Below are 60,948 nucleotides of genomic sequence, written 5' to 3' on the forward strand. Positions count from 1 at the left end.
TTTTAATGCCTCGTAGAATGTGCATTAAATTTGATGCTGATATCATTTATTACTAGAAACTGATTGTGCCTCTAAAAGGGACAGATGTCTGACATCGACAATGTCCTCACCAGAATGTCAAACGAATTTATAAAAGCTGTCAAATTCCTGACTTAGTACAGGAATTTTCTTATGTATAAAAAGGGGTATTAAACCTTTTTATAGCTAGCTAAACTTGTATGACTGTAGCATAAAACTCCATTATATTGACAACGATGTGTGAACAAATTAAATAGGTAAATATGAAAATAACCTCTTCTTTTACCTAGGTCAAGCTTTACACCCCGGTCAGTTATCAAGGGACTGCGTCACCGAGGCAAATATATAAAGTAACTGACTTTTATTTATTGATAATATAATAAGTTGGTTGTCTTCACAAAAGAAAGTAATTTTTAATATGTTGTTGTTTCAGTTAGGAAGAAACCAACTGTGCTTGATAAATGAACTAAAAATGGCTAAATCAAAAAGGCAAACATTGAACAGCCTGCTCAAAAGTGAAAAAAAAATTTAAAAGTGTCATCATTAAATTTGCGTCTAGCGAACTTGGGTTGGAGATAACAAGTTACAAAGTGAGAGAAAAAAAGTAGCCTACCTGTTATCACTGACGCAGTACGTGTGAATTATACAAAGAAGTGTCTTCCGGAAAGCTGTTTCCTAGTTTCCTCATATTTGAGTGACACTTTAGTCTTTTCCTTTCTAGCAACAACATAGATAGGAAGGTCGACTTCCTTTTTTATTAGATGTGCATGCATTCGATAAAAAAAATACATTATAAAAACAGATATGGTATGAGTGAGAATGAGATAACTATCTATCCACAAAGAGGGGAGAAAGATACCAGAGGAACAGTCAAACTCATAAAATGAATGAACTGACAACGCCATGGCTAAAAATGAAAAGAGACAAACAGACAAATAATAGTACACAAGAAACAACGTGGAAAAAAAGACTGAGCAACACGAATCCCACAAAAACTGGGGGTGATCTCAAGTGTTCCGGAAGGGTAAGCAGATCCTGCTCTGTATGTGGCACCCGTCGTGTTGAACATATTATTACAAACCCGGTAAATAGTCTAATCGTGATGAAAAAGGAATTGGATTGTAGTTGCAACATAAGAAACAAATGCGATATCATCTGTGAAACGGTATTCCATAACTGTCAACCGACTCGTGATGGCGTCCGTAAAATTTACGAAGGGATGATTTCAACTTCACAATTTGAAACTATTGGTTAAATAGTCATAATGTTTATGAAAAGTCAACCATGACAGCTAAAAAAAATGGCCTTCAACATATATGACATTCGTAGTTCTATGACAAATCAAGTCCAGCGTTGAAGTAATTCATCTGTCATCAAATAACATCATTTGTTTCTTCAAGTGTATTTTAAGGATTTGCTTATTTTTAACCGGATTTTTGTGACAAAAATATCGGTTATTGATTAGGAGATGCACGGCGGGCGGCCGGTCGGGCGGGTTACATAAATGTTGTCCGTGCATTAACTCATAAACCGTTCTACCAAAGCTTTTAAAATTTTAATATGTTGTTACTGACAACAGAATGTAGGTCAAGTTCAATAATGACGATTTTGACGGTTCTGGAGTTATGGTTCTTGAAAGATTGAACAAATGGCGTTTCCAGACCTGTCCGAGCTTAACTCATGAACCGTTCAACCAAAACTTTTAAAATGTAAATATGTTGTTACTGACAACAAAACGGCTGTCAAGTTCAATAATGAGTTTTCATGAAGTACTATATTTATTCTTGTAGATTGAACTCACTTTTACCTTGTGTTAAGATTGCACTAAAGAAATTGAAAAATTGTTATATTATTGAAAAACTATCTTCCACCTTTCACAGTCCTCCTGCAATAGGTGAAAAAAATTGGGAACCATTTCAACAATTAATTATATGATACAAGAAAGATAACTCATACTTATTGTGAATGTGTAACACAACTGGATGCGCATCACAATTGGACAGGGGTAGTGTGCATCCTATAGATATTATATATATATATATATATATGTATTTAAAAATTAAACGTGTGTTACTATGTTATGATAATTTGAGTTAAAATACTGTTGTTTATATGATTTCCTGATATTATCGGGAAGAAAAAATAACAAAATACAGAAAATGTATTTCACTATATATATAATTTTCTTTATGAGTACATATACGAATAGAATAACCATGTTGTATAAATAATAATTATAATCTTTTAATATCAATTTAATCGTATATGAATATAAGTCAATGATTTTTTATTTTTTTTTATTAATTTTTATTTTAATATCTTTTTTGTTTGTCTTTTGTATTTTTTGTTTGTCTTTTGTATTTTTTGTTTTGTTTTTGTTGTTTTGTTTTTGTTTTATGTTTTTTGCTTTTTTTATTTTGTTTATATTTTTTTTTTTGTATAGGGAGGGGGTGCTAGTATAAGCACTGACACTGACAGGTCAAAATAAATAAACATGTATTATATTCTTCTTTGATAGTAAAAATGCATATAAATATTGTATGAGATGAAGAAATACAAAATAAAGAATTATAAAAAAAGTTCAATAATGACAATTTTGACTTATACGATTCTGGAGTTAGGATTCTTGAAAGATAGAAAAATGGCGTTTCCAGTCCTGCCAGTGCATTAACTCGTGAACCGTTTAACTAACGCTTTTAAAATTTTAATATGTTGTTACTGACAACAAAACGGAGGTCAAGTTAAATAATGACGATTTTGACTTTAACGGTTCTGGAGTTATGGTTCTTGAAATATAGAAAAATGGCGTTTCCAGTCCTGTCCGTGTATTTACTCATTAACTGTTCAGCAAAAGCTTTTAAATTTCAAATATGTTGTTACTGATGACAAAATTGAGATCAAGTTCAATAATGGGGATTTTCACTTTTTCTATTGAGGAGTTAAAGTTCTTGAAAGATTGAAAAAATGTGTTACCAGTCATGTTGTTGCATTTACTCATCTACCTTCAACCAAAGCTTTTCAAATTTTAATACTGATGACAAAATGTAGATCAAGTTTGATATTGATGATTTTCACTTTAACCGTGCATCAGTTATGGTTCTTGTGATATTGAAAAATGCCAGGACACGAATAAATATTAATAAATCCGGTTTGCTGTCGCTCTGACAGCCTCTTGTCTATGAGTTTAAACAGCTTCTGATTAGTTTGATTTCATATTCTTAAAGTACCCTTTAAAAGAGTGACGAAAGATACCAGAGGGACAGTCACACTCATAGATCGAAAATAAACTGAGATCGCTATGGCTAAAAATGAAAAAAGACAAACAGACAAATAATAGTACACAACACACAACATAGAAAACTAAAGACTAAGCAACACGAACCCCACCAAAAACTGGTACAGTATTCGAACATCGATTGATTGATACAAAAACAGTTGATGTAAAAAGCTATCTACTCAACCGACTCAACTTTAGGAAAATGGCATTTCGAATCCTCATCAAACACGACTGCATGTAACTGCCAGATCAATCACCTCAGTAAAAATAAAATGCAAATACTAGATCATAACAACAGAATCGAATTATCTCGATTGAAAATTAAGTGGCATCTCTATCAACTTTTTTAAATTTTAGAGTTGTGAGTTCGAAACAAGCTCGTACTGGTTCACTCGACTCTTATCTTAATTGACTAAGATTGTCATGTAGCCTAGTTAAGATCGGTACTTTGGTCCGGGCACTCCGGCTTCCTCCACCAATAAAAACTGACCGCAACGAAATAATCCAAAAGTGGCGTTTAAATACCAACAAGCAATCAATCATTTAGTCTCTTGTGAGTTGTTATAGCGTAACGGACAACCAACGAATACATGGTTTTCAAAGTTTGTCATAAATAATATTCCCAACTGTGTGTGGTAAACTACTGAAAATATATTAAAGTAGAGTTTTTAACTTTACTAAAAGTATTAAAATCATCGGTAAAAAAAACATTGAGCATATGCAAATGAGGTTCATAGAAATGTATAGTTTCTGAAAGTAGTCGGCGAAGTTATTTTCCGTGTAATATATATCATGACTGTGTTGAATTAAACTTATGAGTACAAAGCATTTTGGACGTACAATGCAAACTTTTTATCCATCATCAATCGAATTAAACATAACATCGTGGAAATAATTTATTTTGAAAAAGTTATATCCCTTACGAATTGCTTATAGCATTGTATATTTCTTGATCTTCTGTCCGATGATGACTTTTTATCAAACATGATTCAACATCTTTGCGGTTTATTTTCATTACTGGTTCAACCATTATTCATTGTGGTATGGTTTTACCTACCGCATCATGTAAATGTAGCGGAATTTGATGAGACTGTTATTAAAGTGAGAGGGTTAGCGCTATGGAACCAGGTTTAATCCACCATTTTCTACATTTGAAAATGCCTGTACCAAGTCAGGAATATGACAGTTCTTGTCCATTCGTTTTTGATGCGTTTTGTTTTTTGATTTTGCCATGTGATTATGGACTTTTCAAATTGATTTTCCTCTGAGTTCAGTATTTTTGTGATTTTACTTTTTATCCAAAGTTGTATCAGTACTCGTATTTGTATCGTCAAATAAACTCATCAAATGTACAGCTGTCCCATGAATGATTTGGTTAACATTGTAGGTTCGTTAAGCTCCCTCTTATTTCAAGTGACCTTTTCATTAGATTTTTTTTAGAAAAACAACTAAATCTGGGTTTTATATTTCAAAGTGAGAATGTTAGCATCTACGTCGGCATGATATTTCATTGTTTTTCTTTTAATTTAAAGATTAACGCCCCCAAACTTTCGGAAATGTCTTATAACTAATGTAAGGCCCGATAACTCTAACTAATGTTTACAGAATAGCAGAACCCCCCCCCCCTATCATATATGTCTCATATATGAGAGTCAGCGGAGTTCAAAAAGTGGGGTGTTATAAGACTCTTCCTTTCTGTTTTCTGTGATATTTGGACTTTTAATCTTCTGATTTGTTGAAATAATAACTTGAAAATTATATTTAATTCACATTGATAACGATAAAAGACAAAATAATAAACTTTTTGGGTGTTCGTTGGTGTTCGGGGGTGTTCGGTGGTGTTCGGCGGTGTGCGGTGGTGTTCGGTGGTGAAAAGACCTACCGGAACATTATGACCCGACTATAATTGTTTGAAAAAAAATATGGTATTTGTAAACAATCTAGAAAAAAGGTGAAAAAAAAACAAAAAATTATCAAGGGCTGTTACAGTACATAATTCTCCAAAGGAAATACAAACATTAGTACAGAAATACTAACGTTTCCTAGACTTATCAAATACACATGAAATACAATGAATCTACTAGTACCCGACCGTGCGAGGGTTATATAGCCAGTCGAGGTCGTTAAAAACTTCCATCAGCACCTACAAGTATAATAGCAGAATATTTACAAAAGTCAGTCATGGGCTTTATTCTGTGGTGACAGTTTAAATACAGATACAAGCATATTACACCGGTACAAAAAATGCAATATTGAATATGATCGAATAAAAGAATGCTGGTCTCTTGTGGAGAGTTGTCTCATTGGCAATCATACTACATCTTCTTTTTTTATATTTGCAGTAACTGCAAGAAGAGCAAAGTACTTAATTGGAAGCTATATAACTGATAATGTACCCTTTGTAGTTTGAAGAAGTTATCATAACTCGTTTTTATAAACAATACATACCAAGTGTAAATTTTCTTAAAATATGAATGCAAAAATGTTTCAAAAACATTTTAGTCTTGTTTCAAACTGTGAAATATCAAAATCAATCCTATCTTACTCTGAATTTAAATCAATTTTGCCTAGAGCATCACCGAAGATACTTTGAATGTTAAAATACGCATTTGAAATGCATGATGCAATGCGATTGGTCCTCTTTATGTTAGAACGCAACAGATTGTGTCTCCTTTTCATGAGTATACATTGTATATTTTGCAAATAAACCTTATTTTACTGTTTATTTGAATGTTGAAATGTCTTCATCGTTTATTTTTTACTTAACTATATTGAATTATGTCGCTTTGTACCTAGACATAAATAGCTATGCTCATAAAATCAAAGCGCTATATGATCCGTGCTTTTCATTCTAATTGAAACAATATTTTTTTTAAAAAGGGGCCTTACCTTATTTCTGTTAATAATACAATGATGGCCTTTGTAGGTAATGACCCAGTCTGCAAATAAACATGATTATATTCCTATAAATAATAAAATTTGGTAACAATAAAGTCTACGAGATTCAAAAAAAAATCTTTCACATTTTTTTATCACCAAGTACTGGGTAATGATAATCATAATTGCGTTAACGACTCCAATCGTCGTTATTTGTAATCTAATCAAAATACAAGGAGGGAGAATAGCATTCGAACAAACGAAGACTAAAATAATAAAATTTTACAGTTCAACAAAATTACTTCGCAGAAATTGAAAGATAGAGTAACAAGAATCCCACAAAACAGGGCATAAACTCAAGTGTTATGTATTGCAAGTTCAATTTGGGTATCAAAAAGTAAAACAACAAAGGTACCGAACTACAGACTCCATGGAATATTCAAAACAGAAAGTCACTAAACAAAATGCAAAACCAAAGATGAAATACAATTAGGTTATCTGTGACAAAATTCAACGTTCAACCAATAGAAATGGAGCCATAAATCTCTGAAATACTACAAGTTGCTCTTACTTGACCGAGTACCAGGATGTCCTATCCATAAAAAAAGGTAATCTGTCAATAAAAGTATAAACTCCGGGGTCAAATATCGGTATTATGAAAAAAATAACTGTTAAAGGCGTCAAAGAGAAACAAACATTTTTATTTGTAAAAAGATTACCATTTAGTATATTAATAATAACCTTTATGGAAAAAAGGAAAAACTTTTATAGATTTGACTTAAATGTCATTGTAATGTAAACATTATTAAAAAAATCTTTAACCAAAGAAGAAGGTCATTGGGAAAAATGTTTAAGAATTAAATATTATTCGTTTTGATTGTTAATGCTTTTGGCAGAGAAATGGTACACAGAGCATAACTAACACTTAACGGGGAAATGACAATTGTTTTTTGCGACAAGTGTTTTTGTTTTCTTCCAGAAAATTCACATCGTTGTCAAGATAATGAAATTTGATGCAACTGTCTTACAAGTGCGAGGTTTAGCTAGCTATAAAATCAGCTTCAATCTACCATTTTCTACATTAGAAAATGCCTGTACCAAGTCAGGAATATGACAGTTGTTATCCATTCGTTTGGTGTGTTTAAGCTTTTGATTTTGCCATTTGATTAAGGACTTTCCGTTTTGAATTTTTCCTAGGAGTTCTGTAGTTTTGTGATTTTACTTTTCACGAGTACGCGCCGCAATGATTTATTTCAGATCACATACGTCAAACAGTTTATATCTTAGATGTCAATTATACAAAAGTAACACATCTATAAATCATCATTGTTACTTAAAAAGACTATTGATAAATTGGTTGCTTGGTTTGTTGGTATTCAACGCCACTTTTAACACTATTGGGCAATTGAAGGCGGTCGGTTTTTAAGGCTGGGGAAGCTGCAGTGTCAGAGAAAACCCATAGAAACTCATCAAGAAAACTGGCAATCCTGGTCAATTAAAATTGGAGTCGAGCTCACATGCAACTTTTGGAATTCGACCTCATGTCCTCGGTGGTGACAGGATAGTGATACAATATTTCGAAAAACTAGACCGCTCGGCCACAGAGACCGTATTAGTTTTATAAAATAACATTTTCGTCATTATGTAAGTTCCAAACAGAAGAAATATTCTGCAATATCATTTTCAGAATTGGTGTTTCATACTGACAAAAAGGAATAGATTAAGTTTTCCCGTGGAACGTCTAGATCTGTTATGCGAAATAAAAAAGCATTGCCATTTGGGAAGTTCTTTAGAATATATCTGTGCATTTAAGATGATTTCAGAAATTTCGAAGAAATTGTGCACATTTATATGCGGTGAACCATCAAATGTGTATTTAAGTACATTTATGAACAGGCACTTATGGTATAATTTTGTGACATTCACTGATCATATTATATTCGTTTTTATGGATTATGTGGTTAATAAAACGGGTCGGTGAAGAATTTGTCTTTCAGATTTATTTAAGGCTTTCAATAAAACATCTTCTAGAGCATTAGGGTTTGGATCATACTTATTTTGATACATACTTGTGTAAAACGGCTATCAAGGTCATTACATGTTATGATGGAAAGATATACCATTTCTTTTAAATGTACAGTAATTATCTTCAAGCTGCAATGCTCCACAGCCTGGTATATTTTGTATGCAATTTTGGAATTTTGAAATTGTATTAGTTTCAAACAAAGATGAGCATTTGAACGGGACCAAGCAATTGCAATATTTATAAATTACTAGGAATTTGTCGGAGGTTAACATGTATCATTACAAGTCGTAATAGTTCTCCTTCTCTTATATATTAGATTGATGTCGTTCTTTTCACTTTAACGTAAATATTTGTTTTCGGTGAGAAACCATCTGGTCAGGGCATTAGTTTCTACATTGAATATTGATGTATAGAAATGATTTACGATTTCAGACATTAAAACCTTATTATTGAACATTTCTCCAGAATTTATCAGATGTATTGGACATTCTGTTCATTTTCTCACAATAAAGAAATGCGTCCAGGATTCAAATATGACAGTTACAATCCATTCATTTCATGTGTTTGCAGTTTTAATTTTGCCATTTGATAAGGGATTTTCCGTTTTAAATTTTCCTTGGAGTTCGGTATTCTTATATTTTACTTTTTTAATGACCAATTATTATAATATCTGTCACTTTACAATAAACCATTATTTTTAGTTGAAATCCAAATTTTCCACCTTTCATTCCGGTAGTCCCCTCTTACAAAACCTTACTAATGTCTGCATAGTTATTTCATTTTTTCGACCTTAACATGCATGGAATATTTAACACTTGTCGTGAAACAAACAACCATAAATCAATTCGTCAACTTAGTCGTAATGGTGGTAAAAAAAACTTGAAGTAATATCATTAACTTTAAGTAAAACTATCCTTTGTAGCTTCCTGGAACTTGTAATTAAGGTGCTCCTGGTAGAAAACGCAAGATTGTAACCATTCAGTGCAAGACAACTCGTACAGAGAAATAATCTATAATACGATGCGTTAAGTTAATGTATTTAGCAAACTTGTTAATTTTTCTGCGAAAATGATAAAATTATTAGCCTTGTACCTGATAACTATTGAACAAAGTTTTTGACGTCCATTTTCACTGAATTAGAACAAATATTTGTTTAAGGTTCAGCTGAAGCCAGCGTCCGGGTGCGGATTTTGCCCGCTGCATAAAAGATCCATAGGTAGGATTGAGCTGTTTTATGCTCTTTGGTGTAAACAATATTTTTTATTATATAAAAGTATATTTTATAAACACATTCACAATAAGGATTAAAAAAAAACATTGGTCGGGTTGTTGTATCTTTGACACATCCTTCAGTGTCATTCTCAATTATATTTATGGACGACTGTCTGAAGGGATGGGTACGGTTGAGTGCCTACTAACATCTACAACCCTATCATATTTTTAATTGCCTTGATTCAAACAGGAAATCTACAACCCAGTAGTTTGTGTTGTTTTCCGTCTGTCATACATTTTTAACTGTATTATTTAGTTTTTTCTTGAAGCATAAACAATGGTTTTCTCTTTTAAAGTATCTTAAAATGTAATAATTCCATGTCCTCCTGTATCAATCCATAAGGTACGGATAGAAGATCTTTTTATGGATTGTTGGTGATTGTGTTGAACACACAAAACTGTTTAGAACAAAATGCATTCGGTATGATGAAAGGAGTAAAACAAGCTTTAGGAAAACATAATAGCTACAACACCTTTTGAGCTTTAAAAATCTGTCGTATTCCTTTTTTGTTTTTGGCAAAATATTATTTTGTTAAAAGTTGCACAATCGTTTACTACAGTGACAATGAAAATTGATTAATTATAATGTTTGGTAAACATCCCATAAAACATAGACTTTATTGCAATGCAGATTCAGATTCAATATTTTATTAGAGTCTCACCACTTGTAATACATATAATACAATCATCATAATATACATTGAATAAAACAGTAATTTTATAAATTAAAATACAAGTGCCATTCTATAAAGTATTATGAGAGACTATAGAAATCAATATAAATTATAACTATATATTTAACATGTCTATAAAACATTTCCATAACGTAAAACTATATAACTACATTTATCATGTCTAAAAAATATTTCAGGTCTGTAAAAACATAATTATCAATTAAGCATATAAAAAACTATTTCTTCTACTTAAAATATTGAAGCAGGTCTTGACAACCATATCAAAACAATTAGTACTTTTAAAAAGGTATATAAACTTCTCATCATTAGATAAAATATTAAAATCACCATTACTTCTTTTAACTTCGTAAAATAAACTTTCACGTAAATCTGCATATAAAGGACAATCTAAAATAACATGTTTCTCATCTTCAACTTTATCATTGCACACAAAGCAAACTCTTTCATTTACATTTTTGTTTTCATAACGACCTGTTTCTATTCGCAAGGGGACAACACCACACCTAAATTTAGCAAATGCACTTCTGTATCGTATTGAAATGTTTTCCCTCAAATACACCTCTATTTCAAAAATATCTTTAAACAATTTATAAGTACGTAATTTTTTTCCTACATTTTGTGACAATATGCATGTTGACTTAATACCATAAACCCAGTGAACCTTCCTTTTGTATGAAATAATTGGTTTACTTTCTCACTTTGAACCAGTGTTAATAAAACACAGACAAAGCTTTGTCAATTAAAATGCTCTCCTAATTAGAAATGCAATCAGGGCCATCACAACCACTGTGGAATGACTTGTTATTTTATTTGTCATGATCATATCGTTTCTAATTGCTAATTCAAATTTCAAATAGAGTGTACATTAGCGATTAAATTTGTATAATTAAATCGTCCCTAGGTACAGATTTCTTTCAACTTTATATGTGATCTTTAATGCTTTGAAATATACAAAACATATTTTGCGATGTCTACATTTGATATGCAAAGTTGTAAAATCAACACGTTAGTGTGTAGGAGTATATTTGTATAATTGATTTTTAGAAATAATTCAGAAAAAGTATGAAAATATTTATCGAGGCCCCCTGCATATAAAACATAAATAACCATTGTTTTGGCTTTTCAAAAAGTAAATTGAATATTAAACGGTGTTTATTTTCCTATGCCATTGTTCTAAAATTTACAATACAATATAAGATAAGAATTATTTATAACTAAGGAACACAGTTATGATTATATTTGGACACAAATTTCCAGTACCTACTTAAAGCTGTTCTTACTGGACTAAATTACCTTATTGACGCTATCTTTTGAGCATTCCATCATTTGGGGGTGTTTTTAATCAGCTGACAGCGTTAGTTGGATTATTCTGTATATTTTCAACATAGGATTTGTCAACTGATAAAGTTTCTTATTAATAGGTAAACAATTTTCATCAAATGCTTTGATTTTTATTGTACCGTCTCTCATAGATGCATCACTTGTATATTATTTTCTATCGGATTGTTAATGCTAGTAGCCTGACAGATAGGACAGTGGAACAGAACTTGTCCACTATTCCACGTTAAATAATACTTTTTTTAAGGGAAAAATGAACCACCTTTATAGATTAAACATATTATATATATTTAAATATGCAAAAGGGATGAGACACAAGTTAATCAAAATTATTATAGTTCTTTATGCATGGGTAGGGCATTTTATGTTGTATTAATAGACTTTTTTTGCCTGTCTCCAAGTCAAGAGCCTGTAACTCAGTACTTGTCGTTGATTCATGTCTGCCATATCTATTTTTCGTAAATTGAAAATTCGTAATTTGTTTTTTTTTGTAGATAAGGCCATTAGTTTTCCCAGTTGAATTGTTTAATAGTTTTCATGTAGATGTCTTTTATAGCCGATACGGCATAGGTTTAGTCTCATAGGTAGCGGCTGTACGGTTGCATTTAAATGCTTCTTTCCACTCCAGTTGAACTCTGGTGGGTGTTGTCTCAATTGCAATCCTACCAAATCGCCTTTTTATATAATGTCCTACGAACGTCTGGATTTTCTGCAGTCTAGTTCATAAGATTTCTTTATAAATAACACATAGCTGAGAAGGTGATAGAGCAGATTGTTACCCCGAGAAAACATTGTCAACCGCGGCGAAACTATGTGTTATTTTATTTATTATACTGAATGTCCTATTATTATTACTTTTACTGATGAATTTTATTTATTTGTCTATGGCGTCACGTAATTACAACGTTACGGGTATTAAAAAACAACAGAATTGAAGCAAGATCTTTTTGATTTTGACATTCAAATAATAAAATCTGAGCCAAAACGTAGAACTTAAGCATTGTCTTAAATTACTTGATGTAAATTCAATTCATTTTCCTATAATCGTCTTTTGTATATAAAAGTACTACGAACTTCTGGATTTTGGGTGCCAATTTTCAATCTGTACCAAGTTGATATCGATTGTGGATAAAATTAAAATTTACCACAGAAATATATGTCGCTTTACTTTCGCTTTAAAAAACAAAATGAAGTTCCCAAAATAAAGGATGCTTGAATTTAATGACTGTCAGAGAACATAATGATAATAGCAACTAAAACTTAAAAGACTACAACAAGCCACCAAGTCTCATACATTTTATGGAACCTGGAAAATGTTGGATTCTATTACGATTCTGGTTTCTATTTTCATAACATATCAAGTGATGTATTACATTCTGCGTGTTATTCACGGATATAAATTACCTTAGCAGTCTTTGGCAAACCTTTCGGAATACTTGAACCTCAATTGTCTTCAGCTTCGTATTTTATTTTGCTTTTCAACTTTTTATTTGAGCGTGACTGGTGCGTCTTTTGTAGACGAAATGTACGTCGTGCGTACAAACATTATTAGCATGGTATCTTTGATGGGCATGTCTATTTTTTTCATTATTTATACCTTTTAACCATACCAGTATAAACATGTTTTTGAATGAATGGTTACCTAGTGTTTGTACATTTAAAATTAATGAAATTCATAATGGAATTATTTACATTTTCACGTCTGGTCTGACTACCCATCTTACACTATACCATTTCGAGGTAGCAATGTGCATTTTAAATGTAGATGTTTAGTTAACACCGTCCAGTATGCAATTGCTGACAATTCTTTACAGGGTTTTAGGTTGCCTATAAACTCATCATAGATAACAGGATTGAAATTTGTTTATGTTTGCATCAGACGCAGTGTATGATCTTTTGTAAAGCGTTTCCTTTTCTTTGGCATTCGATAACGATGCAGATACCGTACAGAAGGTTACTTGTAAACACTTGTCGTTTGCATTAAAAATCGTGTTATTCGTTTATTTTGCAACCACTGGATACGCACTGCTGCTTGTAAGCTATCTGTTGTAAACTGAATTATTCACCGGGGGTAAAGTACTAAAATGGTGATTTGATTTCATGGTGGTACATTCTAATTGCAAAATGTCGGTTGATAAATTATGTATATGTACTTATAATCGTATATACTACAATGTTATCGAAAGTACCGTGTTGATCTTGATCTTCTTTGGCGTTAGATTGTGCGCTAACTTTCAATTTGGAGTATTATTGATGAAAACTAATTAGAAGCACGTTAGAGATAAAGGATACAACAGATAAAGTTAAGTCGGCCTCATATCTTGACTTACATCTACATATTGCCAATGAGGGTCCGTTGAAAACAAAACTTTACGACAAAAGAAATGATTTCAACTTTCCAATTGTGAACTTTCCATTTCTAAGTAGCAACATTCCAGCAACACCTGCATACGAGGTATATATATCCCAATTGATACGTTATTCACGTGCTTGCATTTCTTATCAAGATTTCCTTGGTAGAGGGTTGATGCTCACAAGAAAGCTATTAAACCAAGAGTTCCATTTGGTGAGGTTGAAATCATCCCTTCGTAAATTTTACGGACGCCATCACGAGTTGGATGACCGTTATGGAATAACCGTTTCACAAATGATATCGGATATGTTCCTTACGTCGTAACCACAATCCCCTTCCCTTTCATGAATGTGACCTACCGAATTAGACTATTTACCGGACTTTTTATAACATAAGCAACATGTGGAGCAGTATCTGCTTACCCTTCCGGAGCACCTGAGATCACCCCTAGTTTTTGATGTGGTTCGTGTTGCTTATTCGTCGGGTTTCTGTGTGATGTCGTGTGTTCTGTTGTTTGTCTGTTTGTCTTTTTCGTTTTTGGTCAGGCGTTGTCAGTTTATTTTCGATTTATGAGTTTTACTGTCTCTTTGGTATCTTTCGTTCCTCTTTTATTAAAAATATCAAAAGCGTTAGTATGTACAAGTGTATACTGTTAGTACAACATTTGATCCAGTTCAATATTCTTTAAAGTAAAATTATATACTCATTGGGAACCATGTTCAAGTGTCTATCCAAATGTATGCAATATGAAGGGTTATAGATGTTACTGTTTATTGAAAATTAATCAATTAAATTAGCTGATTTTTCTTTAATCTCTCTGTTATACCTTTCAAAAAAATATCTTGTACAACTGGGGCAAGCGCCAGAAGAGCATTGACTCCTTGGTCATCAAAATATATTATACACATCTAATATCATATAATAGTAGTAAAAAGTGTAACGAGATAGTTACGAACATTTACAATCATAATAACTACTAAAGCACTAAAATAGCATTAACACATTCATTGTGTTGTAATAAAACGTGATAACAACCTTATGCGTTTAACATAGTAATACTGAACTTCATATATATTATATATTATAATATTAAGCAAAACTGAACGTTCAAACGTTATGTCTGAAATAGATTCCGAATAGCCACACAGATACTTCTGTGTTGACATGAATTATCATTCATATGGTCACATTTATGAATTTCCTGTTAAAAAACTATGAATATTTTACAGAATACTAAGGATAATAAAAATAAAATTGAGAATGGAAATGGGGAATGTGTCCAGAGAACGATTACGTTAGCTAAATTTGACAGAACCTTTCGGAATTTTGAATCCTAATCGTCTTGGACTTTGTTTTTCATTTGGGTTTTTTTAAACGTGTTTATTCGAGTTATTATTATGTCTTTTGTAGTCGAAAGCGTCCTGGCGTACAAAATCATTAGCCTGATATCATTAATGGTTTCCCTAACTTTTTCTTTTCTTCGCTATCCACATCAGGTTGTATTTATAGGCAGACAAATAGTTCGGACCAAATATTTTATTTGATAGAAAAATAAGAAAGTGTGGTATGATTACCAATGAGAAAACTCTACACAAGAGACCAAATGACTCAGAAATATACCACAATAGGTCCCATACGGCGTTTAATAATAGACAAAACCCATACTGCAAAGTTTGCTATAAAAAGCTTCAAAATGACAAATGTAAAATGGTTCAAACGACAACACTTCCATTCTTATTCATTTACAAAATAATAAACAAAAAAATGATATGATACACATCAACAATCGACAACCACTTGTCCCAGGAATAGATTACCTTAGCCATATTTGGCACAACTTTTTGGAATTTTGGATCCTCAATGCTCTTCAACTTTGTACTTGTTTGGCTTTATAACTATTTTGATATGAGCGTCACTGATTAGTCTTATGTAGACGAAACGCGCGTCTGCCGTACTAAATTATAATCCTGGTACTTTTCATAACTATTTACACCACTGGGTCGATGCCAATGCTGGTGGACGTTTCGTCCCCGAGGGTATCACCAGACCAGTAGTCAGCACTTCGGTGTTGACATGAATATCAATTATGTGGTCATTTTTATAAATTTCCTGTTTACAAAATTAGAATTTTCGAAAAACTAAGGATTTTCTTGTCCCAGGAATAGATTACCTAAGCCATATTTGGCACAACTTTTTGGAATTTTGGATCCTCAATGCTCTTCAACTTTGTACTTGTTTGGCTTTATAACTATTTTGATATGAGCGTCACTGATGGTCTTATGTAGACGAAACGCGCGTCTGGCGAACTAAATTATTCCTGGTACTTTTGATAACTATTTACTGACTCCTGATTTGGAAAATGCACATACAGAATGTGGCGGGGTTAAATTCGTTTGAAGGCGCCATCCCTTCTTTAACCTGTGATTGTGGTGCAACAGTATAACATAAGAACAAACTATCAAAATTAGTTACACTCATCGGAAATACGCCCAACAAAAACGCAGAATGGAAGTGGCAGGGTATTTATACAACCCAACAACAAAAAGATAATCAGTACATTTCTGAGAGTACTCAGAGTTACTGACAGCTAGTTCAAAGCCAATAATAATTTATCAAAAAAACATCTACTAGTATCTAAGACTTAAATATTAATCGGTACACATCTAAAATCAAATGGATTTAGTAAAAAGACATCAGACACAGTCAGAGAAAATATGACATTGTGCACTGCCATAGTAAGATATCGACAGATTCTAGAGCCATGAAAGTGCATATGTATATTCAAATTGATATATATTTTGATTTTAATTTACTGATAACAAAATCAATATTAATACCACAAAAACAATACTCAAACATCTAATTACAGTGTTGAATTTGTAACCTTTTAGAGAAAAAAAAAGTTTATTTAAAAGATCGATAAGTAAACCGTATTGTATATTAATTTCAAGGGTAAGTAAATAACGCTCCATAAAAAATTAGTATGTACTATCCCGTTTGAAATCAGTTTTCTAAAAGTACATTTAAACTTCAAAACCAAATCTTTATATCTATTGAAGAATTCAGAAAAAGTTTTAGGTAATTTGTGGTAATGAAATCCCTGAGTTAAGGTAGCACAATACAAAGATTTTTTCACTCCCAATCAGACAGCTTTAAACTGATGTAATTCATTTCATCCTTCTTTATATTTTATAAATGAGGTACCAAAAGAAAGAAGAAAGATTAATCTTTCAAATTGTGATAATTTCATTATGACATAATTATTTCATAATTAATTATTATGTAATTAGTTGCTATATTGTGATGTCCATACTTGAATGAATTTAGCATCTTTGTTCTTCATAGCATCCCAAAATATTTTATAGATTCTTGTACAACACAGCTTGACCTCCAAAACTCTGTCTCAGATTTCCAAAAACATCAATAGAACAAATTTTATATCCAATTGAATTTAGTGGTCTCTTATGAATTGATGTTGCAAACTTCATTGAAGATTTATGAGAGAATGAAATACAATAGGAAAAATCTGAGACACAGTTTTGGAGGTCAAACTGTGTTGTGTAAGAATCTATAAACTATTTTGGGATGCTAGGAATAACAAAGAAGCTAAATGCATTCAAGTATGGACATCACAATATGGCAACTAATTACATAACAATTAGTTATGTAATAATTATGTCATAATGAAATTATCACAATTTGAAAGATTAATCCTTCTTCTTTCTTTTGGTACCTCATTTATAAAATTTAAAGAAAGATGAGTGGAACTACAACAGTTTAAAGATGTCTGATTGGGAGTGAAAAATCTTTGTATTGTTCTACCTTAATAGTTTAGCAATATTACAAAGATTACGTTCATTGAAATCCAAAAACGTCACAACAGACGTGAGCATAGCGAACGAGTTGTGACATATACACACCGTGAAATGATGCCAAACGAACATCAACGTCCACATAAGTAAAAATTAACAATAGGAAACGAAATATCGTCCCTTGTATCTTAAATTTCAGTATAGAGTTACCCGTGTAAAACTGAAATCTATAAATCCAGGAATGGACTGTTATCACTGTTTATATTAAATTTATTTGAAATAAGTTCCATTTTGGTAAATTTCGGCTTTATATTAAGGAAGTTCTTTATTTTTTCACGAAAAAAATATTATCAAGTAATGGTAAGTTTAATTGGATAATTTAATTTATCAGTTAAATGCAATTTTGACGGGTCGTTTCTGGTTCTGGTCATAAAGTGTGATCCACTACAGTTCAAGAACAAGTCTGCTATTAAAGGGGCGCAATTGGTGCCCATACGAATGCCCGCAAATCTTTAATAAACTTTATTCCCAAAACGTACATAAATATTATCATGGAGAAATTTAAAAGGCTTTACCACGGTTTTAGCTAAACTTGTTGCCTATTTTGGATTTATAAGCTATTTATCTTTCAAATATGTTTTGGATTGGAAATTCATATATCTAGGCTTCGAGAATCACTGAAGACACATATATTGAAATTTGCATCTGGTAGTTAACTTGGTACCGTTTATGTTATGACTGAATTCTATCAAAACAATCTAGATGGTAATTATTTCTTTATAGGATGTTAATCGTCCTTCGATCTGTAAAAGATTAATCAAACTAGTAAAAATTGATTCATCTAATGTACATTGTAGCAAAATAAATTTTATTTTACTTTGATTTACGGAACGGGGAGAGAATCTGAATATTTATTGGTGTATTTCAACAATCATTAAACAAGCGGAATAGATTCTCTATATAAAAGAAGATGTGGTATAAATGCCAATGAGACAACTCTTCACAAAAGACTGACACAGCAATTAAATGCTGTAGGTCACCGTTCGGCCTTCATTAATGATCAAAGACCATACCGCATAGTCAGATATAAAAGGCCCCGAAATCACAAATGTAGAACAAATCAACCGAGAAAACTAAGAACCTAATTTATGTACAAAAATTTAACGAAAATCAGATCACATCAGCAAATGACAACACTGAATTACAGTCTCCTGACTTGGCACAGGCACATACATACATAATGTGAATGGGTAAAACATGTAAGCGGAATCCCAACCCTAACCTGAGACAGTGGTGTATCACTACAACATAAGAACGAACTACAAATGCTTAACTCATCAAATAGATACAAATAGAAATACATCTAACAAAACATAGAGTGGACGTGACCGGGTACTTCTGCGTCCTAACATGAAAAGACATTAAGATACAGATCTGAGAGTACTTGCAGTTATTATATCTAATTCAAAGCAGATAACAAATAATGTAAAAAATCTTACATTTTCTGGTAAAATATTGTTTTTATAACAAATAAAGAGTACACAAACATTTCCTTAACTCCTTGTAGTAATAAAAAAAAATGACTTCTGCAGATGACGAATTGTTGCACAGATCATGATAATAATTATATATAAATATCTCCCTCTCCACTATAAAAAATTAAGGTGGATTTAACTTTCATTTTGTGACAAATGTTTTGTACAGCACGATGAATCCTAATTCAAACGTAAATTAGATATAGGTAACCTAGGAACCATTATATAGCTGTTTACAATGTGGCTAGAAGAAACTTACTTCCTCGTGCTGATAACTTTAATACCGAGGATTAGATTTGTTTATTTGATTATTTAAATCTCATTTCTAACGTCAAATTGTGATAAATAAATCAGATATTTAAAAATTGTCATAAATATTGAGACAGTGAACTTTTTTTTTCTTCATTAAAGTTATAACAGATCACAATACTGTTCGAACTGTTTAAGTGTGCTGCATGTTTCCTAAAAAAATATTTATTTTTGTATGCTATGCAAATAATTAAACATTGACTTTTCCTTGTTTACCTAGAGATATGCTCTTGAAAAGAAAGACTGGAATAATTAATGTGACAATTGCACAAAACATTGAATTAATATACCATCGATTTTGTATGTTCATAACTGATATCACTTGTCGACATGTATATGTTTCGTTTCTGTGTCTTTTTGTATTATTGGAGCGTAGAGAGACGGTGGTAATCAGTGAATAAAATTAAGGTGTAAATGCTACGTCTCGACATGATTTCAGGATGTTTCAAATACCATTGGTAGATGTTGTATAGTAGCCAAAGCCAGTAGATAACTCTTTTAATACATATAATACAATCTATATTTATTCAAAAAGCATTAGGGAATGAATTGATAAATAAAGTTACGTCAGTGAAATCCAAACAGAAAAAAGTCTTCTTAAACAAACTAAGCCTAAATTAAAACAAATATATAAAAAAAAGTAAGATAATTCATAATGTTTATAAGGATTCGCTTTCACCTTATGTGTTACATCAAATACCATAAGAAAATTCCTACATCTAATACGTTCCTATTTATCTCATCTTCGCCAGCCAAGGGTTACGATCCACTCCCGTTATCTATGCTTGAAGATCGGCAGCTAATATCAGCTAGTTTCGGCTGTTTCTATGATAAATGACTATTGTAGCCTGTTCATTTCTTTGAAAAAATATTTTTTACATCTTTAAGCTGTGAATGTATAAATCCCAGACCGAGCAGTCACAAAATCTACATTAAATGTGTTCGGTTTATTTCTATGCAAAGCTCAAAAAGTAATAAGTTACTCTTTCATCACTTTATTTTCAGAACGTTTCTTGGTAGAGACATACCTTTTTTGAGTATATGAAATGCTACGTTGTTTCACTACTAATGAATTTCTATTATAACTTTTAGAAGCAGTTTTATATTTCAAAACATACAGTGACTGTTTTTTGCTTTTCTCTTTTATCAAAATTAAATACCACGCCTTGATTTTTTTTAGATTAATTGAGATAGAATTTTATACTCCTATATATTTTTGGTGTAAGTATATACCAACTAAAAAAAAAAGATATTTGTAATATTTTCACTGCATGTGCATCTTTAAAAGAATTAAAGATATATAATTTCAGTAGAAAAGATACAGAATTAAATGACTAAAATAGATAAGTATGCTGTTAAAAAAAAATCGGTGTGGTCACAGTAATTTACGTTTAAAGTGTTTTCACTGCGAAATGGCTTTATATTATGGCAACTAAATACATTCATGTTGTTGGGATATACAAGTAACTGGCCACGTCCGCTATGTGTTGTATTTCTGTTTGTATTTATCTGATGAGGCTAGCCCTTTTCAACTGATTTTTATAGTTTGTTGTTATTTCGTACTGTAACACCACTGTCCCGGGTTAGGGGAGGGTTGGGATCCCGCTAACATGTTTAACCCCGCCACATTATGTATGTATGTGCCTGTCCTAAGTCAGGAGCCTGTTATATAGTGGTTGTCGTTTTTTTAATGTGTAACATATCTTTTTTCGTTTATTTCTTGTACATAAATTAGGTCGTTAGATTTCTCGTTTGAATTAGCTGACTGTGCGGTATGGGCATTGCTCTTTTTTTGCAGGCCGTACGGTGACCTATAGTTGTTAATTTCTGTGTCATTTTAGTCTCTGGTGGAGAGTTGTCTCATTGGCAATCATATCACATCTTCTTTTTTATGTGTACCGATATTTATCCACTTTCGAAATTTTAAATATGATCAAATATCATAAACGCTCGACGAGCCTCGCGTTTTAAATTTGAAAATTAAACTTTTCGAGTGGATAAATATCGTATTACACTCGATGGAGTGGTAGAATCTATACTTAATTTTAAACGTGTGGTTCGTTTGATTTTAGCTTTTAATTGGTCGAAATTCGATTACGACGTCAACTTTTCATGCTTCCCTCCGAATATCATATTGTGACGGCATGAAAAAAGGCTACCATGACTGATGACATCACGTATTAAGAACACATCCTTTTGCAAGTTTTTCGGAAAGAAAGGATTAATATTGTCTGCATATCGCTTTAAAAAATTATTAGGGGAACAGATTCCTCAACCAAATCTCGTGCAATGCGATAATTATCCACTCTCTACAATTGAATTTTAAATATTTAAAACATTCGGCAACACTTGCATTATAAATTTGAAAATTTAACTGTCTCGAGCTGATAAGTATCATATCACACTCGATGCAGTGGCAGAATCTATATATATATATTTCCAAACACGAGAAAAATATAGCATCAATAATCACAGTGGAAAGATCAAATTAATTTTCATTATCTTTCTACCAAAAGCTTATAAAAAGTAGACCACTATATAGTATATCTGACTATAAATCAAGTTATGAATTCTGACTACATATATTGACATCCCTTTCTTCAATTGATAAAGTTATCCGTATTTAGGAAGGAACCCCTGAGAGCGTTATCTGTCATGTCAAGTTTTGTATTGTATGAAATATCGACTATGGTTCTCAAATCAAAGGTGTTAATCGTCTGGTTTTATTTAAATATATAAATAAGTAAAATTAAGGTTAAAGTATGTATAATTTCCTCTAAATATCCGTTCTTTTTGTTCGAGCTAAAGCGTTAAACTGACTTGCATTTAGAATGAAAAATGAGACTCTCGTTTTATCACGTATAGTCAACTAAATCTATCTATATTCTTGATTTAGCATATCAGATCTATAAAATTACTTTACTTATTTACTGTACTCTCTCTCTCTCTGTCTCTCAAATTAAAATAACACAAAATCATTCAAATGATTTCAGACATAACAATCCGCAAAAAACAATATTCAAAGTAAAACAAATTTTTGGCAACTTATTATTTTATATTTAAAATATGTCTTTTAGACATTTTGAGTTCTATAGAAAGCCCTTATAAAGTACTGTAGTTTCCAAATTTCTCGAACAGCAAAATATGCCTGAAAACAACGAAGGAATACATAGTTACACAGCTAATGTAGAGAATAACCAAAGGGATCGTATAGAAGGTGAAAGTATGGATAGTTGAAGACCTATTGGTGGCCATGGACTGTTGTCTGCCCTTTGTTCGGGTTGTTTTCTCTTTGGCACATTCCTTGTTTGGTTTTCAATTTTAACGACTGCATCTTCACTGGGAACAGAAATCAGAACCCTCAAGAATGTCTAAAGTTTTCGCAATTCCATCTTTCTATAGTGTGTTTAAAGTCAAATATTTTTTAAGTAAACCATTTTTTTTTAATGTAACCAGCTTTCAGGTTTCAAATGGACACGGAAAAGGAATGTTATTATATATATATATAGGATTGGTCTGGAGTCGGAATTAGTTATTATAACAACTTAACTAGCTAGAGAAAAACGTAGAAATGTTTAATATGGCGTACTAAGGCATTGTAAAAGATTGTCCACTATAGCCGAAGGCGAGTTTTAGCGCATTTAAATCTATCAACGATGAATATTTTTGTCTCAGGAAATATGCTTTTCTTAAACAGACTGGGATAATTTATTTATTTCATCAGAAATAAATATTCGATATTGTATTGCTTCTTAGTTTCTATGTAAACCTAAATAATGAAATGGTACTCGTTTTCTCGTCTCCGTTCCTAGAGTACATTAATTTGATAGTATGAAGATAAGAATGTTTTAAGTATTTGTTCTACGACAAAGGAAAGGACGGCAATATACCATCATTTCAACAGTCGTCATCTATAAATTCATTCCCAGGTAATCAGATAATTCGATAGTACCAAATGAAAATCGATAATAGGTCACTGTCTCATTCATCTCAAACTATATTACAAAAATACAATTTAACTTTCATTTGCAATACAATTTTCGCACTTTAATAGAATAAGTTATTAACTATATGAAAAACGTCATTGAATTAGGTAAACATAATAGATTTTTTTTAAAGATATTTTGAAAATGAAATAGATTTTTCAAATAGTTTCATTTGTGTGAATTATTTTGTTAACAGACATTTACTTGGTGACATGAATTATTTCTGCATATTCTAGCATAATAAAATGTGATTTTTGTTTTCTTTTTTAAATCAGATGTGTTGATATAAGAGGAATACCCTTGCATTCAGACTTGTAGCAACAGTCATTCCTCAAAAAGTCCGTCATCCGGAATGAAACCCAAAGTCAAAATTAAAGTCATCATGTTGTAAAGGAACACAAACTTAATGAATGTACCCCCTCCTCCCTAAAAATACTTAATAATCTAGAGTCATTACAAAAAAAAATCAGAAAATAATCATTTATCAGTCAGCACATTAATCCTTCATTTCAATCCTGGTATCTATGATTTATGAATGTCTTGAACATAAACTCTTTTTATGTTTTATGAATAATGAAAAACTAATGCCAATTAACACAATGTCAACCTAAACACGTTCAGAATTGAGACATGTTTGGACCAAAAAAGTTTTTTTAAACACCATTTTTACAGTGTAGATTGTTATCGGCTGATGTTGTTCGGCAAATCTTAAGAGCGGGTTTCTTTTATTTTGAATATTTATTGATAACCTTCATTTCAAAAGTCATTTCACAAATTTCATATAATAGCAAGCAAACTACCATAAAACCCGCGAGTGTTTTACTTAACAGTAATAGTCATCAGTAAAATTTGCATATGTCCCTTTGTATCTATTTTCTTATGACTATGCAAACATGTATTATAAATTATACATGGATAACCAAACATGCACGCCATTCATTTACATAGACCATTCTAAAACTAACTGTATATTCTGAATCGCTTAATCGTTGTATTTATGGCATGTTAAATTTTCAAAGCTTATTTGTATGCAACAACTTTAAAGTGAATGGTAAGTTTAGAAAAAAATGAGAATTTTCATATTTTTGTGATAACGAAAAACAGATCATTGTCTCTACAATCTGCAAACATTTTGTATTGTGGTTACGAATGTGGTACAATCATACCACATCTTCTTATTTATATTACGAACTTGAACATTATTATAATATATTATGGGATGCATTTATTTCATTGTATTTGTTTTCGCAATACACTTAACCATTTACCCGTATCACGGGTTTTTTTTTTTCTATTTCTACAGAAAGTATGGTAAATTTCATGTAAAGGAATTTAATGTTCTGGTTATTAGTCGTTACATGTATGTTTTGACTGATTTGAAATACTTGTTTTGTAATGCATAAAAAATGTTTTCCTGATGATATTTCTAAAAGTAATACTTTGCTTGTTTGAATTGTTTAACACGATTATGATGGAAGTTTTTAAGACCTGGATTGGCTATACAGACCTGGCATGGTCGGTAATACGTTTTACATGTAACGTTTGTCACTTCGGGTCTGTTATAGGTTGGACCCCTCCGTTAAACATTCAGTATGACTTCGGAATATATACAAATATTAACAAGAATTTCAATAATGGTCGGGAAACAGACTAGGTCTTTTATAGCTTACTAAATATGTGATATGGGTTTTGCTCATTGTTGAAGGACGCGTGTGACCTATAGTTGTCAAATTCTACTTCCTACAGCTTTTTATACTAAATGAGAAAGTTTTTAAAATAATTTTTAAATGAGGATTCAAAGGAGTAAAATTTGTTAGTCTAACCGAACAACTGTTAGAACCGATCCTTTTTGTTTGGTCTTAATAAATGGCTGTATTGTAGGCATTTTGTTGTAGAATATAACATTGAAAGGCGTAATTATAACGTTATATTGTAAATTCAGCTCATACTAGTATGTGGGAAATGGTTTCAATGTAATGGCTATAAATATAACCCTTAAAATTACATAAAATATTGTTTTAATCAAGAAAAGAGAAACATATGGTTGGTTATGGAAAGGTGTGGAACAAATGAATCACATCCTTCATAGTATTACAACATCCCTGAGTGTCTTGACCAATAAGGCAGTTTAAAAATCTAGATTAATTCTGATGAATATTGAGTACTCAATTTCCTTATCAAAATTTAATAATTTACTACAAAATTTGTTTGTATGGAAATAATTCTAATTGAAATAAATTGATAAAAACTGTGAAATCAATTTATTAGAATTTTAATAATCTCAATAAGGGATTTCCATAATTTGTTGAAAAATAAGGTAGGCCTTCTTGATTTTGTTAGAAAAACACAAATAACATATTTCTACCTGGCTTTACATGGACAAAAAATCAATTGGAATTAATTATTGACTTAGCTACTCGACCCGCACTACGTTTCTGCAATCCTTTATTTCCTACCCATCAAAGATCACCAAAGCTCCTATTTAATTTGGATGCGATTGGTTTTCAAAGATTCAATATACTGCCATAAAATCTAACTCGGATCACGTGGTGTCAATGGCTACTTAATTATGAAAGGCCAATTTAAATAAACCGACAAAAGAGTATAACTTAAACATCGAATCTTGCTTGGATACGAACACATTTAAATATTACAATAATAATAACTCAACAGATGGACTTACATTTCCGTTTACGTAGATCTGTATATTAATAAATTCATTACAAAAGTAAATACAAGTGTTTGTAATTTCACTTTGGACGAAGCTAAATAAGCGGAAGCATTAAAAGGCGGGAAACGTTCGGAACCCACGTTTTTTTTCAAAGGTGTTATAAAGTTGCCAACTATTTAAGAAAAAACATTTTTAACAAAATTGCTGACGACAAAAGACTTTTTGGGAATTTCTACTTCAAGAACTTATTTAACTTATAAGGTATGTATTATAGTTTGTTTTTTACTCTTATATAGTTTTGTTAAACATTGTTAAAGATATACTATTTAGATAAATAGCAATAAATATGAGCACGAACATAAAGTATTAACGTTTAAAGCAAAATAGTTTTTAGTTGTTAACAGATGGATGTATTTCAGCAAAAGAATTTCCGACAAACAAACATTCCTTCTTTTTTTTTGTATAATCACTGATTTAAGAAAAGAATATCCTATTACAATTATATATTATTAAAAACTATAACTCGACTCTTTTGGAAGTACACCACTAACTCATGGTCCCATTGCTTTCTATGTTAAATTCCTCCATTTCAAGCAGGCACACCTCTTTCATTTTAAGTTCAAATAAAGTGACAATCATTGTAAGTCAAAGCAACACTTTAGGGTGTCTTCTACTGAAAAAATCAACATACCTTTAATGGCATATAAGAAAGAACTGGTTCCCGGAACTTCGGATGTACCAAAACAGGTACTTCAGATCTGACAAACAGACAAAATGTACCCTCTTTTTACAATTTGGTGCAGTTTTTTTAATATTTAAAATTAAAAGTCCAAAAGTGTTCTACAATGATCACCAGTCCTTCAGCTTTTATTTGATGCCAAAATACCTAAATATCCTACATATTTTGAAAGTTACACTCATGCGTAGGAACTATTTTGCGTTAAATACTACTTTCTGGTATGTGCTTTCTGGCCGGGCCCGAATTAGTGGTGTTACACCTTTTAACCAACGTCACATGACAAATGTCTACTTAGTATCATATGTAGACGGAGAGTACGAGGAAAACAGTCATAATTGGTGTCATATTATAAGAAAATAGGAAAAAGATATAACAAAATAGCTTATAAACTCATGGAATGTAAATATTTTCTACATTTGAAAATGCCTGTACCAAGTCAGGAATATGACAGTTGTTGTCTATTCGTTTTTTTTTTTTGTGTGTTTGGTCATTTGATTTTGCCATGTGATTAGGGACTTTCCGATTTGATTTTCCTCTGAGTTCAGTATTTTTGTGATTTTACTTTTTATCTAACATTCTTATATCCCAGTAAATAAAATTATTGACATACATACTTTGAAATCAACGTATAGCTTTAAACGTTTACGCTAGTTTGTTTGCTAGTAGTGTTTAATGATTAAATGAAAACAGGAAAGTAACAGTCAGTTTCTTTGGATACCAAATTTTCAGTCGATGTATTTTAAAACGCTTTTACGTTATCTGAATAAAGAAGCTTATTGGTTTTGTACTCTTGACTTTGTGTGTGCTGGTTCGCAATTTTGAAGGTTCAAATCAACAAAACATATTGTATATTAATATCAGTATCATTTGTTTCATAATTGAAGTGGATAACAAATACAATATTTGCAGAACTAACGTACAGATTGTTGACCTTCTCATATAACACATTAGTAATCTAAATCTGTTGCATATAAGCAATTTTTTTACTGATAAAGATACAAATATGCTTTTCCAATGAAGCGCTATAAATTCATAATCAAAATTTTATTACAAAACAGATCAGTCACCTTAGGCAGCAACCATTTGATTTTCTGGGGGGGGGGGGGGGGCTATGGTTTTTTTTTGGAAAAAAAAGTTTGTTTCCAGTTTTTGGAGAAAAAAATAATTTGTTTTTGATTCTGAGAAAAAAAAAATGTTTGTTTCACCCTCAGCTGCCACTATAAGTAATGCTAAAATTGAAAGAAAAAAATTGTTTTCGACTTGTCGCGAAAAAAATAGATTGTTTTTCGCCGCAGGCGAAAAAAAAAGTTTGTACAGAAAAAAAAACCATAGCCCCCCCCCCCCCCCCCCCAGAAAATCAAATGGTTGCTGCCTTATCTAAAAAAAAAAAAAGACATACAAAATGTCTATATAATACATGTATGTGTTCATTATATGTATAATAAATCTTTGCTTAATTGTATACCAAATTGTCAAAACTATGAATTCATAAGGCCTTCAATCTAGGCCTGTATTACTAGTATACAATTCTAGAATGACGACGATCAGCACATTTGCAACGTATCGTCAAAAGAGTTTTTAAATCAACACATAATGTTTTTAAGTGTAACAAACATTTTGTGAGAGTTTGATGTCTGAATATACATTTTGCAGTGGAAACTAAAGTAAATGCGATCGTTTATCGAAACACGTTGTCAGTAGAGTATATGAGCTTAAAGATATGTTTTTATTCAATTGTTTTGATTTAAGTAGTAAAATTAGATAATTCACGACAGATAATGGTAGTGAAAAGTTTTGGTCGTCATTCACGTGTTTGAATGCCTGTAACACGACGGTTAATGTCTTCTTTGTTTTTTAGTATTGCCCTTTTTTGTTGCTTAACCTTACGTTTATGATAATTGTGTTATTTCTTATTTTCCGACTTGATACAAGTCTGTCTAATTTTTCAAGCTGATATGATATTGTATAACTCGTTAAATTCTTATGCTACCACAAGTATTTTCTCCTCATGTGCATGCTTGTTCTATACAATTGTAGTTTTGAAGATAATCGATATACTTTGTACTACAAATTGTCACGTTTTGGATTGCACTTTATGTATCCCATTTGTGTTCTTTACAACACATTTTCTTACAAACGACCGTAGGCAGCAAACCATTTTTCATTTTTTGTTCTCAAACAGAACCGAAGCCAAAGCTGGAGGCAAACAAAGTACTTTCAAAACATTTTTGTTGCAATTGATAACTAGTAGCCTTTTTCAAATATTAACGCATCAATGTTCAAACGAAGATTATTCCTGTTGTCTTCTATGTGTCATTTAAAGGATTGTGTGTTTCTCTTAAACAAATTAACTTATTAACGTAAAGCTATGCATAGTTTACACATGCTGAAATTATACATTAAGTAGATACATTATTTTTTTTTTAAACAAGGTGCGCGCGAACGTCGCACATTGGTAATTCAAAAGAATCAGATTTTAATGAAGATGTGAGGGAACTCAACATGACACAGATCCAACAATAACATATAACAAACAAACAAAAACGACATCTTCGACTCTTAATAAATTTGGAATTTTGTGGAATAATGTTAAACAATTTATTTGGAAGTTTGCTAAATAGTATCAATGATAAGATCACACATTGGAGGAAACCAACAAATTGGACAGATATGTTACTGATTATAAGACATTAAAATGTAAAGTATAACAAATCATGTTATATTAGTTGTACAAAATGTAAATAAGCCAGTATTAGATCATCATTATAACGCATTTAAGGAAGATAATTTAGAAATTTCAATTTTTTACAATTACAAAGATGTATTTAAGAAGGCGTCGTTTTAATCGTTTGCCTCTTACAGAATTAAGTAGAAAAGATGTGTCTTTTATTCCAATTCGATTGAAGCAATAATTAGAAATACCAATTTACAAATGTATGACTTAATTGCGTCATAATTCACAAAAGTCATGCATCTTCGAAATAGAGAAGTTTAAGATGATTGATAGAATTGATCAAAATTCGTCAACAATATTCATTTTGATTCACTGCTTTGCAGCAAACTCATAATTTACGTTTCTACTTTCTGTAACGAGGTTGTAAATTAAGTGGAAACAAATACAAACTAATGATAAACAAGAGTTTAAACAGTTATAAACGGTCCTACATACACCAAGTAACCCATAAAAAGTTAAAGATATGAATGAAAAAAAAATGCATAGTAGAAATGATTTTCTAACTAAAGGATGCAAGTTGAAAAGTGTATATAAAATATTGTCTCCTTTCGGCATTTATTTCATTGTCATTGTAGTTCTTAGTGCTTAGAACAAGTATGTACGTTGCCAATGAAATAGAAAATAAATTCATCATAGATACAAGGATTGAAATTTTCTATTTGTGTCAGACGCACGTTTCATCTAATAAAGACTCGAATAAAAAAAAGTTAAAAAAGTAAAATAAAGAACGAAGGTGATGAGCATTGAGGACCAAAAATTCCTTAATCCTTCGATTACACAACAGCTTCAAAAATGAAAAACTGGTGGTGATTTTTGCTTCTTCTTTGGTGTATATGAAGGATAAAAAAAACATACACGATCTTGAAAGCTAAAAATAGACATCTAAATTACTTAATATATAAATGGGTATACGCGAAAAGAAATATTATTCATAGACATGTGGCAAATTCAAAGTTTCTTGTTGTGACTAACGGATCTTCTGATCTAATTCCAATCCCCATTTCAGGGGATATGTGTTCTAGTGGTCATATGTCGCCTGGTATTAAACATATATAGTGTATGTAATTCCCAATTTCAATAGTTAAAGAATTGTGTTTGCTGTTTCTCTGCATAAACTGTGCTTGAAGTGTTCATATTTTTAAATTTGACGCAGGTAAAAAGGGCATACGTCTTTCGACAAATTGTTACCTTGTAAACTAGCACGATCAAGTCCAACCCATGGCATTGGCTTGTTTATGCTGTGTTTTTTGGTTTATTAATTTCTCGTCAATATGTTGGTTTGTTTTTACTACTGGACATAAAGAAGCCATACTTCAATTAATCAATTCCCAAGTTCACGAGTTTGTCTTTCTTAAATCAAATACGTGTATATATTTTCTCAATAATTGCAGGAGTGTTTTCGAATTATATACATGTACACTTATCAAAATCGGTTTACTAGTAACAAAGCTTAGACAGATCAGACATGTATGAAAAGGGATATTCATGTAAAGCTGATATACATAAAAGGTTAAGTAGCCATATTGCATGATTTTAAGAAATGTCATCAATTCCATTTATTTATTCCTATTAACTGTCATATATAGGCTTTATCTCCTCATGACTACTACCTGATCATACATAATAAGCTTTAAAAAAAGAACTATAAAAAACTTACGATAGGATAACTATATAATTTGTATGAATTGACTTTCACTCTCGTTTTTTTATTCTTTTCTATGATTAAACTGTCTATATCTGCTATCTGTATTGTCTTTCAGTTTCAATTTATGCGGAGGAATAGTTGTTGTTAAAGTCACTGATTGTCGAAATGTTCATCTGTCCTATTAATGAGTGTTTGCTGTGGTTGTACTGTGACAAGGTCTTACCTTTTACTGTTGTAACTTCTTTAAATACTAGTAGTATGAACATCCTACATTTATCGTGATTTATTTCAAAGTGATTTAAATTACTTAAAACCACTCTATCCCCATTATTGAAACCTTCATTTTTTCTTCAACCATAATCAGGGGTAAATATGAATACAGGTCTAAGTCAATCGAAATGCAATTTCTACAAACAACAATATGTTCAGTGACAGACACGCTGTTATCAAGATTATAAGACAATGTTGACTGCTGTACCCCTATTTTTGACAGTTTTACCTACCGGTTTTATGTCTTTTTGTTTTACTAGCACATTTTTATTAAATATAATCGAGTGTTATGCAAATGACATACAAGTGAGAGGTTTAGTTAGGTTATAAAAGCAGTTTAAATCAATGTCAAGTACCAAGTCAGGAATATGACAGTTGTTATCCATTCGTTTGATGTGTTTGTGCTTTTGATGTTGCCATTTGATTAAGAGCTTTCCGTTTTGAATTTTCCTGGGAGTTCTGTATTTTTGTTATTTTACTACAGCTACCTATACCTATCGACAATAACATGGAGTATGAAGCAAGAAATAAACGCACTATCAGCTTCATTTCAATGCCGACGTATGCATTATTCTCTTAATTGATAATTGAATAGTTCATACTTTGTTTAAAAATATAAAGAAAGGAAACCAACAGATTCTATTTATGAAATAAAGTCAATATTTCTTAATATAATCAACCTACAGAGTTGGAAAGAAACCTGCTTTTAGTGAGACGTAAGTTGGTACTTTTGATTGTTCCTACGGCAAGACAAGGACTTCATTATTAAATTTGACATTTAACACTTGACGAGACCGTTGCAAAACATGACAATGTGAACCAATTTAAGCCAAACAATATTGAGTGAAGAATAATTACACGGAATTTGTCTCAAAGATAATCTCGTTATGATAGACTATTAGATTTAACATTGAAAAACAACACTATATATTATACAAAAGAACTTCTGAAGACTGTTCGTTCTTTGGTTTTATCTTCTACTTTATTATCTATATAATCGGTTTTAAATTTCATACTTCAACAAAGTTTGGTAGGACTTCCTCAAGCGTTGAAGATAAATTTGAAAAATGCATTAAATGTAAATTCGCGTAGGTCAGAATTGGGGAACTAACAAGGTACACAAAATTAATTATGCTTTGTTCCTCGATACTCTTCAACTTTTTTACTTTTTTTATTTGATCGTCACTGATGAGTCTTTTATTTTTGGAACAACGAAACATGCTGCACCTGGCGTACACATTTTAAGCCTGGCATCAATGATAAGGTTATTTACAGTAAATTTTATGAGATACAGATTATAATATCATTTGATACACCATTCATGACCAAAACTAAATACTGTAAAATTTGAATGATTTTATATATTTTTGTTTTCCCAATTTTATTTCAAAACATTTTTGCGCGATGGCCAATTTTGTGCATCGACCAATAACGGCTTTCAAAGTATTATTCATTGCTTTCTGTTTTTTTTTTTCCCTTTTTCTGGAGGGGGAGGATTTTTGCATTTTTCGTTATCGCGAAATCAGCGAAATTGATCCCCGCGCGAAATGTCAATCTGTTTATTGGTAGAATTCAAAACATATATTTGTGTATAATTGTGTTTTTATTATGATTAAGATTATATCACAATGTTGTCTGCTGTGCACCGTTTTTGCCTATTATGTGTGTTTATTTTGCTCACACATTGTTATCATACAAGTGAGAGGTTGAGGCAGCTATTTAGCCAGGTTTACTCAACCATTTTCTTCATAAAGAAATGTCTGTACCAATTATGACAATTGTTTCCATTCGTTAGATGAGTATGACCTTTTGACATTGCCATTTTACAAATCACTTTCCGTTTTGAATTTCCCTTGGTGAACAGTATTTTTAGTTTACTTTTTGTATCATTGTGTTGTTACTTTGGGATGTAAAGGTGTAAACTCGATAAAGCCCTAAAAGAGCTTAAATTTTAAATTAAAAATTATTGACCAATATCACATTAGATAAAAAAAAAAAAAGACACAATGACTAGATAGAAAAATTATGTAATTTCCGTTTTTTTTATGTCACAACAAATAGCACTCATTCAATGACATTTGTTAAAATAAATTTCACGAAACAAAGATCCCACGCGTCTACAAAATGTTTCTTTTAATATGATTTTTGTTATGACATTATACTTATCTGACTTGAATATTTAGATTGTCGACTGCTCCCTATGTTTCCTAGGACGAAATTTTGTTGAAATCAGACGATTTTGTAAAATTTGGCAAAATATTGTATTTTTGACACATTAGAGATATAAAAATCAATGCTGTAAAATTACCCTTTAACAAAAATAGTACTATTTGAATTTTTGACCCGTCTTTTCATAAACTTAGAACATTTTTATCTTGAAACATTGAACTTGCAAAACAAGGCCAAATATGACCTTTACCGAAGTCACTCCTTTCCAGTTTTTTACCATTGAAGTTATTTTTAAATCAAAGAGGTGTAAATGAAGCAGTTTTGCGCAGAAAAAAAGAATCCCAGACTAGAATAGTTTGAACAGAAAAAAGTAAAATCATAAAAATACTGAATTCCGAGGAAAATTCAATTGTAAAGTCCCCAATCAATTGGCAAAATCAAATGACAAAAAACATCAAACGAATGAACAACAACTGTCATATTCCTGACTTGGTACAGGCTTTTTCAAATGTAGAAGAGATATGTCTATCCTCTATAGTCTCCCTTTCAGACGTTCTATCTGCTAAGTCATAGTTGTAACAAACCGATTTGTAGCCAGCTTAATTGGTTTTTACGTCATAATCTAAATGGAATAAAAAAGATAAATATGGCATACAATATTATTCAATTAAATATTGATACAAGTGATAATTATCGGAATGGTAATATATTTATTTGTATATTTGTTATTTAACGCTATGAGGGTTGATCTAAAGTTCATTTATCTAGACGACTAGGCTTATATATAAAAGGAGGTAGGTACCTATGTTATATTTATTACTATTATATATTATGAAATTTCGATCTGCTTAAGAACCGTTTAATTGTCACTATTTAAAGAAAAGTGATGTTAACATCGCTGTAGCAATTTGACCTCCCTTTTTATCTTGATACATTAAAATTTAATTAATGACATTTCATAGTGCATAAACTATAACGTAAATAAACTCATCATAGATACCAGGACTAAATTTTATATATACGCCAGACGCGCGTTTCGTCTACAAAAGACTCATCAGTGACGCTCGAATCCAGAAAAGTTAAAAAGGCCAAATAAAATACGAAGTTGAAGAGCATTGAGGACCAAAATTCCTAAAAGTTTTGCCAATTACAGCTAAGGTAATCTATGCCTGAGGTAGAAAAGCCTTAGTATTTCAAAAACTGTAGCAGTATAATGATTCAGTATAGACGTTACAAATAAGAGAACAACGAAGCATGTTCCTGTAGAATCGCCTGATTTTTTAACATCCACCCCATAATTGGCATTTCATGAATCCTTGGACTGCTTTTGCTATGATAAATGACGGTTGTATAGTAACCGTATAATGAAATTCATTGTACTTGAATGCAGTTTATCTCCGTTTACTCATTATGATCCTAACCGAATACGACCACATGGATCACTTTGGGATACAAATGCCCATTCAGACAATATGATCTTAGTCCTAGGTTTGTGAGATCGTATTGGCCTTTAGTATGGCAATTGTATACGCCAGACTCGTGTTTCGTCTAAATAAGAATCATCAGTGATGCTTAGATCAAAAATGTTTGAAAGCCAAAACAAGTACAAATATGGAGATCATTGAAGACCAAAAATTCCAAAAAGTTGTGCCGAATACGGCTCAGGTAATCTAAGAAAATCTTTAGTATTTCGAATAATTAATATTTTTTAAACAGTTAATTTATAAAAATGACCATTTAATTGATATTCATGTCCCCACCGAAGTGCTGGCTACTGACCTGGTGATACCCTCGGATACGAAGCGTCCACCAGAAGTGGCATCGACTGTTTTATAATTTTCAGTTTTATGTAGATTTGTTATATACAGTGATTAAACGTAAAGCTATGTATACGTCAAGAAGACGAAATCCAACTACAATCTTAATCAATGGGACATCGAATATTAATCAAACAGTCTACAGAAAAATACCTATGTCTAAGCAAAATGTCCAAGTGAAACACAAAAATGTATAAAACTAAACAGAGACTAATAGTATCAGCAACGACTTCTCTTTAAAACATCTTTCAAAAGTTAAGTAATAACATAAAACAAACACTGATGAGGTTCTTCACTAGGTTCATGCACATAAGCATGTTAAATGGGTGTATCTAGTTTATCCATATCATTACCCTCCCCTTTAAACCTTGGTCATTTGTCGTATTGGTTTTTGTTTTTAGGTTTGTTTTACTTTATATTTCTTCGACTTGTGGTTTTAATCGTGATCTAATATTCTGACAGATACTGTATTTTTTTTTTTCAAATCTATTTTATTCAAATTTAAAAAGCTAAAGCATTGTTTAACTACAAACTAACAATTCAAGTTAAGGATTATGGTGTTGTTCTTCAAATTCTAGTTTCCGGTTGCCTCCCAACTATCACTAATTTTATTTTATCTTTTTCGTATTATTTATCTTTTTCATTTATATCATTGGAATCATAAGTATAATTAATACCTCTTTAATGCATAGTCATACACTCAAGTGGACCTTTGGGGTGATTTTCATGTTCCTTCCTTAGAATCAGTGGTGATATTTTCCTCACATCACTTTAAATTTATTCAAAATCAAATAATATAGTCTCACATTCAATAAATAGTTGACGTATTCAAAAGTATACGTTACCACCTCAGAACAATTAAACTAGTAAGTTGTAGCCGTGAGAAATGTGAATTTTCACTGAAAAGAAACTCATTTCTTTTGAAACATGCAAATAACAAATTTCTAAGAAATTACCCTGCTACGTGGTGTAGAAATAAGCCACTCCATATACTGAATAAATTCACTTTACCTCATTAAATATTCAAGATAATCCTCAACCATTACCTTTTGTTTAAAACTTCTAAGATAAAAACATTTTTCTTTAGATTTTATACTGGAAAGGATAAATATTATTCAAAGTAATGTTAAATAAATGTACAGATTTTGATATTATTCACACTTAACTGAACAGCAATTAAATTAACAGTTAATTAAGGACATTTATTCAAACGATATGTAAAACCAAATGTTCTCAGAGTTTATTGAAATCGTCGAAACTACAAGCATATATATAACATCGACGACTTCATTTTATTTTAATGCAAATCTGCATCTGATGTTATGTCATCTTGAATGAAAATAGTACGAGAAATCGAATACCAAAACAAAACTCAATTCAATACGCTTTCATAGATTTTAATTGTTTAAAAATGTATTTGAAACTCCGATTATTATGCATGTTCCAAAGTCCAACTATTCTTTTGACGACATAATAATGATAGAACGAACCAAATCTTCAATTTTATTTACAAATAACAATTCCGAATGGAGTCATACCGGAAAACACTGTACTTACTCATAATTATAGTTATCAGAAGACCAAGAAAAACAACCAACTATATAATACGGAATTAAACACAACTATTGAATTTAGATGTATAAGTCTTATTTCATTGGCGAGCGTCATACCAACCAAAATGTTATGTATGTAAAACCGTTTTCATATTTTTGGTTAGCGAGAGGGTTGAATGCTTACAAACATGTTTAACCCCACAGATGAGCTTTCCTGTTAAAGATACATCAATATAAATTCGCTTCGCATGAAAGTTAGAAGTGTTATTTTAATTTTTGTATACTTGAAAGAGATCTGAACTGAAATGATTCCAAAAAAATGTCTTCATTTAAATTAAGGGCTGTCTGTTTATAGTAAATCATTTAAAACATTGAACTTTGAATGCAATGAATTTATATAGCTCTTTGTATCTATGCTTATATATATATATAAGTTCTTAGAAACTCATCTACCAACATTCGCGTAAATAACAAGGATATATGTTGTGATTGCAAAAAAACAGCAACTGAATTCCTGACTTCTGATTTGGAGAGAAACAGGGGCATAGGATCTAAACAAGTTTGTACGCGTTCGGTCCCACATCTGAGACAGTTGGGTACTTAGTAGCATAACAAAAAATAAACTCACAAAAATATTGTACTACATGGAAAATTAGAAACGGAAAGTCTAATCGTATGGCAAAATCAAAAGCTCAAACCCATCATACGAATGGACAACAAATGTCATAAAAAGCTAAATCACGATTATTTGTTTTGTATAATGACAAAAATTACTTCATTCAGTTTTATTTGAAGGAAGTTTTTACTGTTGGTCATAGTTTTGTCTAGAATTGATTAATTAATGATAAATGATTATCCGCCTTGTACCGTCTTACGTTCTTTAAACTTCAACATATTTTCGATCTGCACAAACATAATTTACTCCTATAGTCAGTTTTTGTCTTAATCTCGAAAGTATTCAATAATGATATTATTTCTAATTACTTTATAATTCTAACATCATGCCCACATCCATAGTTTCCCGAATTAATTTGATTCCGTGTTTTGTTTTATGCCTTCATTAAAAATTTTCCTAGTGTGACCTTTGTGTTTATAATGTGACGTTTTTTTCTTTTAAGATTATATTATCGGACTATCAAAATGATTTAAACAATATTACAAGTAAGATTATATAGATCAAAGGTCTCTATGGAAACTGTAATATTTGTTTCCAAGTTTTACAAACTATTACGTTTACTCTTTGTTACAAAAATTAACACAAAAGACCTCTAAAACAACAGAATATTTGATATTCTGGTACCAATTACATCCTTATCATCATAAAATAACAATTAAAGCAGACTACTTGATTCAATTTTACAACAATCATTAGCAGAACGTTTTACGTTTATAACGGACGACAATTATCGAGTTGTCAATTTTGCTGTTAACTTTTGAGCGTCATCATTGTAATCAACGTCTACTGCAAGCATAAATTGAATTTAAACAAGCACAACACACGATTTTATCATCACCTGTATCGCGGAAACGTGCGGAAAATTAAAATTTGATTACTAATTTGAAGTCATAAAAAAGACAGTTAACATTGTAATTGCAATGCTAAATAATTAAAAGATTTTTTTTATCTTTGGTTTTATTATAACAGACTGGAAATCAAACAACAAAGTATGTAATTTATCGACGTAAAAAGTCCTACTATGCCTAAACTCCTATGACAAAGATTTTTTATTGTTTTTTACGAGGTTCCCTCAGATATTGAGGGCATTATGTCCTGAATATTGAGTTAACTATTCCTGTGTGACCTAAAAGTTTAATGTGTATTTGCGTGACACGTCAAATGAGTCAACAAAATGATGAACCCCTTCTCTCACTATTGTAAAAACACGGAAGTGAAAAGTAATTACGTTTACAATTTATTACAATTAGGTTCAGATCAAACACATATGCATTGTTGAAAGATGTTCATGAAAATAAATAAGATGAAAATAAATTTCAATTAAAGACCATTACATCTTTTTGTTGGAATTAATGAAGAAAATATTGTTCTGAATTTATTCAAAGGGAATACAAATACTAAAAAATCAGGACAGCAATGCAAATTATTCTGATCAACTCAAGATTTATAGAGATTAAAACATTATGAGCATATGCTGCACTTAGCGCTAGACAGCATGCAAAACATCTTCAGCCCATAATAGTGTAAGCGTAAACAAATGACGTCTACTCCATATCTCTTGTTATTCATTTGTCATAATTGTAATATAATCACATTAGTGAACTATCTTTCCTGACATTGCGCGACATAACTTGAATATAGTTTTGATATCTTGTATATTTTCAGAAATTACAGTTTGTTGGATATGGTTGAAACTTACATGTGGTTATTAATAACAGCTATTCTATTTCTGACGACCTCGGCAGCAGTCGAAGACGACGTTACGAACCGAGGAAAACAGTATGTACAAAACCTTTTATCATCTCTATTAATAAATTAAAGTTATACAATTATTGTATTTGAGACACATTTACTTCATTTGGTAAGCTCAAAGCCGACTTATTTAGGTAGCGACACCATTAGAATGGACACGAATTAGTTGTTTAAACGGTTTTATGACAGGTAAGCTTGGAATTACGAACTAAAGCTCAAAACAGGTACAAAAAAGATCAACCACTTTGTTAATATGGAACAAATCCTAAAGTGTATATGGCCTTGTATTGACTCCAGGTTAGGACTGACAGATTAACAGCAGCTACATTTTAGAATTGAATGCTTTTTGTTTGTAACTTCATTGGGGTGTAAAAGCGTTGACCGAAGTACATTTTGTATGAAGCGTGCAAGCGCTTCATACTAAAAATGTGCGCACTGTCAACGCTTTTACAACCCTATGAAGTTACAAAAAGACGCATTCAATACTTATAATTACATTTTTTTAGCAATGATCATGAAAACACGAATTTTATTATTGTTTTATTTAATTCACCTGTGCACTTTATTGTGGGACCACGTGTTATCATTAATGAAAAGTTTTATTGAGCAATGCAATTGCTTACGGAATAACACGTGATGTGCAGTTAGTCAATCAGAATAAAACATACATCTAATGTAATTATTCAAGCATAACTTGTAAATGAAGAATATGTCTCCAAGTTTATACGATATTCCAGAGCTTACATTTCCTATCAAGTTTCAAGCAGTTAAGTAAAAATCTTACTTTCACAAATTTTACGAACAACTTCATGAGTTGGTTGACAGTTATGGAATATCTGTTTCTAAGATGACAACGAATATACTAGTATGTTCTAATTGTCTTAACCAAAATCTTGTCCTCTTTTTCTCAAATGTGACCTTTTGAATTAAGACGTATCATCAGGTTTGTACATACTTGAGCTTCATAACTGGTGCCGCATGTGAAGCAGGGTCCGCTGACGTTTTTTTTTTACTGTTGTTTAAAAGACATCAAAGAAAAACAAATCGCATGTTCGATGTTTGTAGTGGAGTGATAGAAAATCAATCCTTTTGGAACTCTATGATATATAAATACATATCAATTTGTATTGGTGTGACTTGATATAAATCACGCATTGCATTTTATAAATAAGAAGATTTGGCATGAGTGCCAATGAGACAACTCTCCATCCAAGTCACAAGTATAATGAGTTAACAATTATAGGACTTCAAAACAGAGTCTTGGCTGAGCAAAGTTGGATTACACCGAACAACAAGCTATAAAGAGCCCTAGCATGACTAGTGTAAAACAATGCAAACCGGCAAAACCAACGGTATAATATATATTTATATAAAACGAGAAACACCTTTTAACCGCATCATCAAATGACAGCCACTGAACACAGACTCCTGACTAAAAACAGCAGGTTTAAACATTTTAACCGACCTCAACCTTTAAATGAATTTGTCCATGATTGCCTGATCCGGTAAATGAAATGAATTTCTCTATGATGGCCTAATTCAGTTAATGCCATTTAAATTGATAGTATAACTGCAATAAATTGATATAACGGTCTTTTGAGGACACTAAAGACACCAAATACTTTCTGATTTTTGTTTTACCAGTTACTTCACAAAGAATTTATAGTCAAAGTTAAACTGAAAATGTCATGGGGAAAATAAAAACAAAAACAACAGTTTACAAAAAACTCTTATTGCTCCGGAACAAGAGTACAAAGGTTTAAAATATCATTCCCCCTACCTTAGCAACAATATACCAACTTCACTTGCATATGAGATATGCATTTCTCAACTTATCCGGTATTCAAGAGCTTGCAGATACTACTCATACTTGGTAAAACGTCACCAGTGTCTAAGCAGAAAGTTGATTAACCAGGGATATGTGAAAGACCGTCTCATCCTTTTTCTTAAATAAAGAGGATCATCGGAAGGTACCATAACTTTGTTAATACATATTCTGTATCAACTTCACAAATAATACACGATGGTCTTGAAATATAGATTCTGAGTGCTGACGTTGTTTATCATCTTCATAACGTGCTATAGAATTCTTTTTAATGTTTCTTTGTGAATATTGCTTTTACTGTTTAGTCTATTGTGGGTGATATCCATTTGACGTGACATGGTTCTTATACATTCCGTTCTTGGGTTATTTTATGGCAAAAGCTTTGTATTTTTGTCTTTAATTTTTCTTTATGCCTTTTTGTATTTCTTTGTTGGCATATTTGTTTGTTTTTGTAGTGATTAAGAGTATAGCACATGTGGAATGCTGTACCTCTTTTCTACTTTGTTACCTATTGTGTCTTGTGTTCAAACATCGTTGTCTATAGTGTGAGGTTTAAGCTAGCTATAGAACCAAGTTTTAATCCATCATTATCTACATAAGATCATGTCTATACCAAGTCAGGGAATAACAGTTGTTATCCATTCGTTTGATGTGCTTGTGATTTTGATTTTACCGTATGATTAGGGACTTTTCCTTTATAACTTTCTTCGAAGTTCGGTATTTTATTTATTTTACTTTTTTCAAATACTCTAAATAGATGAAAGCTTCCCAAGAAAACGTTGACTCAAATCTTTAAAGGTCGTCTTTAGTGTAGCTTCAGATGTATTTGGATATTATACATATCTGAGCTTAGTGATTATGTGTCATGGATCGATGCACTGTCCCTTTTAATCTATTCTCTTTTTCATGTCTACGCGTTTATCCTTTTATGGATTAGCGTTTGAATGTAGACAAAACCTGCTACGTTTGCCTTGTATTATTACTGTATCTTAATAATACTTGACAGCTTATTAGACAATAAAAATATTTCAGGGTCTTTTTCGTTAGATGTATCCAACTCATACAATCAAGGTTGACATTCGTCATTGCTACCTTTATTAATACTGAAATGTTAGCATCAACCGGACACTATCATACATTTATAGACTTAATTACTTTTCCATTAATGACTTACAGCAATGAAAGAGTTACTATTGTTGAAGGTATAACAATATATATTGAACGTTAGACAATAACGACACCAACGTGTAACCAATATAACAATTAAGACTACCTGTTCCAGCAGGGCTTTGTTTGTAGGATTAGAGGTGTGTAATGCGTTTTATTCAACAGATCTTTTATGTCCATTATTTAGAACAATAAAAACAACATAGGGAAGAAATTTAAACAAATGAGGTTATTAGTATAACCTATCAGTGAAATGAGAATACTAAATTCTTTTGTCGGTTCTGAAAAATTGCTTTCCATATCCTTTGGACAAATTAAAGTTCTTAAAGGTATCTGAATAAGTATGCTTACAATCAAACGGCGTAGAGATTTGATAAAATATAATACTAGTATATAAACTTTGTAATCTGAAATTAATTTTGTTTGAATTTACTCAAACCAATTGTGAAGAGTTTTAAAACTGTATTTTTTTGTCTAAGTACACAATAAATATGAACTCATCAAACATGTATAGAACTTTTTCTGTATTTATTTGTTGTTTTTTTTTCGTTTCTTTTCATTTCATTGTCTTATTTCATTTTCGTGTTTGTATCCCTTTTAATTTACTGATATTCTATCTTTTATTTATATTGTTTGACGAATTGAATTTCAAAACAGATTGTATCATAACGAAATTGACTTTGTATTCTAAGCATATGATATAATGGAAAAATGAAATATGAGGATTATATTCAAATCAAAATTATACAGACATTGTCAAAAAAGAACAAATTATGTCAAATTATTGAGAAAAGTTTAAATGTGTTGGTAGATTTTTCAATTTGTCAAAGAGATCAAAAATGTACTCGAATAATATTTAATTCCAACTATTATAGAAGAATATATTTAAAGGCAATTTACCAGCTACAACCATTTTGTTGTTGTTTGCTGACTTTTTTTCTTAATCTCTAACAATATAAAACAAATCGTTTTAGACAAATTGATCACACTTTTTCGATTAGAATACATGACTTTGTTTTCAATTGACATTTGTTTTTATTTTTTGAGTAATGGCATCAACTCCATGATGCCAAATTAATGATTTCTATGTGTCAAAACTCGTTTTTGTGTGTCGGAAACCAGAAGGACGTCTTTATTTGAAAGTTAGCAGTTAAGATGGACTTCTGTTGAGATAACCTTTTGTAAATTAGCTCTTAGGAAGTATACAACTCAAAATCAATGGCTAACTCTTCATTTTCAAATCTTGATTTAATATTCCAGGGAAAATTGATTCCAAATTTTAGTTAATAACCGAAACACTCCGTCTTGATAGAGATTTTTAAAAATTGATTATTTAAAATCGTATTATGTTCTTTGTTTTAATTTCCCATTTGTATTTTCAAATAACAAAACGGCTATATCAAATTGATTTATGTTTATCAGTTGTTAAAGAAACAAGTAAATTGGATAGGTTTAGAGTAACGTGCTGATTAATTTAGCCAAAGGAAAAGTCAACTATCCTCTTTCATAAATTGAACATATATATTGTGCTGAAATCTATATAAATCCAAATTCTTTCATAAATTCTGAAAACATAATTGAAACAATAAATATTGCCGAAGTAGTCAATTCATATAGATACAATTTCAAATCTCTAAAAGCTAACTTTCATTACGACAATAGCGTAAAATAAGTTTGTTTTTGTTTTTGTTTTTTTTTTGTTTTTTTTCGGTCCATATATGGCCTAAAGGTGAAAGAAGAACACGAAATATAAATCAAATAACTTCAATTCTTATCAAATTTTAGAACTACGAGTTCAGGGACTTAAAATACTTTGTTTCTCCTTTTTGAAATTATTGAAGAGATAAATGTTAATTAACGTTAAGGGTTCCTAAGTATAGCAATTTTGCTTCTCAGCTAATTACAAATCGAATAATACAATAAAAAGTCATCGGAATGATGACTTTGTCGATGTTAATTTGTAGTGTTAACGACTTACAATTGATAATACCAAACGTCAGAAGCTGACGAGAAGACAACACGGAACAATGTAAATTAGTTATAACTCTTTGTAAGGTTAGGGAAAGTGATTCGGCGGATCAAGGACTTCGATATAAAGGGATGGATGGATGTGTGGATAGATGACGTTTAGTTTAAATACATATTCAGCACGAGAACATGTTTGAAATACAATACAAATATATACCCTGATTTTTCTTACGATGCGGGGTAAAATATTTTGTCTCCAATATAAACTGTTATAACTTGCAAATGAGTGAATGCCTGTAATCGATACAAGTGGTATTCTATCAAACTATGGACAAGTAACTCTTATTTCCATATGTATGTTAAGAAAACTGTCTGGTTGAATCAAAAATAAATTCGGCATAGCTCAAAAATAAATGGGCTTAGTTAACTGGGAGCATGTAAATAGACCGCGTGATAATCAAATATACAAAGTTTTAGTTCAGCTTTGATATTGTCAATTAATAAGAATTGAACATGCATTTACACCATTACAAACCTAAATGTTTACACCATTACAAACCTTCCATTATAAACCTTAATGTTCGCTTTTCTGTATAACAGATTGAACGTCTTGGTATATGTAAATAGACTGTCACTATATAGGTTTTCTAATTAGCATAAATTTAAGTCCTGATAAGAAATTAATGTTTCTACCATGGCTTAATTAAAATAAAACTGGAATAACGAACAAATGGTGGTAAATGAAGAGAATATTCGCGAAGTTTCACGATCTAGGATCATCTAGTCTATGGAAATTAGCTTTTAGCGTGACATTAACAAAGTGCGTATGTACCGCCATCTCTAAAAACTTTGGTCTATAGATTAATATCTATATTACCATGCTTCAATGATTGCATTCACTTTTATGGCAAGGAATATATTTTGACAACAGACTTTTTTCTTCTCATTGTATGTGCAATTGTTTTAATTTTTCAACAATCAGTTCTTTATAGTTTTGTGTAAAAACATCACTTTCCTTTACTGATTGAAAATCTAAATGATGCATAGACCTTATTTGCATACATGTAATTCATTTTCAAATCTATATAGTGGATTGCTCATAGAAGCAAATATTTCATTTGGTAAACATGATGGTTAAAAGTAAAATAACAAAAATATCGAACTCAAAGGAAAGTTCAAATCGGAAAGTCCCTTATTTTAAAAATATCAAAAACAAAAGCACAAACACTTCAAACGAATGGAAAACAACTGTCATATTTCCGACTTGGTACAGAAATGTTCTTGTGTAAAAAATGTTTTAAACTGGTTTAACATTGTTTTTTTATAATATAATATCTATTCTTTTTCCTGTACTATTATTGAAGCAAAAAATGTTATTACATTTTTCATTGAAATGAACAACATCTTTCTAAAAAAAAACAAGTGCATTGCTCATTATGTATATGTAAACAAACAATACTTGGACACCAATTAGAATATTTTACAGGTCGTATATTCCGTTGAATTGATGTTCAAAAGGAAGAATCTTTGAGGTTTCTATACCCAGAATCGGTGGCTCTTTCTATGTCAGGAGACTGCCCTCGCAAAAAAAAATTATACATTTTCTAGTTTTGGGATCGTATATATCAAAATATTTTCGTTTGAAAGACATCCAATTTGTTTTTGATGTATGACATACCATGTTGGCATAACTATCACATGCTCTAGTTACTAGTTTTCTCGCTTAAACCCCATTTATGCAGATATCGATAGAAACTAAGCCACTTATTCATGTAGCGATTAAGACAAAATTTTAGCGATACTAATTTACAAAAATCGCATCTCTTATCATATGATATATGATTATGAACTTTGGCTACGTGTAAATACGACGCCAAGTCCGGTCGGAAAAAGGACGTTCAACCCAATACCTTGTTTAGAGAATGGACAATGCTTGCAATGTGCCATTTAACGTTCATCAAACAATTAATCAATCAAATGAAAAACCTTCCATTTTATTTTTCAGACTTATACAGCAGCTAGATGACGTCCGCCATAACTTAAAATCAGTAACAGAGTCTTTAGAAAAACTTTCTGACGTCATTGAAGAGTAAGTTAATATAACGTTATAATTTAATTTTTTGATGTAACGCGTCTTCTGATTGGCTGACAGTGTTTTGTCTATCAGCTCATAGACATATGCTCGTCATGTGACCGTGACTTAAACGCTATTTAGTGTGCAACACATTTTAAAAGTTATGTCTTCATAGACAGAAAAAATATTAGTCATTCCTTAAACAAACCAATTATTTATGAGATCAAAATTTCTCCTGAATTTCATTTTTAGAACGAAAAGATCAGTTGAAATAAGTTTATTTCTATTTTTTTCTGTTCCCATTTATACCAACATCAGAAATAAATATTATGTTTCATGCCTTATTTGCTTTAATTTCTTTTGTTCAATCAACTATGAGACGAGTTTTCCAACTATTTGTGTTAGAAAAGCATGTATAACAATTATTCATACAGTAACCTCATCACAACTTTCGATCAGTGTTTGTGCGATAGTCTGTGTGGTAGTAATATGACAAAGTGTTATGTACTATGTAAGAATTGTATCTTCTATATGCAAATGTGAACAAACACTACAGATGACTTTGTATAGTTCTTAAATACGATATGCAGGGGGTTCAAAACATATTTTGACCTAAGTTTATATGCATCTACTAGATAATTTTTATGTGTTTTACTTTTGATTTATGTTTAGCGATGACATTGTAATAATTCAAACAATAAGTTTCCGTTGTGGATAGGTTCAATTGGTTAACCCTATCCTATAGTACGCAACTCCTTTACATATGCAAATCCATATCTGTAAACTGTTACAAATATCACACTTTAAACGTTCTAAGATGACATTACATACATAGCAGTTGACCAAGTAAATTTAATTTAAAACAGTCATTTGATATTTCACTTAGTTGAGAAAACTGCAACAATATTTCAAGTTTCTTCCAGAAGACTGCTGATATAACAATACATTCATTATTTCAGAGAATGTACTTGGGGAGGCGGAATGTCCGACGAAATGTGTTCAACAGTAGATATCGATGAAATTCAAAGGAGCTTTCAAGTAATACATGATAGAAATAGTCCAGGAAAAAGATCTGTACCAAGTATGGACCCTTCACTTCGACAGTAAGTATATAAACGGGAATATACATTGGAATATTGAAATGATTACTAATACTATGACTATGCCCTTGAAGTTGCTTTCAAGTTAACAATTAACAAAGCGAGATCATCGCACTATCTTGAATAAAGATAACATCAAATATATTCACACTTGAGTCAAGAAATGAAGCATAAATATATAAAATTTTGTCATAGTTGTTTTTCTGACTTAAGTACTATAGTGTTTGAAAATCATGTTAAAATCGTTTCAAAAGGTATGTTGCCATCATGGATACTTTTTTTGTGAGCAAAAGAGTTGAACGAAAATGACATATATCAAAACAAAATGTCTAATAGGTAAAAAAAAAAAGCCTTGAAAATTAAAAATACCATAGAAATGGTTACAGCGGTTCATGCCTATCTTGTTATCATCATGTCTTGTTCATTGTAGATTTCTACAAGATCTTTTAAGAAAGAAAGAGATGATTCAAAGACTAAAACATATCTTGACATATGCTGACAATGCAGTCCATGAAGAAAGGTAAATGTCTTCAAATGCTAGAATTAAACACTAATATGAGTACAACTTAATGGTGTTTAATATAATATATGATTTAGCTTTTAAAATACTATTAGTTTACTTTGCTCTTACGCCTAAATTCTGCAAAATTAGCCGCGGAAAGGATAATACCAATAATGAAGTCATTGGTTTCATAAACGGCTTCAGATCGAAAATGTTTTGATCTTATTAGACCTCACAAAGTATAAAGGTCCATACATTATTATTGCTTCTCATGAAACTGGCTTTCAATCTTGATGTATATGTTTACTTGTAGAATGTCTGTCTGGTTGCATCATATATTGTCGCTTATACTTATTGCATATGATATCAAACAGTTATTGCGCTTTTGCGCTGATAAACAATAAGTGATAGAGACCAATGATCTGTTGATTTTAGGTCCTTGATCCAAAGAATAGAAAACTTCTTCTCTGAACAATTGTTTATTAATTTTTATTTAACTTTACTTAAATGTTATGTAACGTGTAACATCTTCTATTTACAGGAAGAAGAGTTGTCAGTTAAATCTCGGGTTCCACTGCCAGACACAAGAGTACTCCGCCATTGCTGACATGTTTAACTTCCTAGGGAGTGGCAGAAGCCCAGGGAAGAGAAGACGACGATCTATTCAACAGATTCTGAAAACAAAAGAAACATTATAAGCACATTGTGTATCAGCGATTTCAAATTTTCTTTTAATTAAACCACCGTACATTTATCTTGAATGCCAATAGTTTGATGCATGATACGGCAGGAAATTTCTCTTTAGGACAGAACAGAACGTTAAAAAAAATATTGTTGTTTTTTTTTTTTGTTAGAAGAACATTATGTTTTATGTAATGATAAAATGAGTACATACTTCTTTTATACAGAGTTATATGTTTTCGAATTTATCCATCTCAATAGTACAAGTTTCAATAAATACAAAAAAACTGTTTTGTGGTATTTTGTCTAGATTAATCGTTTCGAACACTTAACAAGAACTTTCCAAATGTAAACTTGTATTCCATTCCATATCTTACGCTGTAACTTTTACTTCTGATTTGTTTGTTTGTAATATTGTGTTATATTGTAGATTAATATTTTCTAGTATAATGCAATTTGTTATTTAATATTTATATTTGTATTTTGTGCAATATTCTTTGAAATTGTTCTCATTCGCAATAAAGTTTTAAATTTTCACATTTATGCATAAACCATCTGTATCTGATCTAATTAAAAGAAAAGTACAATGCTGTTAAAGAGGACTTGTCTCAGAATCGACTATTATTCTTCTTGTTTGGTTCCGAGATTGTCGTCTACGAAAATTGCAATGCATACTTAGATGGCTGCTCTTTGGTCGGGTTGTTGTCTCTTTGACACCATTCACCATTCCCATTCTAAATTTACATCATAAAGGTGAGAAAATATAATGATATGTGTGTCATTTAGACGGCAACCAATAGATTTACATAAACGAAACATTTAAACATCTAGAGTTCAAAATACCACCAGACTGTAGAAAGGTTGTGAACACAAACAGAGTCTATCGATCAATCATTCGTCACAACTCGGCCGATTCCGTACCTAATCTAACGGGATAGAAGGAGAGTAGAGGAGTCACCCGAGGATTGCCGATTGTCGATCAATCATTCGTCACAACTCGGCCGATTCCGTACCTAATCTAACGGGATAGAAGGAGAGTAGAGGAGTCACCCGAGGATTGCCGAGTATCGATCAATCTGCCTTCAACGACAATAATTCTAAAGAGTTAACCGAAGTCAAACACTGATAAGGGCATGCTTTATTAAAGGCAATAATTTAATATTGAATAGTCCTCAAAACAGTGTAAATTATCAATAATTTATTACAGAATCAAAGACTTGTAAAATCAATACTTTAAAATTAAAACCTGTCATAACTTTTAAAAAGAGACGGTACCCCTTCAGTTTGGAATCTCGGAGACTACAACCGAAAATATATACAGGATGTATGTGTGAAGTCTTATAATACGTTCATAGTATTGAATAAGAAGATTTTTTTGGCGATATTTTTTTTAAAACATTGTCCTTCCCCAGTAACATATTGTTACATCATGTCTTTATTATAATCTACGCTGCCATTTTGGACTATGTTGACATTTATGTGGATTTCTTTAAAGTCGTGATCTTAGTTCTTTGACCAGTCTGAGGACATTTTATGTTGGTGAAAGTACATGCGTAACGACGTGTCAGAGTTGAATAAAATAAATAGGGGTGTCTTATATCACATGGTCTTCTACAAGGAGCATGTAATTGTCATTATACGAAAGCTTCTAATGGTCAAATGTATAAGATTGTATCAAAATTACCAACAATCTGTTTAATGGCAAATTTCAAATTATCAAACCAAAAGAAACAATTACAGGATAAAAAAAACATTATCTTAGACAAATACTTTAATGTTTTCAAACCTGGCTTCGAACAGACGCAATCAAATTCAGCGTACCTACTCGACAAGTTTGCACGCTTTACCCCTTCCCCTATTTGTATATATAAATTTCCGTGTCTAGCAATAAATGAAGATAATCCGAATTACAATATTGGTTTTTATTCTTAAAGATCAAGACTTCCGAGATAATTCTCTACAAATTAGAAAATAATGGCATAAAAGATGTTTCTTACAGTTCTATATGATCATTGCTGATTGTGATAGATAGCTGTATCTTCGATAGCAATAACATTAACAATTCTAAAGGTTGTGTCTGTAGTAGTCGAGCAAAAATTGACTAGAAATATTAGAAACTGACAAACTATACAAATGTGTAAAATATACAAGAATAAATAAAAAGATAACTATACCTATTTACAATTTTGGATTTAGCTATTCTGTGTATGTCCCAACTTGGTCTTATAAAATCTGATTTTATAGCTATTTAAACCTTTCACTTGTTAGAAAGTCGCATACAATTCCTTTATATTAAAAAATGTCAAAAATAGGGCACAACAGTCAACATTGTGTTTTATTTTTAATCACTACAAAAACAAACAAATATGTAGCAAAGAAGCACAATTATGGGTATATAAATTAAGCACATTAGCAAAAATGAAAGACGAATACAAAATTTAACATAGTACAACAACACAATGACGGGATGTAGAAGTACCTCTGCCATGTCATATGTTAAAAAAAAAAGAAACACAAAAAGGCATACAGACAAAGCATATGAGCAAGAATACAAAAGTATTTACTGCAGAACAATAACACAATGACTGGATGTAGAAGTACAAAGCCACGTCAAATGGTTATCACCAAAAACGGTAAAAATAAGATCCGTAAAGACAAATAAAAGAATACTATAACACGCTATTAAAATGATAAACAACGTCAGTAATCAGAATCTATACTTCAAGACCATCGTGTATTATTTGCGAAGTTTATATGGAATATGTATCAACAAGGTCTTGGTACCTTCCGATGAACTTTTTTAGAAAAAGGACGAAACGTTCTTCGACATACCCCTAATTCATCAACTTTCTGCTCAGACATTGGTGACGTTTTACAAAGTCTTTGTAGGAGCTGCAAGCTCTTGAATGCCGAACACGAAACCAGATGTGTCGACGGCGTAAGCTTCTCTTGCTATACATGCATCACATGTAAACGAGTTAATTCACATAGGATCACATGGGACACAATCGGTGAATTTGCAGCTCCTACAACTATACTTCTATCCTAGATCAAGCACAACCCTGTTAATGAATATAAAAAAGAAGGTGTGCTTTGATTGTCAATGAGCTATAAACAGAAAAAAAAATAACAGATGGGCAAAGAAAGATCTCTTAAACTTTATTTTGACGACTTTTAAAAGCATTTCATTATAAAACAAAAAAAAATGATATATTTGATAGATAAACCAAAGGATATACGGTATCCATGGAAATATAATCAGAACATGCACAACAACAAAAGAACTCAAACAAAAAGCAAAGCATTGTTATTGTGTTAACGTTTATCTCAAAGTCACAATTGAATGGAGCCTTCAAAACGGAGCAATATTTTAACTGTTTTTATACACACCTAAAGACCAATTCAATTTAGATATCATGTAATACAATTAAATGGTGTCTATCAAATCATAACTTATAACCGATTTATATTTACTTTTTATCAAATTATGATTACTGAGATGAAATTCTGAAACAAAATGGTTCAATAAATACGGAGAAATTCTTTATTTTTTAAGGTAACAATATTACCATAAATAAGTTGAAATGCCCACTGACTAAATTCTATCTGGTTAATTCAGATAATTAAGGTCTTTCCTTTTACTAAAGGGAAAGACCTTACTGTATTTCTTCTGTTTATTATTATTATTAAGGTCTTTCCTTTTACTAAAGGGAAAGACCTTACTGTATTTCTTCTGATTATTATTATTATTATTATTATTCTTTTTGTTCCGCCAAACTTTGACGAAGTTAGCCTCCGTAACCGTAAGACGTGTCGCTTTCATGTTCACACTTTGTATCGGTGTCATGAATACCTATCCGGAACTCACCCTGTGAGTCGAAATATTTTGTCGGTTGGGAGTAATCCCTCCGAAACCCAAAAACCTTGTTATCGTTCCAACACCGTAACCGTAATAGGTAGAAAAAAAACAAAGGGTGAAATTTGTTCAGGACCAGACCCTGGTTCTTCGTTACATTTGGATCGAAAAGATTCAACGACTCATTGGTAGGGTTATGCCCCTATGAAAATTAACCGGTGTCGGTTGACCACCAAAACTCAGAAACCGTAAGTCGTAGACACCTAGGATCTTCACCAATCATCATCAATTTATGTATCTTTGAAAAATACCTCAAGGTCAAATTTGTATGTTGACCTTGACCTTTGACCTAACACCTTGTTATGGGATAATCTCAGAAACCATTATACTTACAGAAGTTTTAAATAGTGGAAAATGTTTGGGTCATTACGGCACAACTTTGTTATATTTTGACCGAAGAGATTTGACCTTTTTTTAAGGGGCATAACACCTGTTTTAGGTTTCTGGAAAGACAAAATCATCTTTTACTATATAACCAAAGGTCCTAGACCCATGGGGTCTTCGGCAATGACATTGGGGACTAATGACCTTGACAAAGGTCAAAAGGTCAAAGGTCAAGGTCATGTCCCATATAGCGAATTTGGTGTTTTTAACCTTATTTAAAGGTTTTTCAGTGTGTTTTAAAGCTTTTCAATACATTCTACGTCTATTTGAACATGTATTTTACATTACAAAAGGAAAGACCTCTCAATTGTTCAAGAACAATTGACAGTTTAATTAAGGTCTTTCCTTTTACTAAAGGGAAAGACCTTACTGTATTTCTTCTGTTTATTATTATTATTATTATTCTTTTTCCGCCAAACTTTGACAAATTTAGCCGCGTTAACCGTAAGACGTGTTGCTTTCATATTCACACTTTGTATCGGTGTCATGAATACCTATCCGGAACTCACCCTGTGAGTCGAAATATTTTATCGGTTCGGAGTAATCCCTCCGAAACCCAAAAACCTTGTTATCGTTCCAACACCGTAACCGTAATAGGTAGAAAAAAAACAAAGGGTGAAATTTGTTCAGGACCAGACCCCGGTTCTTCGTTACATTTGGATCGAAAAGATTCAACGACTCATTGGTAGGGTTATGCCCCTATGAAAATTAACCGGTGTCGGTTGGCCACCAAAACTCAGAAACCGTAAGTCGTAGACACCTAGGATCTTCACCAATCATCATCAATTCATGTATCTTTGAAAAAAACCTCAAGGTCAAATTTGTATTTTGACCTTGACTTTTGACCTAACACCTTGTTATGGGATAATCTCAGAAACCATTATACTTACAGAAGTTTTAAATAGTGGAAAATGTTTGGGTCATTACGGCGCAACTTTGTTACATTTTGACCAAAGAGATTTGACCTTTTAATAAGGGGCATAACCCCTGTTTTAGGTTTCTGAAAAGACAAAATCAGCTTTTACTATATAACCAAAGGTCCTAGACCCATGGGGTCTTCAGCAATGACATTGGGGACTAATGACCTTGACAAAGGTCAAAAGGTCAAAGGTCAAGGTCATGTCCCAGATAGCGAATTTAGTGTTTTTAACCTCATATAATGGATTTTTAGTGTGTTTTCAAGCTTTGTACGGTTGACCTTGACCTTTTCAATACATTCTACGTCTATTAGAACATGTATTTTACATTATAAAAGGAAAGACCTCTCAATTGTTCAAGAACAATTGACAGTTTAATTATTATTATTATTATTATTCTTCCGCCAAACTTTGACAAATTTATCCGCGTTAACCGTAAGACGTGTCGCTTTCATATTCACACTTTGTATCTGTGTCATGAATACCTATCCGGAACTCACCCTGTGAGTCGAAATATTTTGTCGGTTCGGAGTAATCCCTCCGAAACCCAAAAACCTTGTTATCGTTCCAACACCGTAACTGTAATAGGTAGAAAAAAAACGAAGGGTGAAATTTGTTCAGGACCAGACCCCGGTTCTTCGTTACATTTGGATCGAAAAGATTCAACGACTCATTGGTAGGGTTATGCCCCTCTGAAAATTAACCGGTGTCGGTTGGCCACCAAAACTCAGAAACCGTAAGTCGTAGACACCTAGGATCTTCACCATTCATCATCAATTCATGTATCTTTGAAAAATACCTCAAGGTCAAATTTGTATGTTGACCTTGACCTTTGACCTAACACCTTGTTATGGGATAATCTCAGAAACCATTATACTTACAGAAGTTTTAAATAGTGGAAAATGTTTGGGTCATTATGGCGCAACTTTGTTACATTTTGACCGAAGAGATTTGACCTTTCTGTAAGGGGCATAACCCCTGATTTAGGTTTCTGAAAAGACAAAATCAGCTTTTACTATATAACCAAAGGTCCTAGACCCGTGGGGTCTTCACCAATGACATTGGGGACTAATGACCTTGACAAAGGTCACAAGGTCAAAGGTCAAGGTCATGTCCCAGATAGCGAATTATGTGTTTTTGACCTTATTTTAAGGATTTTTAGTGTGTTTTAAATGTTTTTAAGGTTGACCTTGACCTTTGACCTATCAACTTTCTAGTCGATATCTCAAAAACGGTTAATCTTACAGAAATAGTAAACAGTGAAAAATGTTAAGGTGACTGAGGCACAACTTTTTTACATTTTGACCGAAAGGATTTGACATATTCTTAAGGGGCATAACCGCCGTTAACGGTTTCTGAAAAGGTAAAATTAGCTTTAACTCTTGAACGAAAAGTCCTAGACCCATGGGGCCTTTTACAATGATATTGTGGACCAATGACCTTCACAAAGTTCACAAGGTCAAAAGTCAAGGTCATGTCCAAATTATCGAATTTGTTGTTTTTGTAATTTTTTAACGGTTTTATGTGTGTTTGAGAGCTTTTCAATGCATTCTACGCCTATTGGAACATGTACTTTACGTTTCGAAAAGGAAAGACCTCTCAATTGTTCAAGAACAATTGACATTTTAATTTTGTCTGTTTTTACTTTTAGTATCTTTACATGAGTTGTAAGTGCACTGCGATGAACCTTGTCTATCATGTTTTATTGGTGTCCTCGAGGAATCAGATTCAATGCAGTACAACATTGTACAAAACATATTGTTTCCAGGACAAATTGATTTCATGACGGTCGTTAAAAGTGCGTTTTCTATATATTTATCACGTGATCTATATGCTTTGAGATTTTCTATTGACATAGCTTTTCGGGTTACCCGCCATATTTGTCCATGTGTTTGCCTCTCCCACAAGACAAGTATTTCAATGAAATCAAAACTTATGAGTTGTTGGTAGCAAGTGGAAAAGATAAAATGACCCATGTTAAAAATATGCGGAAATGCTTTTACGGACAATCCTTGAAAAGATATCAATTCATAGGTGTATTTTAAAGGCTTGTTCGCATGATTTTAGCTAATATGTTTATGTTTCATATTTTTAACCATCCTGGTAAATATTTGATATTATTCTTAATCGAATTTTACCTTTTCCCTTAAAAAGGTCGATTCTTAGAGTTCAAACAATAACAATTGTAAAATACTCTTCAACACTATTTGAAGAATAGTGTCGGGGGTATTGTAACAACTAGAGTCTAGAATAACTAAAAGTTAGTGTCAAGGGGGTTCATATCTTCCACCTTTTCAGTTGTATACATGTAAGACTTTGATACATACTGTAGCTACATTTTGTTTTGTTGGGATTGCAGTAATCGATCAAGCATCCAACCTCCACACCTTCATTCTGTTCCGATGTTAATGTCTATGTGAGTAATATAGGTTAAAAATTTATTTTCGAGCGTCAAATTTGGTGATGATATGATTTTTTAATAATCAAAACAATTAACAGAAAAGAAAACGAATGATATATAAATTTATGAAAAGAGAGGCAAAACATACAAAAAGGACATTCCAACTCATACGTCAAAAAATAAACGAACAACGCCATGGCAAAAAAAAAAATATGCGGAAAATTAAAAAAAAGAAATGCTTTGATGATTTTATATGCAATCGCGGACGTGTTTTAATTGGTGTCAAAGAACCATATACGATTAATGTGTTAAATTATGTCGGCCAGTAACACAAATTGGGACATATGTTCCTTTAAGTTATCCGATTTGTTTTGATCATAATTGATAATATGAGTAACTTTTCGTTTTCGGAATTTTTATCATAAGAAATAGGTTTCGTATAAATAGAACAGAAATATTATTTAAGAATTGAATGCTTCTTTTTGTAACTTCATTGGGGTGTACAAGCGTTGACCGAAGTACATTTAGTTCCGCGCTTCATACTAAAAATGTGCGCACGGTCAACGCTTTTACAACCCTATGAAGTTACAAAAAGAAGCATTCAAAACTTATAATTACATTTTTTAGCTATGATCATGAAAACACGAATTTTATAATGGTTTTATTTAATTCACCTGTGCACTTTATTGTGGGACCACGTGTTATCATGAATGAAAAGTTTTATTGAGTGATGCAATTACTCTAGGAATAACACGTGATTAGCAGTTAGCCATTCAGAATAAAGTATTATGATGAAACATGCATCTAATGTAATAATATACAAAAATATCACTGGCAATTCCAAATGGTGCAGTATTGCGAGGATACTTCATATTTTTTCACGAGAGATTGTTTTATTGAGATCTGTTTTCTCAACTGTTTCGTGTTTATTTCAAAAACCTTTCTGTGGTTTAACTACTAAAATATATTAAGTTACTATTGAATTTGTCGAAGTTTTCTTCGATGTATATAAATAAATGTAAAACATTGATAATATATCCGTAGCTATTATCCGTGTTTTTTTTTATATTCTCAGACATAAGACAGGGGTGAATATAAACCTTAAATAAAATTGCACAATATCAAATAAGCATCCATTTATAAAATTTTCCGGCTGTTTAGATGGCAGCTCTCGGTGTTGGGCCTACGTTTGACATAAGACAAGCTGATTCGCAGCGTTATGTAACGACCAAATGGCATTGCCACTTTCCTGCACAGAGTTTAATGGCATTGCCACCTTCCTGCACAGAGTTTCAGATTTTAATTCCCAATTCTGTATTGACTGAGGATTTTAAACATTCTGTAAAACCAAAGGTATCTGAATGTTTACCTAGAGTAAAACCAAAGGTATCTGAATGTTAACCTAGAGTAAAACCAAAGGTATCTGAATGTTAACCTAGAGTAAAACCAAAGGTATCTGAATGTTAACCTAGAGTAAAACCAAAGGTATCTGAATGTTAACCTAGAGTAAAACCAAAGGTATCTGAATGTTAACCTAGAGTAAAACCAAAGGTATCTGAATGTTAACCTAGAGTAAAACCAAAGGTATCTGAATGTTAACCTATAGTAAAACCAAAGGTATCTGAATGTTTACCTAGAGTAAAACCAAAGATATCTGAATGTTAACCTAGAGTTTTGTTCTTGCGGTGTAGACAATATTTTGAATCCCACTCTCTCTTCATTTACATCCCGACGCTTGGATTTTTCGAGACCGGGTTATCGTAGTACTTACATGCACATTACATAAAACTAAAGGTGTTACGTCATGTCTTAATTATAATAAAATGTATTTTCTCGCCGATAAAGCGATTGTTTAACTTACGTAAAACGAATAATTAGTCAATTGATTTCATGTATAGGAAAAGTTGCGAGGATTTTTTTTCTGTAGTAAATATGCAATTGATTTTGAAACTCCTTTAACTGTCTTGTGGTATAATCCAATAAAAGAAATTTATATTCACCCCTGCTTCTAATGTTTTAAAACATTGCGTGGGATTAATGTTTTGTTGCTTATTGTCACTAACTACGTAGGCGGAAATTCTGATAAAGTGATACATTCCCCATGTATCTGCCACTTTGAAAATTGTTTTAGATTGTAAAAATAAGACATCAAAGGTTTTTTCTCAAATAAATATTTAATTGAAACAACCAGTAATAAGTTAGAAAAAAATAAATACAGTAGTACAATAAATACATAATATATTACAATTAAATACTAATAATAGTTTTCAAATGCACTATTTCGTACAAGCAGTCAGTAATATCTTAAGTCATGGTTTAATCATTTGATTTGTGTGTTAATTCGTTGTAAAAAGTTCTGATTCCCATCTCTTTTTCTTCCGAGAGCATTTTGATTCGCAGTTGGGCGTTGCGCACTCTGTTACTGGGCAAACACTGGGCATGACTGGATTTAACGTTCTTCATATTGATGCGCCGACGCCTTGATCTGCCCCTGTACTTCTGGTCGTTTGTAAAACTTAATTCATTCACTTTAGATCACTTTAGATCTTGTTATTCACAGCATTCCATTTTCTAAACCATATGAGATGACAGCTCCAAGTACGACGAGAAGGAATATGGAGAAACCAAATATAAGACCAAGCCATACACTCTTCCTTGATGTCCTCTTTACTGTCTTCAGTGTAACAGTCTGTAAAAATAAATAAAATGTTTACAACATACTCCATTTGTCTTGTTTATGTTAACACCATAATCCATTTATCTTTAATTGTAAGGTGTATATAAACTACACACAGTCATGCAAATGACAGTGTGTTTGACATTGATTTGGTATTTAGATATTTAGGAAAGGTAATATAAATCAATCTTTATATCATCTATAATACAGAATCAGCAATAAAAATCAGTAGGAGAAATAGAGTTACAACTTTTTTTAATCTTGCGGTGTGTTTGTGTACGTTACTAACTAGGAATATATATATACATGTTTTCCCTTCCTTGTCCATATGAAAGTCAGTTTCAGAAACAAACAAATGCGTAATATCTTATCTCAAGGCTAATTCCGCCTACTTTTTTTTATATTAACAAACGTCAAAGTTACGACTGTCACTTTTATTTAGACTGCATTACATGTATTTGTATTTAACTGACGATAGAAGCGAAATAATAAAAGTGAAGATCAGGCAAGAAAACTGCTTCAATGAGTTCCAATCTTGAATTTTATACAATTGGTCCTTTTCATATTTTTATAATTAAATAAGAAAATCTGATTTACCGTAGATTTGTAGACTGGAACATTTGCGTAGTGTCTGTGTGGGTCTACGACAGTGTAGGGAGGAAGATTCCACTGGTTCTGTGAACAACTGGTACACGATGAGCTGTCAGACATCAGATGAAACGGGAGACTTTGTTCCGAAGATACTGTGGAGTAGGTATCCGATGGCCTCAGAATACGGCTCTGCGCACAGCTACCAGAAGTTGTAGAACAGTCGTCCATAAAAAGTGCCACCATGCCACTTCTATCCACCTTCATGTTATTCTTTCTAGGAGTACTGATAACTTGGACGCGGTCGTATACCATTTTGTTCATTTTCTTTTGTGGAATCTTGTTAATTGTTGTATTGTACATCTTTATATTCTGAAAACTGTAAAAATAAAATAATAATTATAATGATGGTAATATTGTTAGTATTAAGACCAAAACGTCTATTTACAAAGAGTTTTAAGAAAATAAATCATGTGTAAAATGCAGTGAAAGAAATAGTCAAATTTATATGCACTAGCAATATATAAAATGAAAACAGTGATTATTTTTAACAGAAATTCACAATTTTTTTTCTCTATTAAAACCCTTCAAAGTATCTTATCCCTCATTCAACTCTTACCTTTCGTTAAAACTTTCTTTAACATTCGGAAATTATTGAATGTTTTAATATCTGTTTGAAGTTCTATTATAAACGAAAGACAGTTGTGACTTAATTGGATTATCAGACTTTTGGACGACTTTATAGTTTTTGAGATATGTCTGTCTGCTCTATTAATACTTTGTTGTAACAGGTGATAAGTGAGAAGTATACTTAAGATGTTTTGATAACATTTGATATCTATAATTGAGTTCTTTTGTTGATACCTTGACTAATTATGTTGTAAACCTGTACTGATAATGATTAGATTAAAATTGGGTTAGTTTTGTTTCTTAATAAGATTTGAATGTTTGTTTGCTTTACAATTAAAACTAGAGTAGAGTTTCATTTTCTTATAGACCTCCACTAGAATGGCAGGTTACCGAAAGAGTAAAATCTTCAATTACATTTTACAAGGACATATATAAGAGTTATACGTCCTTGCTTTTTATAAAATGATTTAATGAATAATTTTAATACACTTTTTTAATGAAAACAAAGCTTTAATTGTGACAGAAATGATAAATTTCTGTTTTTTTAGGATCAATGTTCCAAAACTAATTTATCTTTTTTTTTTCAAATGTCTT

General features: G+C 31.5%; 1 protein-coding gene and 1 long non-coding RNA gene across 2 annotated transcripts; one reads left to right on the plus strand and one right to left on the minus strand.

Annotated features, from left to right (window-relative positions):
- Nucleotides 1-26,159: 26,159 nt before the first annotated feature.
- On the plus strand, nucleotides 26,160-49,378 carry LOC143082477 (uncharacterized). The gene is made up of 6 exons (XM_076258160.1): nucleotides 26,160-26,430; nucleotides 39,438-39,551; nucleotides 46,490-46,573; nucleotides 47,518-47,661; nucleotides 48,089-48,178; nucleotides 48,702-49,378. The coding sequence occupies exons 2-6, from the start codon at nucleotides 39,457-39,459 to the stop codon at nucleotides 48,856-48,858; spliced, it is 570 nt and encodes a 189-aa protein (XP_076114275.1). The 5' UTR covers nucleotides 26,160-26,430; nucleotides 39,438-39,456; the 3' UTR covers nucleotides 48,859-49,378.
- A 9,288-nt stretch (nucleotides 49,379-58,666) lies between these two features.
- LOC143084452 (uncharacterized) lies at nucleotides 58,667-60,445 on the minus strand. The gene is made up of 3 exons (XR_012981082.1): nucleotides 60,344-60,445; nucleotides 59,734-60,103; nucleotides 58,667-59,148 (listed from the first exon to the last, which is right to left on the minus strand). It is a non-coding gene; the product is annotated as an uncharacterized LOC143084452 (long non-coding RNA).
- Nucleotides 60,446-60,948: the final 503 nt, after the last annotated feature.

This window comes from Mytilus galloprovincialis, chromosome 7 (genome assembly GCF_965363235.1).
Source record: "Mytilus galloprovincialis chromosome 7, xbMytGall1.hap1.1, whole genome shotgun sequence".
Taxonomy (NCBI): Eukaryota; Metazoa; Mollusca; class Bivalvia; order Mytilida; family Mytilidae; genus Mytilus; species Mytilus galloprovincialis.

Coding starts and splice junctions, on each gene's coding strand:
- LOC143082477 (XM_076258160.1), top strand. CDS start 39,457: ATGGTTGAAACTTACATGTGGTTATTAATAACAGCTATTCTATTTCTG. Junction 39,552..46,489: donor GTTACGAACCGAGGAAAACA/GTATGTACAAAA, acceptor TTTATTTTTCAG/ACTTATACAGCAGCTAGATG. Junction 47,662..48,088: donor ATGGACCCTTCACTTCGACA/GTAAGTATATAA, acceptor TGTTCATTGTAG/ATTTCTACAAGATCTTTTAA.